Here is a 57601-nt window from a genome sequence, read left to right as displayed (position 1 = left end):
GCAGAGTGGCAGGCAGAGAGAGGGAGAAGCAGGCTCTCCGCCAAGCAGGGAGCCCAACACGGGACTCGATCCCAGGACCCTGGAACCATGACCTGAGCTGAAGGCAGTCGCCCAACCAACTGAGCCACCCAGGCGCCCCTAAAAATGAAAAGTTAATAAAAAATACAGGGGCGCCTGGGTGGCGCAGTCGGTTAAACCTCTGACTTTTGTTTTCGGCTCAGGTCGTGATCTCAGGGTTGTAAGCCCCTTGTCAGGCTCTGCTCTCAGCAAGAGTCTGCTTGGGACTCTCTCTCCCTCTTCCTCTGCCCCCACCCCCCACTCTCTCTCAAATAAATAAATTTGAAAAAAAATAAATAAGAAAAAATGTATAAAGTTGTATTTGAAAAAGAGTCAACAAATGTTGACTTTTGAAAGCAATAAAGGTTATAGATAATGGCCACAGGACATAATAGGAAACTGCTCTCAAGGCCCCAAAATGTGGGCTTATCATTTAGGTCCTTAGATTTAATGTTCTTTTAGTCATAAAGAAAAATCACAAAAGAAGTCTCAACAAATTCAAGAAGACTGAAGTCCATACCATGCATCTTTTTTTTTTAATTTGAGAGAGAGCACAGAGGGAGAGTAACGGGGAGAAGCTGAATTCCCGTTGAGCAGAGAGCCCAACACAGGGCTTGATCCCAGGACCCTGTGGTCATGACCTGAGCTGAAGGCAGATGTTCAACCAACTGAGCCACCAGGGCGCCCCCCTTTTTTTCTTTTTAAAGATTTATTTGAGAGAGAGGGAAAGTACGCACGTGCACATGCAGAGAGGCAGGAGGGGCAGAGGAAGATGGGAGACAGAAACCTAAGCAGACTCCATGCTGAGCACAGACCCGGACATAGGGCTCAATCTCATGACTCCAACACCATGACCTGAGCCTAAACTAAGAGTCGGACGCTTAACTGCGGCCACCGAGGTGTCCCACCATGCATCTTTTGTGACCACAACATTATGAAACTAGAAGCTAACCACAAGAAAAATCTGGAAAGAGCACAAATACGTGGAGGCTATATTTCTTTTCTTTTTCTTAAGATTTTATTTTAGAGTGTGAGTGGGAAGAGGGGCAGACGGAGAGGGAGGAGGGGGAGAGGAAGAGGGAGAATCTCAGACTCCGCACTGAGTGCAGAGCCCCCCATGTGGGACTCAGTCTCATGACCCTGCTTCTCCCTCTCCTCCCTGCTAGTGCTCTCTCCCACTATCTGTCTCTCAAATAAATCAATAAAATCTTTACAAAAAATTAACACTGTATGTTAACTGGAATTAAAATAAAAACTAAAAAATCAGAATAAATTTTAAAAAAAGCTCATGATTGAGAAAAAAAATTCAGAAGTGGCAATCTTTTTTTTTTAATATCTTATTTATTTATTTGAAAGAGAGACAGAACACAACCAGGGGGAGAAGCAGAGGGAGAGGGAGAAGCAGACTCCCCGCTGAGCAGGGAGCCTGACATGGGGCTTGATCCCAGAACCCTGGGATCATGGCCTGAGCCGAAGGCAGACGCTTAACCATCTGAGCCACCCAGGCACCCCCAGAAGTGGCATTCTTAATTTTTTTTTTTTAAGTAAACTCTATACCCTGGGTGGGGCTCAAACTCACAACCCCAACATCAAGACTCACACAGCTCTAATGTCTGAGCCAGCCAGGTGCCCCAGTGATCTTAATTTTACTTTCTTCTGAATGTAACACAAAAACCTAGTTAGTTCATCTACAGGTCATTCACTCATCACTAAACAAACATTAAGGCCCTATTAAACTGCAGGAACCCTGACAGGTAAGAACACACAGGAAGGTCTACAACTGCAGAGTGGAGATACCAGGGGATACAAAAGGAAATTAAAGGCTTTAAAAACCCCTTTAAGAATTCTCTCACTTTATTCTCAGAGCAACCCAGTTTCAGATAAACAAGTTTGAGAGTTTAAGTAATTTGCCTGAGTACTTTATCATATACCCTAAGCGTAACCCCCAACAAGAATCACCTAAGAACTTACTAAAAATGAAGAATCCTGGAGCGCCTGGGTGGCTCAGTCGTTAAGCGTCTGCCTTCGGCTCAGGTCATGATCCCAGGGTCCTGGGATCGAGCACCGCATCTGGCTCCCTGCTCCATGGGAAGCCTGCTTCTCCCTCTCCCACTCCCCCTGCTTGTGTTCCCTCTCTCCTGCCTGTCAAATAAATAAATAAAATTAAAAAAAAAAAAAAAGAATCTTGGGCTCCATCCCAGATCTACTGACTCATCTGCAGTTTATCAGGATTCCCAGGTGATTATTATTCATGTTAAAGGTTTTAGTTACTTGGCCCTAATGCCATTATTCTAAGTAGTACAGCTGGGATAGAGGATGGGCCTGAAACAAGTTTTTTTTTTTTTTTTTAAAGATTTTATTTGTTTGACAGAGAGAGACACAGCGAGAGAGAGAACACAAGCAGGGGGAGTGGGAGAGGGAGAAGCAGGCTTCCCGCAGAGCAGGGAGCCCGATGTGGGGCTCGATCCCATGACCCTGGGATCATGACCTGAGCCGAAGGCAGACCGCTTAACGACTGAGCCACCCAGGCGCCCTTGAAACAAGTTTTAAAAGATGCTCTAGGAGGTACCTGGGTGGCTCAGTTGGTTGGGCGGCTGACTCTTGGTTTCAGCTCAGGTCATCACCTCAGGGTCCAGGGGTCAGGCTCTGCCCTCAGCAGGGAATCTGCTTCAGGATTCTCTCTCCCTCTGTCCCTCCCCCTGCACGCCTGCTCTCTAAAATATGTTTAAAAACCTTAAAAAAGAAAAAAAATTTGGCCTTAGCAAAGCAACAAAGCATTAAAGAGAACTCTTCATAGAGAACTGCAGAGAAGTGATCTGAGCTTGGAGTTCTGGAGGAGTACAGCTCATCCAAGCCCATGCACAATAAGCACTCTGAGGACCCAGAAAGTAGTAGAGATACAGAAATAGTTTATTCTCATTTACTTATTTATGAATTTTTTTTTAAAGATTTTATTTATTTGAGAGAGAATGAGAGAGAGCACGAGAGGGGGGAGGGTCAGAGGGAGAAGCAGACCCCCTGCCGAGCAGGGAGCCCAATGTGGGACTCAATCCAGGGACTCCAGGATCATGACCTGAGCCGAAGGCAGTCGCTTAACCAATTGAGCCACCCAGGCGCCCTATGAATTTGTTTTTTAAAGTAGGTCCGATTCCCCAGTTTGGAGCCCAACACAGAGCTTGAACTCAAGACCCTGAGATCCAGCCCCACAGAGGGCTCGATCCCAGGACACGGAGATCACCTCTTGAGCTGAAGCCAACAGTCCCACACTTAACTGACTGCGCCATCCAGGTGCCCCTAAGAAAATAAATCTTTAAAAAAACAAAAAAAGTCAGACACTTAACTGAGCCACCTAGGTGCCCTGATACAGAAGTTTAAACCAAAAAATATGGGGCGCCTGGGTGGCTCCGTTGTTAAGCGTCTGCCTTTGGCTCAGGTCATGGTTCCAGGGTCCTGGGATCGAGCCTCACATCGGGCTCCCTGCTCAGTGGGAAGCCTGCTTCTCCCTCTCCCACTCCTCCTGCTTGTGTTCCCTCTCTCTGTCAAAAAAAAAAACCCACAAAAACTTAAAAAAACCGAAAAGTATAAATTTACATTTTTGAAGGGATGTAGAATACAGTGGAGAATCATTGCTTTTTCGTTGAGAATCAGGAAGTTTTTAAAAAAATTTTTTAAGTAATCTCTACACCCAATGTGGGGCTTGACCTCACAACCCCTCAAGAGTCCCATGCTCTACCAACTGAGTCAGCCAACCACCCAGATAATCAGTATGTCTTAAACATTTTATGTGGCCCACTCACGGAAATATTTCAAGTTTGCTAATCAAAATGAGCCATATAAAATTCACCTGCACTTCCCATTGCAGACTAAGATCCTAAGGCTCTTCAATAGAACAAGTACTTCATTTTAGCACAAAGAACCAGAACCTACCTTCTGGTTAGTGTTTTAAACAGTTAAGAGTTTAGCACTTAGGAGAACTGATAGCTTGGGGAGGTGGGGTGGGGGGAATGGGGTAACTGGGTGATGGGCATTAAGGACGGGCACTTGAAATAATGAGCACTAGGTGTTGTATGCACTGATGAATTCTACCTCTGAAACTAATAATACAGTATATGTTAATTAAATTGATAGCTCTGTGATTTAACTAGATTTTCCCCAGGCCTGTAGACCATTTAAAATGACTAAAAGTTTATTAATTAGCATTCTCAAAGTCTACCTTGTTTCAGATAGAAAACTTTTGACTATATAGCCCTTGGCAGGTCTATGGGCAACTTTCATCAAAAGCTGTTAAAAATCTGTTATGTCCCAAGTCAAGAAGGTGTCTGAGGTACTAATGATGTAAAATGGTAACATTCTTCTGGGAGCAAAATAACTAGCTTTATTATATAATTGTGTCTAGGGATGGCTACATGTACTTCATTGTAGCATTTACTTCAATTATCTAAATTTGAAATGTACTTACACCTCTGAAAATTTGTATCTTTTTTTCTTTACAAACCACTGTTAGTGGAGAGGTAAAGTTGAGGATCATCTCCAGTTTCCAAGTGAGGAACTGAAGTTAAGAAGGGCTGTGGACTTGCCCAGTTACAAGAAAAGCAGAGGGAACTCAAAGCTATAATCATTTTATTTTTTTAAAGATTTTATTTATTCATTTGAGAGAGCAAGCATGCAGAGTGGGGAGGGGCAGAGGGAGAAGGAGAAGCAGACACCCCTCTAAGCGGGGAGCCGAACACAGGGTTTGATCCCAGGACACCAAGATCATGACCTGAGTTGAAATCAAACGCGCAATTGACTGAGCCACCCAGGTGCCCCAAAGCTATAATCGTTTTAGCTCCTCCACCTGTTGAATGGTTTTATTGAACTGGGCTTTAGCATCATGCCCATGGCATACACAGAGATGCAAGACCGAACAGTCCTATGAAACTTGTGGCTGTCGTGACTATATGGCTGTCAATCAGGCTGTTGTTCACATACTGTAAATAGTGTATTTTAGAAACAAGGATTTCTCTTTGGTGTTCTATGTCCTGGTTTATACCCATGGACATTTTATTTTTGGTCATCTTGTTTTCCTATTATTCCCCCATTCTTTACTATAAAATCATTTTGTTATCCTTTTAAAAATATCACCTTAGAAAAAAATCTGCATCTATGTTAACGTTAATGATTATTTTGTTGCTCCATTCAGAACTAGGAAGTAAAATAAAGTTAAGGATACAATTTTTTTACTTTCTGAAGGGATACAGAAAAGTTTTGCTCACCTAATTTTAAAATTTTGAATACAAAACACAGCTTTATTTAAATAAATACAGACAGTCCAAAAAGGAAAAAGAAACATTAGAGTGAGGCTCTTAAATTGGTCCACCTAATCACAGCCTTGTGAAAGGCTGTTTCAAATTAACAATTCACAACTCTCACTTTTCAGCTATAATTATCAAAGCAATAATCATCAAATGCTAAATAAAATATAGAAAGGATCATAATTGTCTAAAATATAGAGATCACAGAACTACCTTAAAATACAAAGAAAATATTTTTATTTGTATAACAAAGACTCTAAGAAATGATGACATAATCAAGTTAACAGAATTGGTGTCAAGACACATAGGTTTGAAAAGGTACAGATGATTAGTAACATTGTTTCATCCAACCTTCCAGTTAGAGAACATCTCAGATACATTCCTGACTGAATCTTAAGTGTGATGTATCCCAGTGATTCAAAGATGGTTCCCTTCAATTAGTCCTCATTATCTCTCTTTTTTTTCTTTTTCTTCTTTTTCTCTGGACTCTGAAAATAACAAACAAGAATGCTTTTGAAAGAGCTGTAAATGTATGGGTGAGGAATAATAACTTTATCTTATAAGAAGCAAAGTAGATCTATTTCCCTCAAAAACAAACTTAGGTTAAAGATTAAAACCTGAAAATATAAAAATCACCTCTATGAAAATCTGTAGCAAGTTATATTCTCTCTTCCTCAATGTAAACCCATTTTGTAATAAGATTCTAGGTTTGGGAAGTGGCCTTTTTTATAACAGTATCATTTTTATTTTACTGTTCTTTCTATGAAACCATCTTGACTGCCTGCTCATTTCTAATATAGAAGAGTACAATAAAATAGAGACCCGGCCCATGCCAACAAAGTATTAAAAACAAACATACAGGAATTGCTGTGCTGGTGCATGGTTCCTCCTCAGAAAGCGGTTCTTCCTTAATGTGTTTCTTTTTGTCCTTCTTCTTCTTCTTCTTCACAGATGTCTCCTGTTCTTCTACCACTAGTACTCCTTCTTCTTCTTCTTCCTCTGTTGCTACTGGGGCTTCTTCAACTGAATGGGGTTAAGTATAAAGACAAACAATTAACACTATATCAGACCTCACTTCCCCCACCTTTTGAATCTCAGTTTTTTCCCATCATTCTGGTTAACTATCCAATGTTTATTTATTATAAAATTTTGTAACTGGAAAGGTCCTTCAAACACCTACCTAGTCCAAGACCACTAACTTTACAAGATCATGTAGCCATGTATGGAAATTAGGATTGAAACAGATCATCTGATCTCCAAACCCAATGTTTTTTGGAAATTGTCAATTGTATTATAAATGATGAAGAGTGTGCTCTGGAGGGGCGCCTGGGTGGCTCAGTCGGTTAAGCGTCTGCCTTCGGCTCAGGTCATGATCCCAGGGTCCTGGGATCAAGCCCTGCATCGGGCTCCTTGCTCAGCGGCAAGTCTGCTTCTCCCTCTCCCTCTGCCTGCTGCTTCCCCTGCTTGTGCTCTCCTGCTCTGTCAAATAAATAAATAAATAAATAAATAAGGGGCGCCTGGGTGGCTCAGTTGTTAAGCGTCTGCCTTCGGCTCAGGTCATGATCCCAGGGTCCTGTGATCGAGCCCTGCATCGGGCTCCCTGCTCGGCAGGAAGCCTGTTTTTCCCTCTCCCACTCCCCCCTGCTTGTGTTCCCTCTCTCGCTGTGCCTCTGTCAAATAAATAAATAAAATCTTTAAAACAATCAATGAAATCTTAAAAAAAAAAAAAAGAATTTGTGCTCTGGAGTTAAAAGACCTGGGTTTATTCAACCTGCTGTGACCCTGAGAGGAAGTCACTGACTTCTGTAAACCCCATTTACTCATGTACAACTCAGTGATGCCTATTTTACTGGATTTAACGAGATAACGTATCATGCTCGGCACATCAGAATGCAGACTCAGGGGTGCCTGGGTGGCTCGGCCGGTTGAGTGTCTGCCTTCGGCTCAGGTCATGATCTTGGGATCCCGGGATCAAGCCCTGCATCGGGCTCCCCGCTCGGCGGGGAGCCTGCTTCTCCCTCTCCCTCCCTGCAGCTCGTACTCTCTCTCTCAAATAAATGAATGAATGAATGAATGAATGAATAAATAAATAGAATCTTTAAAAAAAAAAGAGAGAGAACTCAATAATAGGTACCTATCATTAGAAACTCATTCACCAAAAATACATTTAGCACTTACTAAATGCCAGGGCATTTCCTAGACAACTGGATTCAGCAGGGCATAAAACAGACAAAAAAATCCCTGTCCTTCTACATCTTTTTTTTTTTAGGAGTGGAGGCAAAAAAATGATATAACCATACAATATTTTACACAGTAATCAGTGCTAAGAATAAAAATAAAGCAGGAAGAAGAACGCTGAGGAAGGCAGTGCATACGGGTACTTCAGACAGGACAGTCAGGCAGGCAATACCTGGAAGAGGCAAAGGAGTGAATGATGCACCTACCTTGAAGAAAAATATTCCGGGTAGAGAGAAGAGCAAATGCTAAAGTTATTTTGGGAGAGGAAAGTTGGTAGAATCAAAGAATAACAAGGAGGCCAGTGTGGCTAATGGAGTAAAACTAAATGAGAGAGTTAATGGGGGGTGCCATTGTGGCTGTTACAATAACAAAAGCAGTGGTGGATAAGTGGTTAGATTATGGATTTTCAAAGTAGAACTGAATTGAGAGGATTTGTTGCCAGAATAGGGGCACCTGGCTAGCTTAGTTGGTGGAGCATGCAACTTTTGATCTCGGGATTTTTAAGTTTGAGCCCCACACTGGGTGTAGAGATTACTTAAAAAGAAAATCTAAAAAAAAAAAAAAAAAAAAAAAAGATTTGTTGCCAGAGTAGACTTGGGTTGTAAGAAAAGAGTGAAGGTTAAAGGCCAAAGCAACTAGAACTGCCATTAATAAGACAGACAAATTTGTGGAGCAACAGATTGAGAGTGACAAGGATATAAGAATGTTAAGTTTGAAAAGCTTATTCAATATATAAGTGAAGATACTGGAGTTTGCTGTTTCAAATGCTATCAATGGGCTTAGGGATCACCTTACTTGTTTTTTTTTTTTTTTTTTAAAGATTTTATTTATTTATTTGAGAGAGAGAGAATGAGAGACAGAGAGCACGAGAGGGAAGAGGGCAGAGGGAGAAGCAGAGCCCCTGCTCAGCAGGGAGCCTGATGCGGGACTCGATCCTGAAACTCCAGGATCATGACCTGAGCAGAAGGCAGTCGCTTAACCAACTGAGCCACCCAGGCGCCCGGGATCACCTTACTTGTTAATAAATAAAGAGAAACATAAAAGTTAAATAACTTTATGTTTTCTTTAGCCAGGGCAGGAATCCACATTTGCTGATAATATACTTTTGACCACTAAGCTATTTAGAATCCAAAACTTAAATCAGTCATTACTTTCATGCCTGATTTTCCTGATAGACTAGCTGGCAGGCATTCAACACAGGTACTTCTCGTAAATGGGGTTACCTGCTTATCAACTTTGCAAGGTAGCCTAGTTCACTGGAGAGTACCTATTAAATATCATTATTATAATGATGGTTACCAACATGTTATTACTCTAGTCCATTCTATATAACAGAAACAATGAAGAAAACCACTGCTGCAAATTCTACCCTTACCTATATAACAAAAACTCAGTGACTAATTTAAAAACCATGAACTTTTTTTCCTTTTTAAGCTGACTCTCAAAATAGTTCACGTGGTAGGAACTGAAGTTTGGTACACTTAGCATAATATGTGATTCCATATATTCAAAGAAATGCTTCTCACATTCCTCTATGAAGTCTGATAAATTTAATACCTTAACTATTCTCAAGGAACACAATGGCTTAAAACACCATTAACTTTCAATATGGGTGGTTTCACAATAAAGTTCAATGGCATGTACTTACTTCCCCAAGACTTACGAAGTCCGTCTTTCTTAAAGAATATGAATATAAGCAACATTTAAAAAATTCAAACTGACCTTTAATTTTAACCTTGGCTTTTTTGGCCTTCTTTTCAACAATTTCATCTTCTTTATCTACCTGTTCTATCTTGCGTTTTTTAGAACAGGTTGGCAGTGTGGAATCACCAGAAGGATCATAAGTCTTCACTTCACTATAAGAGTCAAAGAATTATAGAAAATCTCTACAAATACTTGTAACTGAAATAATTCTAAGGAAGTTTAAAAGAGATGCCATTAGATAATACTTATATAACCATACAAAACTGTTTCATTTTAGTAGCTTTGGGGCAGTTTATGAAAACTAGTAATTTCCAAAAGGTAAAGAGGTATCAATCACTATTTTCCAAGTAGGTCAATCACACTTCAAGAGAAGTGGTGAGTTAAAGTGAATTCTCATTTAGTAATCAATGTAATGACTATGGTATAGAAAAACATTAAATCAGTATGGGGAAAAATGGAGAAAATTTCTTTACAACAAATGATTATTCTAGAAAGTAAAAACTGAAGCAATTCAAGTTTTAGAAATAGGGCAAATTCAATGAAAACAAAACGCAAAACCTAAATCAAGTTAACACAGAAGACTTCATCACAAAACCCCAAAAGGCAGAAGAAAAAGGGGCTACATATGGATGAAGATTCCCTAAAAGCCTACATTTGCTTTTGTTCTAATGTAGCAGAAAGAAAAAACTGAAGTACTAAGTGCCTAAAACAAGAACTAATAAATCTCATAACTGGTGCTTCAAGTGCATGTGTTTAAAGTCAAAAGCATAATGGCATGAGAATATTAAAATATTGTTCAAAACAAGCTAAGGAATGTTTCATTTCTTAAGTTTATTTGTAGAGTCATGGCTGCTTAATTTTTATACATTAAAAACAATTTAAAAAACAAAGATCCACACTTACCAACTAAAGACACCAAATTAGACTTTAAAAATTACAAAATAGGGCCTGGGTGGCTCAGTTGGTTAAGTGACTGCCTTCGGCTCAGGTCATGATCCCCGAGTCCTGGGATCGAGTCCCACATCGGGCTCCCGGCTCAGCAGGGAGCCTGCTTCTCCCTCTGACCCTCACCTCTCATGCTGTTTCTCTCTCTCTCAAATAAATAAAATCTTTAAAAATTACAAAATATATATATGGTCACTGTTGAAAACTTGGAAAATTCATAAAACAAAATATTAATGCCCATAGCTGGAACACTTTTGGTTTCTTTCCAGAATAAAGGAAGCAATTTTTCTAAATACGTACGTTTAAATATATATGAATATTTATAGTAAGATGTTACTCCTTGCCCAGTTTAAAATTTTACTATTAAAATTCTTTTTTTTTTTAAGATTTTGTTTATTTGACAGAGAGAGACACAGCAAGAGAGGGAACACAAGCAGGGCGAGTTGGAGAGGGAGAGAGAGAAGCAGGCTTCCCGTGGAGCAGGGAGCCCGATGCGGGGCTCGATCCCAGGGTCTTGGGATCATGACCTGAGCCGAAGGCAGACGCTTAACGACTGAGCCACCCAGGTGCCCCTATTAAAATTCTTAATTACAGGAGTCCTAAGGGAGAATTTATGGGTTAATGACTAGAAACATTTTAAAGACTCCTGATACATACTGTCAAACCACTTTCCAGAAAAACTGCACCACATTCTACTTCCATCATCACAACCTTACCAGTACTGAACATCACCTCAAATAACCAAAATCCCTCTCCGTACATATATCTTTTGTTCATTTCATGGTGAGGTCTGAATACTATTTACTATCAACATCTGAAAATGAACTAAATATTAAGAGGAAAAAAAAAAAAGCCAAGGGGCACCTGCCTGGCTGCATCGGTTGAAGGAGTATATCACTCTTGATCTCGGGGTTATGAGTTTGAGCCCCATGCTGGGTATAGAGATTACTTAAATAAATAAGACTTTAAAAAAAAGAGAAAAAAGCCAAAATATATACCATGTATGTAATTTATTACAATATGAAAATGTTTGTGATTAAAAATTAGAAATATGGAAAACTATAAAAAAAATCAGAGACACTGAGGTGTTTGTTTTATTATAAACACTGCTGTTGTCAATTAAAATTTAATCAAGCAGATATTGTTCACCCATCCTCCCCCAAATGTACTTACCTTTTATGTTCGTATTTTTCTGTTTTTGCTAATGCTTTTCCTGTTCCACTTATTTTCCTTATCTAAGAAAAGATACCAAATCTTTGTAAATATAAGGGAAACTGTCAATAGCAGGAACAAAAAATGTTATTAAACATACTAAAATTTATCATTTAAATAAAACTACTTAGTAGGTGAAATGAGTAAGTACATAAACTACTTAAAGTTTATTTATTTTTGATAGCTAACACTTCTACAATAGGCAGGATGTGGTCCTTACCCCTCTATCTTCCAAGGTCCTCAACCTGGCCTCTAATTTGGCTCTGTTCTCAACTCCCATCGCAGAACTGGAATCTTCACCAAAAGCATCGTACCGGATAGCCAAAACAGTTTTGGCTGCCAGCATTCGAGAAATCTGATAGAGAACTTAAAGTTAGAGGCATTCAAACTATATTCCAAGTTGAGATGATAAAATCCTCAATAACTTATTCATGAGAAAACTGGAGCAAATCATCAACTCTATCATTCACTCTAGTATTTTTTAAAGTCAGGAATTATGAAGTATTATGAATCATACAACTCAAGCCACCTAGCTTATATCTGAATCTCTCAATGGTTAACTGGTTATATACAACCCCATTCGTTCTGTTGGATGAAATAATATTGCAGTAGTTCATGTCTAAAACAAGCTCAAACTACCCTTCTAATGTCTTCCTTTAATTTCTACTCAGTGACCTTAGTTCTACACCATGAGGTCATCTGGAAAAAGTGTAGCCCCCCTTTTAAGCTAATTAACACTTTATCAACCCTTTCATCAATCTGCTCTGAATTTTATAACATTTCAGTTTTTTTTCTTAACATTCTAGTTTCTGTTAAATTATGTACCCTAACCAAAAAGCGTGAAAGTTCTTAATATGCTGAAGACTCAGCTTTCTCATCTATAAAACTGATACCTTACATCTCACAGGGCTATTAAAAGGATTCACTTAAGTCCCACTAGGTGTTGATCACGGTGCATGGTTATTATTTTTTTTAAAGATTTTACTTATTTATTTGGCAGAGAGAGAGATAGCGAGAGAGGGAACACAAGCAGGGGGAGTAGGAGAGGGAGAAGCAGGCTTCCTGCTGAGCAGGAAGCCCGATGCGGGGCTCGATCCCAGGACCCTGGGATCATGACCTGAGCCGAAGGCAGACGCTTAACGACTGAGCCACCCAGGCGCCCCTTTTTTTAAATTTGTTTTTTAAAGATTTTATTTATTTATTTGACAGAGAGAGAGATAGCGAGAGAGGGAACTGATTATTTTAAAATTCATAAATGATGATGTTAAATTGATTTCTTGCCACACAGAAAACTTTTGATGTGCCATCAACTCCATCCCTCACAAACAGGTGGATTCTAGAAAAATCCTAATATAGCAAAAGAAAACAGCTTTAACAAGATCAGTAACACTTTATCTTTAAAAAATAATAGTAATAATAATTTTTTTTTTTAAGTAAGCTCCCAACATGGGGCTGGGAACTCACGACCCCGTAATGAAGAGCTGCATGTCCCACTGACTGTGTTAGCCAGGTGCCCCCAGCAACACTTCCTTATATTATTTTCTTTCACAAAAGTGTTTTTTAACTCAAGAATTCACCATTCTCTATTTAATGACAAAGAAGCAGTAGAAAAATTTTATTGCATACTATAGAATAGGCAGAAAATGAATTATCGGTGGGCGGGGGAGGGAGAGAAAAAACAACCTGCCTCAGAAGAAATGCAACTCACCTTTCCTTTGTGTTTGGGACTTGTCTGGCCTACGAGTGAAGCATGATAAATGAGACCATACTTTGGGGTATCTCGTCTAGACTTCAGGGCTCTGAAGAGTGCCTTTTCTGCTCCAAGAATCTGAACCGTAGAAGCTGCATGTTTGGCCAAATTCAAAAGAGAACCTTCAAAAAAAAGAAGTAGTTACAAGGAATGCAATTCCAAGTATTTGAAAGTTCCATGTATTAAACATAAGACATATAATCTAAGTATTATAGCCACCAGAGTAAATAAAAATCTGATATAATAGATTCTATAGTCAGAGATTCCCTAAAAAGCCTCAGCATTTGTGATTTATCCATGCAGCACCATAAGCAGAGGCTTACAATGAATGCTTACAACAAACTGAAGGTGCAATTAAACTTATTTGCCGGAGAGATGGTATTAACTATTCTACATTCCATTAGCATACCACAGAGGAGGATTTTAGACATCAAATATTCTGCTTTAGATATGAAAAAAACATACAAATATATGGATACTCAGGACATCTCAACAGAACTATGTGATAACTTTCTCACACTTTATCTCTGTTGTTTAAGATATGGATGAGGAGATATAAGTACACTAATCAGGTATAAAAAGTTACTGCTTTGGAGCGCCTGGGTGGCTAATTGTTAAGCATCTGCCTTCAGCTCGGGTCATGGTCCCAGGGTCCTGGGATCGAGCCCCACATCGGGCTCCCTGCTCCGCGGGAAGCCTGCTTCTCCCTCTCCCACTCCCCCTGCTTGTGTTCCCTCTCTCACTGGGTCTCTCTCTGTCAAATAAGTAAAATCTTTAAAAAAAAAAAAAAGTTACTGCTTTGTTAGATTTATTGCACAGATTTTGTCAGAACAGACCACCAACATTAATGCTCAACCACTAGATACATATTTAAAATTCAACACAAGCTTCTGTTAATCCCTGCATCTCTGACCACAGGAAGTTTAGTTAAGCCTATGAAAATTTGGATGCAGACAACAAACCAGCCAGATGATTCCCAACCTCACAGCTGAGGGTATTTGAATGGGCTGTCTGACTAATGATGCAGTTACAGGGGCTATTCTAGTTTAGACACTTTGATGTAGATGATACATTAAGATCTTCTGTGACGGATTGTAATGATGACTCCTGTAACCGTGATACTTCACTCTATTTGCAAATATTCGATTATACAGTATTATTTTTATAGCATACCTTCTTTGTAGCATCAGCATACACACATATGAAGTCTTTTTTTTTTTTTTTAAAGATTTTATTTATTTATTTGAGAGAGAGAGAGAATGAGAGAGAGCACATGAGACGGGGGAGGGTCAGAGGGAGAAGCAGACTCCCTGCCAAGCAGGGAGCCCGATGCGGGACTCGATCCAGGCACTCCAGGATCATGACCTGAGCCGAAGGCAGTTGCTTAACCAACTGAACCACCCAGGCGCCCCACATATGAAGTCTTACTATAAATTTACTAAAAATATTTTGCATGTCAAATATATTAAAATAGCATATTCAGTAGTGAACCATCTTTAAAAAAAAAGGGTATATATCACCTGTTGTGAGAACTATTCCTATTTAATCTGATGAGTTTTTTTTGTGTTTGTTTGTTTTAGAGATGGGGGGCAGAAAGGGGGAGAGAGAGAATCTTAAGCAGCCTCCATCTCACAACCCTGAGATCATGACTGAGCCGAAATCAAGAGTCAGGCGCTTAACCAACTGAGCCACCCAGGTGCCCCTAATTTGGTAGGAAATATTAACTGATTTCAACCTCCTGCATTCATCTGATTATTCTCATTAATGGTAATAAACATCTGACAACGGACCACAAGTGCCTCAGAAGAGGTAGTGACTGAAGATGCCTTCATTATCCAAAAGGATATCAGGCATACGCATCAGAATCATCATTGAACACTTGGTCCTTAGTCCTCTCCCATATACCATCTACTTATATTTATTACCTAAATTTTTTAATAAATGTAATTTTAGATGAAAAAATAATCCTAGGAGGAAAACAACCTACTCTAAATATCCCTATTTATAAGTTACATTAAAATCATCACCTGCATGAGCAATGAGCCGTGCTCCCACTAATTCCCCAACCATGACTGTAACATTTGGTGCAATGGCCATCATTCGATTTTGCAGATATTCATAGAGCTGGGTTCTATATTCTGAGATTTCAATTACCTAGTATAAGGAACAAAATCAATATACCACAAATGACTTGTGTAAAAATCACATAAAAACCACATGTCTGAAACAACAGAGTCCTAAATTGTCATAGATCAGCCGTGTAATCCTGGGAAAACAAAGCATTCCTTATCTCAGTTTCCCATTTTAAGAGAGATTTTATGAGATAATAAATGCAAACAACCTACTACACTGCCTAAAAATATTAGTCAATATTACTGTTATTTTTAAAAACTCCAAGGGCTAGACATTGTGTCTTTTTTTTTTTGGTGATCTTTTTTTTAAGTGTGTGTGATCTTTTTTTTAAGATTTTGTTAAGTAATCTTTACACCCAACATGGGGCTCGAACTTACAACCCCAAGATCAAGAGTCACATGCTCTACTGTGATCTCCAAATTGGCGGGGTGGGGAGCATGCCAGGATACAAACACAGAGGCTGGAATTAAATAACTCAAGCTGTATTTCTCGGTCTTATTAACGGATTCATAATTCATTATCCAGACAATGCTAGCTAACAATACAAATAAATTAGATAGTATTCTTTCAACTTACTTCAGTATGTATTTCCCCCTCTAATTATACAAATCAAGATGGCATCAGATGAGGTAGTGACTGAACACCCTCATATTTATCAGGTGAATGGTAAGTTTAAAAATCATCACTGCCATCAGAAAATTATTTTACATAGCCGGTCCCACCACAACTAGTTTCTCCATGTGTATAGTTTACCTGAGTGCAAAGATGCAGAATATTGCAAATATCTTCTTCTGAAACCTCTGTTCCCATTGATATCTCCGCAGCTGCTTTCACTTCTGCTTCAACTTCCTCTGGCAGTAATTCAGAAAGTTTGGCTGAGGCATAATTCTTCCTATCGCCTATGGAATGTTTGCAGAGGATGAGGGAGAATCACTCTTCAACAAATTATATAAAATCCAAATAGTCAAAAAAAAAGTAGAGATAAGCCAATGAAAAGGGTGCCTAAACAAAACAAAAAGCGAACAAGTTTGACCTACTAATTTTCCTTATGTAAGGCTTGATTTTGAGATTAAAATCTCTCCCCATCATCTCCCTCCAAAAAGATATAAATTAGAATAAAAACAAAATACCCCATAAAACAGGACTAATAATATTATAACAGACAATTTATAGCTAAGGTTTTATTAAAGTCAGTGCCATGAATTCTTGGGGTGGTAATACGGTAATGCAATATGAGCCTGGTTAAGTCCCATTTGTTAACAATCGTTAGGTTCTTCTACTAATATTATTACTGTACACTGGTATGGAATATAACACTAACAGTAGAGAAAGCAGTACCAGCTTTAGTATTATAACATATTGCAGGATTTCCCACGTCTACAGTTGCTCCTATTAATGGTAAATTCACTGAGATACATTCCACCTTAAGAAGCCAATTTAAGAAAAACCAAATCAGAGAACCACGTTCTCTTGTTGTACTGGCCATTGAAGTCAAAGTTCAAATTACCAGTTTCTGAATCCCAACAGACACTAATTTGGCTACACTCCCAAAATACACATAAATTGTAAGGAACTCTGGGAAGCTTATTAAGAAAAAAAATTACTATAACTCATGTCTTGGGATGCAAATAAATTATTTTCAATGCCTTAAAGGATAAACTTACCGACTTTCTGTAAACACTTGCAGTATGTCAGATTATCTGAAATAATTTTTCCTAATTCAGGGAAATGCCAGCCATACCATTCTCTACACCGCATAATGTAGTTGTTTAGTTCTTTATCTAAGTCATCTAACAAGGCTGCAGTAGATTAAAATGAAAAAGAGGAACATAAAAGGGCTTTAAAAAACTAAAATATACATAAAATTTACCATTTTAACCATTTTTAATTGTAGGTTTCAGTGGCATCAAGCACATTCAAAATATTATTCAATAATCACCCACTATCCATTTCCAGAACTCTTAGATCATCCACAAATGGAAACTCTGCACCCATTAAAAACACCTCATCCCCACCTTCCTCCATCTCCTGGTAATCTCTTCTACTTTCGGTCTTTTACGAATTTGCCTGTTCTAGGTACCTCATAAGTGGTATCACACAACAGTTGTCTTTTCTGTGTGGCTTATTTCGCAGCATGTTTTCAAAATTCATCCATGTTGTAAACCTTTTTAAGGTTTAAAAATAATTATCCATTATGTGTATGTACCCCATTTTGTTTATCCACTCATCTGTTACTGGGTATTTAGGTTGTTCCATTTTTTTGGCTATTGTGAATAATGCTGCTACAAACATAGGTGTGTATGTATCTGTGAGTACCTGCTTTCAATTCTTTGGAGTACATACCCAGAAATGCAATTGCCATTTAAAGGGATTTTTAAAATTGGAAACTTAAGAGTATGATGTTTCCAAAATTCACTTAATGACATGGGAGAATAACCTATTAAAAAGCAAAGTGAAAAAAGCACAATGCACTAGATCCCACTTATTGATCTGCTTCATGGAAAAAGACAAATTTGTTAACATCACTAGTGTTAATTCACCTTATCTCCAACTAGTCAAATTACGGGTGGCTTGCCTTTTCTATTCTGCATTTTCTAGTTTATTTACTTTGCTATTAAAAATCCTAATTAATCTTTTCCTTCTTCAACTGATAAAATTATAAAAGATACAGTTTTAACAGCAGGAAAAAGTTATGAGGATCAGACCTCACATGCACTATACTTACAAATTGCCTGAACAATCATGGTGTCCACTTTATCAGCACTAAATTTCAATCTATATCGAGACAAGCTGAGGATAAGGGGGGGGGAAATAAAAAATTACTGACAGCAGCTACGAAAAGAGTTTAATTAACATCTTAAAAAACTTTATTTTTATTTATTTGTCAGAGAGAGAGAGAGCACGCACACAAGCAGGGGGAATGGCAGGCAGAGGGAGAAAACAGGTTTCCTACAGAGCAGGGAACCCGATGTGGGGCTTGATCCCAGGACTCTGGGATCATGACCTGAGCTGAAGGCAATCGCTTAACTGACTGAGCCACCCAGGCGCCCCTTAAAAAACTCTTTAAAAACGAAAATCCCTCTTAGAGCATTAATTTTCCCAACACAGGAAAACCAGTTGGACAAGAATACAATATGCAAAACTAGGAAATACACATTTAAAAAGAAAATACAGGGGCGCCTGGGTGGCTGGTGGCTGGCTGGGCATCTGCCTTTTGCTCAGGTAATGATCCCAGATCCCTGGGATGGAGTCCCGCATAGGGCTCTCTGCTCGGCGGGGAGTCTGCTTTTCCCTCTCCCCCACACCCCACTCATGCTTGCCCTGTCTCTCTCTCTGAAATAAAGTCTTAAAAAAAGAAAATACATCGGTCCTGCTATAACCTGTATTTCTGAAATATGAATTAATTTGTGAAAGACAAACAGGATAATGCTGTGTAGTACAAATCATATTGGTTCATGTATGATTTTTACAGGGTTTCAAGGCTTTACACCAGGAGGTTAACATGTGAAAACAGAAAGCCCACGGAGGAACATTACTGTACATAAGGTTTTCTTAACCTTGGCACTGTTAACGATATGGGCATGATAATTCTTTGTTGTAGGGGCCTATTCTGTGCACTGTGGACATTTAGCAATATTCCTGTCCTCTACCCATTATGTTAGTAGAGACCTGACCCCATCTATAACAGCCAAAATGTCTCTAGCCATTGCCAAATGTCCTCTAAGGGATATTTAATTGCCCTTGATTGAGAACCACTGCTGTTATACAATGTCAATTAATCACAAGCTTGAATCTTGACGCAGTTTAGCTGCTTGTGCGCTCTTAAAAATGCTTATTACAAAGTTATCCTTAATTTTTATGCATTTTGCTCATCTTTGTAACTCAGCAGCTTTAACCCTTCCGTTGATTTATGCTATTTTTTGTCCAAAGGTACAGACCTGTTTATTATTCCTTTAATATAAATCTAACATGTCTTTTTAACTGTATTAATATATAGGGCTATTTTTGATAGTGCTCTGGTTATAAAGTTGCATAGCTTTTGAGTAATCTACCTTTAATCCTATTTTTTTCACTGAAAAACCCTGTTATTTTAGTGCAATCTCACAGAATGCCAAGCTTTTCAGAACACATATCACAGTACAGCAGAAATGCCTGTTCTAATGGACCTCTGGTTAAACATGATAGGTCAATGTGCTTCTCTTTGGCTTATTATAAAAAGTCAATACAAATCGGAGTAAAACAAACAACAGATACACACAGAAGGAGACCACAGCAGATGAGAAAATTTGGGGAGATGAAAAGATGGAGGGATAGCAAATGATTCAGTAGAGATCAGGGAAAGAAAAAAGGGAAAGCCCAAGAATTGTGGGGCTCAACACTTGAAGAAGGATAAATGCCTATGATGAGGACTGCCTGGGTTATAATCCAGGCCTCATAACTTACCAGGTGAATTGATTTTGGGCATCAGATTCATCTATAAAATAAAGATACTACTACTATCTTCCTCATAAGATTACTATGAGAAATAAATTAGTATTTGTAATATGCTTAAACCAGTGCAACACAATTGCTTATTAAACAGGAATAAGTGGACTTTATTTTCCAGTAAATCTCACCTGTGTGCCAATCCAAGACACATAGCTGCCATTTCACGTGGTTCTACTCCAGGGATTAATCCATCCATCTGGGAACGGATTCCTCTCATAAGTTCATTAACAACAGGACTATGGATACAACTGAGATTCAGCTTTTCCTGTAAGAAGAACATCTGTATCAATGAAATAAGAGTTTTGGGTACCTGGGTGGCTCAGTCAGTTAAGCATCTGCCTTTGGCTCAGGTCATGATCATGGGGTCCTGGGATCAAGCCCTGCGTCGGGCTCCCCGCTCAGTGGGGAGCCTGCTTCTCCCTCTGCCCCTCCCCCCTCACTTGTGTTCTCTCTCTCAAAATAAAGAAAATCTTTTTTTAAAAAAAAGAGAAATAACAGTTTTCAGGGGACCTAGTGGCTCAGCCGGTTAGGCATCTATATGCCTTTGGCTCAGGTCATGATCCCAGAGTCCTGGGATCGAGCCCCACATTGGGCTCCCTGCTCAGTTGAGAGTCTGCTTCTCCCTCTGCCCTGCCCCTTGCCCTGGCACATGCTCGCTCTCACTAGCTCTCTCTCAAATAAATAAAAAATCTTAAAAAAAAAAAAGTTTTCCTAAAACTATTTAAATATTAAAATAGCACAGATTTAAATATTTTTTATTTAAAAAAATTTCTCGTTTCACATTTTTGTAGTGTGTTTGTACAAAGAATAATAAATGCAGATTGTTTGATAAACACAGTACAGTACTGTAAATGTACTTTCTCTTCCTTCTGATCCCCCCCCCTCCACGCTTTTTTAAGTAGGCTCCATGCCCATGTGAAGTCCAACCCGGTGCCTGAACTCAAGAGTCAGATGCTTAACCAACCGAGCCACCCAGGTGTCCCCGATTTTCCTTTTTTCTTTAAAAAGACTTTTTTTTTTTTTTAAAGATTTTATCCATTTACTTAGGGGGAGAGAGAGAGAGCACACGTGAGCGCACGAACAGAGAGAGGGGGCAGAGGTAGAGAGAGAATCCCAAGCAGACTCTGTGCTGAGCACAGAGTTCAGATGTGGGGCTGACTCCATGACCCTGAGATCATGACCTGAACTGAAATCAAGAGTTGGATGCTTAACGGAGTGAATGACCCAGGCGCCACCCCCTTAAAAAAAAAAGAAAAAAAAGGATTTATTTTTAAGTAACCTCTACACCCAATGTGGGGCCTGAACTCATATCCCGAGATCAAGAGTTTTATGCTCCATCTACTGAGCCAGCTAGGCATCCCCGATTTCCTTAATAATATTCTTTTCCAGGGGCGCCTGGGTAGCTCAGTCAGTTAAGCGTCTGCCTTCAGCTCAGGTCATGATCTCATGGTCCTGGGGTTGAGCCCCACATCTTAATTCTGGGCTCTCTGCTCAGCAGGGAGCCTGCTTCTCCCCCTCCCCTCTGCCTACTTGTGATCTCTCTCTGTGTGTCAAATAAATAAGTAAAATCTTTAAAAAAAATAACATTCTTTTCTCTAGCTTTATTTATTTATTTATTTTTAAAAGATTTTATTTATTTGACAGAGAGAGACACAGCAAGAGAGGGAACACAAGCAGGGGGAGTGGGAGAGGGAGAAGCAGACTTCCCGTGGAGCAGGGAGCCCAATGCAGGGCTGGATCCCAGGACCCTGGGATCATGACCTGAGGCAAAGGCAGACACTTAACGACTGAGCCACCCAGGCGCCCCTCTAGCTTACTTTAAGAATATAATACCTAATACGTATACAAAATATGGGTTAATCAGCTATTTATGTTATTGGTAAGATTTCTGGTCAAAAGTAGGCTTTTAGTAGTAAAATTTTGGGGGAGTCAAAAGTTATTCACAGAATTTTTTTTAGAAAGATTTCATTTATTTATTTGAGAGTGTGGAGGGGCGGGGAGCAGAGGGAGAAGGACAAGCAGATTCCGCACTGAGCCCGACATAGGGTTTGATCTCACGACCTGAGCTAAAATCAGGAGTTGGCAGCTTAACTGACAGAATTTTGACTGTGCGTATGTGGGGAAGGGTTGGCACCCCCAACCCCTAAGTTATTCAAGGGTTTACTATACAATTTAACTTTTTACACACCCCACACACACTAATAAATTTTGTTCTGCACACCTTCATTTTTTTTCATTCTGCATTGTATTTGCTAAGTCCTTCATATAAATCTATAGTTCTAGTTCATCAAATGCAAATAATTACATGCATGCAAAATTAGATGTATTACATGATTAAGAAACAAATACTTGGTATGTATGTGCTTAAGAAACAATATTTGGTATGTATGAGTGATCTTCAGTGTAATTTTTTTTTTTAAGTAGGCTCCATGCCCAGCATGAAGCCCATTGTGGAGCTTGAACTTGCAAGCCAGAGATCAAGACCTGAGCTGAGATCAACAGTCAGATGCTTAACTGCCTGGGCCACCCAGGCACCCCTTTAATGTTAAGTTTTTTAAACAGAGAAACTGGGGGTGCCTGGGTGGTTCAGGCAGTTAAGCATCCGACTCGGGTTTTGGCTCAGGTCATGATCTCACGGTCGTGGGACTGGGCCCGAGTCAGGCTCTGCGCTCAGTGCGTAGTCCGCTTCAGATTCTCTCTCCCTCTCCCTCCTGTGCTCGCTCTCTCCCTCTAATAAATAAATAAAATCTTAAAAAAAGAGAAACTGAAAAAAAAAATTAAAGATACCTATAATCCCACCATCTAGCAATTTGTCATTCTGTATTTATTATGCTAAAATTTAATTTTTTTAAAAGATTTTCTTTCTTTATTTGTAACAGAGAGAGCACAAGCAGGGGGAGTGTCAGGCAGAGGGAGAGGGAGAAGCAGGCTCCCCACTGAGCAAGGAGGCAGATGTGGGACTTGATCCCAGGACCCTGGGATCATCACTTGAGCTGAAGGCAGACACTTAACTGACTAAGCCACCCAGATGTCCTTAAAATTTAATGTTTTTTAACAGAAAATTACAAACTAACACTTGTGGGCACTTCATGGAATGAATATAGAGACTGACATCATCACAGAAAACTTCATTACTTACCAGACAGTATTAGAAATAATTTATTTAATTGAACTTCTTAAATTCACAATCCTGACCTAAAAAAAGCCCCTCAAAGCTCCTTAGCATTTTCCTACCTAAGAAGACCTACAACATAATATAAACCTTACTTTAAAAAGCAGAGGTATGCTCACAAACACAGTAATTAACCTGTCACTATAATATCTACTATAATCACTGAAGATCAAAATAATCACGACCAGCTCTCAAACTGTTCTGCTTTTCATGCTTGGGAGTCCACTTTTCCAGTCTTTCCACTTTCATCTCCAGAGACTCTACCCCCTGCTAAAGTTTTCTAATAAAACACATACACTAAAAAGAAATGTCATATCCTCATTTCTGTTGAAAGAAAAAGAAATGTGACTAAACAAAAACATGGCAGGATATACATAGTGTTAACAGATCTCTGGGTGGCAAGGTTAAAGCTAATTTTTATTACTTTTTGGGGTTAATATTTTCTACAACAAACAGGCATTACTTGTATGTACTTGGGTCCTGATAATCGTATTGGAAATCAATTATTCTGTAGCCTAGGAAAAAAGATCATGTAATAACAAACAACTCAATACAAAGGCTAGGCTTTGTAGCTACTATGCTGTATGGTGAGTTCTGATTAGCAGGCATGAAAAACATATTTACCTTTATGACCCCTCCTAGTTTAGCATCAGCTACAGCCAGGGGTTCATGGGCTTCTTTTACTATTTTCTTCAGAACTTTCTTCAGCTGCTTATTGATTTTGCCCTCCATTAGAGCTGTGAATGCTTTTAAGGAAAAAGAAAAAAGAGTTAACTCTCAAGTTTTTTAAATTTTAAGAACCTCAAGATCTCGTTTAAACTTAAAGAATAAAGCAAAATAAACACCTCCTTTCAAAAAGTTCAATTTAACATTACTTCTAAAATGAAATGATAAATGTAGAAAACACTGAAGGAGTACACATTTCAGTCTCATCTGACCTTCCCACCCTCATTTCAGTTCTAGAACCAGAAGTTAAAAGCAGATACAGCATTCCTTTCCTTATGTCGTATGAAATCTACTCTTGAACCCAGACAGAGCTTGAATCAAAATGTTAGAGGGGCGCCTGGGTGGCTCAGTTGGTTAAGCGACTGCCTTCGGCTCAGGTCATGATCCTGGAGTCCCTGGATCGAGTCCCGCATCGGGCTCCCTGCTCGGCGGGGAGTCTGCTTCTCCCTCTGACCCTCCCCCTCTCATGTGCTTGCTCTCTCTCATTCTCTCTCTCTCAAATAAATAAATAAAAAATCTTTAAAAAAAAAAAAAAAAAAAGACAAAATGTTAGAAACAATCTATTTTGGAATGACAAATAGATTTACTCTCCAATGTTACTGTAGGCAGACTGGCCTGATGCTCTGTGAGATACCCTAAAATCCTGTCAAGACTGTAGTAAAAAGGAGTGTATCCATTTGGAAGGTCCTGCTGCAGTAAGCATGCCTGAATGAAGGCTTTGCTAATTCCAGATCCAGATGTCATCAGGCCTCTACCTGTAAACCTCCAGTGACAGAGAACTCACTACCCAAAGGGAGACTATTCTATTTGGGACTGCTTTCATTTTTGGCAGCTTCTAAATCCGCTACTTTGTAACTCTCACCCTTTCTTAGGCCTACACTTAGGATCTTCTGGACCCACATGGACTAACATCTCTTCTGCTATCTGTCAGGGTTTTGGCTGAATTTAAAGTATGCCTGCCAGGAAGGAAGTCGGCCACAATTTCTAAGCAGACAGTTTATGCTTAATTAGCCAGGTACCTTCTCTTTCCTCCTGACCACATCTCCATCCATTTGAGTTACAAGTCCATTTCATCTGTTATCTGGGAAGATGAAAGATGAGGACAAAAATCATCTAGCTACCACACAGCTCTTACAGAGCTCTTACGTTCTGAGAAGCTGAGTCTCAAGCTACTTTTTTTAGGTTATAACCTTTTACATACCATATTGTACAACACTGACTCCTTATAACCTACCTTTCTAGTAAGAGTTATATTCTTTCAAGTTTTTAATCTTCTATAATTAAAAAATTTTATTCAACTTCTAGCTTATAGTTATCAATCTTCCATATCTTTTATACTTCAGTGTTTTCCTTTTTTAAAAATTTCTTAAGCAAAAATTTCTACTCTAGAGCTAACATTTACATTTATCTTCCCTTTATTATTAAAAATCATGTTAATTACTCTTCATAATATATATTTTTAAAAGATGGCAGAAATGGTGACAGGTAAAGGGGAAACTGAGTCTTCTCTTACTTCACTAGCCACTTTTCAGCGTCCCCTAGTAATCTTCCCACTTCATCCAAAAGTAGGCTTGTACCAAATTCTTTTTTTTTTTTTAAAGATTTTATTATTTGTCAGAGAGAAAGAGCGAGAGAGTACCAAATTTTGCGGTACTATTTGGAAGACTTGCAACTTGAAAATCAGACCATAAAAATAAAGCTCTCCATACAAACGGTATAATCTGAACTTCTAGGACCAATATAAATTTCTTTTTTTTAAAGATTTATTTATTTTAGAGAGTGAGCAAAAAAGCAAGTGCATGCTCAGGGGGGAGGGGCAGAGGGAGGAAGAGAGAGTCTTCAGCAGACTCTGCACTGACGCCAGCTCCATCTCATAATCTGAGCCGAAACCAAGAGTTGGGTACTTAACCAACTGCACCACCCAGGTGCCTTTAAATTCTTAAAAAAATAAAAAATAAAAAAAATTCAACCTTTTATTTTCATCTTTTAAGTTTATTTATTTAAGTAATCTCTACACCGAACTGGGGCTCAAACTCATGACCCTGAGATCAAGAGTCACATGCTCTTCCAACTGAGCCAGCCAGGCACCCCAAAGACTTTTTTTTTTTTCAAGTAGGCTCCACATCCAACATGAGGCTTGAACTCACGACTCTGAAATCAAGAGTCTCATGCTCTACGGACTGACCCAGCCAGGTGCCCCTCAATATAAATTCTTGATATCACAACCCATCAGACTGTTTCTTAGGCTACGGGGTTTTTAAATGCATACTATGATATCTATAACCGCTCAGTTTGGGTTCTGTCACATCAAAATTTCCTTATAACAGGGAATGGAAGTTAATTCCCAGGAAAGACTGCTCTCTTAATAAGGTGATATTTGAGTTTCTAGTAAAAATAGATGGGAAAAGATTCTTGACAGAGCTCACTATTTTCATTCCTTTACCCAAAATATTTATGTGCTAGAATCCAGGAATTTGATGGTGAAGAACAATGTAGACTCTGCCTTCATGGAAAGTAGATGCGGGGGTGGGCTGGAGTTGACTTTAAATTCTCAGCTAGCATGGCATCTGGCCATTTATCTTTACATTATTTTAAGGAATACCAAGAACTCAGGAGGAAAAGGAGATATCCCTCAAGCCTCAGTTTTCCTATAAATAGTGATTAACATCTAACCCACAGGACTGCATCAAGGATTTAACAACAATTTTGAAAGGAGGAGTACAAAACCGGACAATCACTACATGATAAATATATTACCTATTAATAGTAAAAACCTGCTTCATGTTTGGGTAGAAGCTGGATCTATCCGTTTAATAAGGACTGGTCAGAAATATCTCAAAAAAGATTAAAGAGGTAATATGCAAAAAGGAATTCAAAAGAAGCCACTTGGGATCAGGGCCACTCACTTTACAATTCCAGCGAAGTTCAAATCACTGTCTATGTGAATAATGTCCCCCAGAGTTGGAGAACAGCCAACACAATCTCACTTGGAGTCTTAACAAAATCCTACCCATATAATTTTAAAGCTGTGATGAACAGATCTTTTAAAAAATTCTCCAGGCAGGGGTGCTGGCTGGCTCAGTTGGAAGAGCATGCAACTTGATCTTGGGGCCATGAGTTCAAGCCCCATGTTGGATGTAGACATTACTAAAAACAAAAAAACAAAACAAAACAAAACCTTCAGGCAAAAATTATCATAGTTGTGCTTTAATGGCTCTATGAGGCTTTAATTATTGACTTACTGATGAAGCAGTCCTAGAACTATTTTTAAAAATTAAAAAATTGGATCCATTTGTGGGTCTTCCTTCAGCTACCCTTCTGCCAATGTTGGGGCAGCCCATTAATATTCCAGCATGTTTAGTTACGTTCCTAATTTTTATAAGAGAATTATACCTTTCTCTTGGGGCTGATAACAAAATTATTTGGGTTTGTGAAATTCTTGCCTAATTATATGCCATATCCTTCCTTATGGTCCTACATTTTCAAATTATACCGCCAAGCGGTTGGCTGATTTGATATACGGAACTTAAGCAATTGAAAAATCCACAAGTAGGATGGGTTAGCCTGGTGATGGGTATTGGGGAGGGCACGTTCTGCATGGAGCACAGGGTGTTATGCACAAACAATGAATCATGGAACACTATATCTAAAACTAATGATGTAATGTATGGGGATTAACATAACAATAAAAAATCAAAAAAAAAAAAAAAAAAAAAAGGAAAGAAAAATCCACAAGCAGAATTTTATATCCAGGCTTCTTGTTTTCCCTAACATTAAAAAAAAAAAAAACAAAAAACCTTGAGACCAACTGCCAACTAAAGCCAAGCCTAGTTAATAACACCTATTGTCTGTTCTCCCATCATGAGGACCAGTTGAAGGACAGGAGTCATCCATTCTTCATGCCCCCTTCAGATTAACTCTTAAGCCTAGGTGTAGTTTTTGCATTAAAAACCAAACCAAACCAAACCAAACCATACACACAAAAGCCTATTAGTTTTCCTAAAACTTTTAATAATATTGTACTCTTCTGAACTAAAAATGTGTACTTCTGGAGAGCTGCTGTATTATTATTTCAACTGTGAATCCTGGCTATTCTCAACTTTACCCCTGGATTAGTATTATCAGACAGCTGTGTACTTGACTACATTACCTTGGTCCCTTGTAGAACAGCTTTTACTGAATTGTGCTTCAGCATTATGCTGTTGGTTTCCACAGGGAGATCAATTTAACCACTTCTCACCTCTCATCACATGGGGGGGAAACAAACCCTATGGTGAAAAAAGCTAACTCAATGTTGTCTCAGTGGTAGTGACGAATTTGAGTTAGATCACTTAAATTCAATTCCAAAAAGAATGCATCATTGACAACATTGAATAAGGTTAACTCAGGCAACTGAAGCAAATAATCTTTTGATAAGGATAATCAACTAACAAGATTAAAAAAAAAACAAAAAAGCTAGTCTTTCACTTTACCTGCTAATGCTTCTGCTGTATCCTGAAATTTCTCAAAATGTTTTAGCTTTACTCTAGAAGGAAGAAAAGAAAAGTTATGAGGGCATACTGGTTGTGCAAAAACCATGTATTTAGGAAAAAGGTTTTGGACTGTTTTGTTTACCAACAAAATACACTTTCCCGTCACTGGGTATCAGGGTGCAAAGTCAGATAAATTCTTCTTTAAACAACCAGTTTCTCTAAATGTTAGGTTAGTAATGTCTGGACTACTGCAGAGGTTGTAGGCTTTGAAGGAAAATAAACATCAGCAAAGAGGTTTGATACCACATCTCAACCACAGGAAAGATGCTGAAGCTTCAACATAACCTCTGCTGCTTAAAGCTGGACACAGATCCTTAGAAGGACAGAGAAGACCTTAGAAAAGGTATTAAGAGTCCCTCTTAAGGCAGGAATCTCACAACAATGATTTGTCCATCTCATACAAAGGCCATTAAGAAATAGTTTATCATCAAATCTGATAGCTGTTACCCTTATTTTACCCCCTTCCCCCCCATACAGGGTATATGCAAGGTAACATCATTTTATATTGAAACAAAAATATATGATGAATAATTCATTGTTGTCTCAGTGGTAGTGACGAATATTTGAGTTAGATCATTTATATTCAGTTCCAACAAGAATACATCATTGACAACAATGAATCAGGTTAACTCAGCCAAATGAAGTATACAGCCCTTGAAAAAAAAAACTAGTCTTCTATTATATCTAAGATAGTGTTGTTTTAAGGAAGATTTTCTTACCTGCCAGGGAACAAAAACCCTGGTGGGTCCCTTAAATACACACTTAACAACACAAAAAGATTTTAGGAAAAGTAGTAATTTCATCTTATTCTGCCTCTCCCCACCCCCATTTCCACCTTTCTGAAGTGGCATTTGTTCATCTCTATGCTTGCATAAATGCATATAGAGATATACAAGAACCCTGCAAAAATGGGATCACATTATACATATCATTCTGAAGCATGGTTTCCTTGGTATACCACTGACCTCTCTCCAAGTTAGTAAGAGATCTATAGATATACTATAATTTATTCAGTAATTCCACTACTTAGGGCCCCTGGCTGGCTCAGTCAAAGTAGAGCATGTGACTCATGGAATCTCAGGGTCATGAGTTCAAGCCCCACACTGGGTATAGAGATTAAAACAGTAACAACAGGGGCACCTAGGTGGCTCAGTTGGTTCAGTGTCTGACTCTTGATTTCGGCTCAAGTCATGGTCTCAGGGTTGTGGGATCGGGTCCCACAGGCTCTATGCTCACCACGGAGTCTGCTTGTCCTTCTCCCTCTGCTCCCCACCCCCACTCACAGGCTCTCTCTCTCTCTCTAAAACAAATAAACAAAATCTTAAAAACACCACCACTACCAGAGACTATGGACTCTGAAAAACAAACTGAGGGGTAGGAGGATGGGTTAGCCTGGTGATGGGTATTAAAGAGAGCACGTTCTGCATGGAGCACTGGGTGTTATATGCAAACAATGAATCATGGAACACTACATCAAAAACTAATGATGTAACGTATGGGGATTAACATAATAAAAAAAATAAAATAAAAATAAAAACTCCACCACTACCAACAACAAACACCAACTAAATGTTAACTGCTAAATTCTTGGTTTCAAGATGGCTTACATTTTATTTGCTTTCTCTGGAGTTTCAAATTCTTTCCACAAACTATCAACCTCTTGAAGTTTCTTCTCATTCAAAACCTGTAACAAACATTTAAATAATTTTAATGGCATAGCTTAGGCATACATAATTACACACTTCAAGTACAACTGCATATGTAAAATAAGAGTGTAGAAGCGATTTTTCCTCACTGAAGTAACAAACCAGTTTTCTTACCCACCATAAATTTTTGGTCAAATTAATAGCTCAAGTAGCCCATTTAATAACTGGATGGAATTCAGTTGAAGTCTTTGATGAAAACTTCCTATTTGAAGGAGCCACTAACCCACTAACCCCTTCACAAAGCATATCATATTCATAGAACATCAAAAGACTTTATTTGCCTACTTTCTAGAATAAAAAGTAAGTTTTATTTACTGCTACGATCATCCTAACAAAGTATTATGGATGGATTTCTCTAAAACTAAGATAGCATCAATTTTAGGATACCTCCTGTTATAAGAAAACTTAAAATGCAAAGAAAAAAAAGGGGCACTTTAAATCTATGAAAAAGTCATTAACATTTAGGTATATATATATTCTTTTTGACTGTCTTAACATTTTATTTATACATACCTTTAGGAATCATACTATACCACTTAGCATAACATGGACACAATCCTAGGTTTTAACAACCATTGTATGAAAATACCACCATTTTATGCCCTTACAGATGTTTAGGGTTTTTCTAAATTTTCCTTTTCTCCTTCCGAAAACAGTTTTGTGTGTATACGTGTTGTATTTCTATAGCACATATTCTACTGGAAGTGGAGTTAATTGATCACATAGGAAATGTATTACTTCACATTTGACAGATGCTACCAAATTGCTTTTAAGAGAGTCTATTAGTTTCACTTAAATCAAGAGTGAATAAAACTTATTTCCCGGGCTCCTGGGTGGCTCAGTTGGTTAAGCATCTGCCTTTGGCTCAGGTCATGATCCCAGGGTCCTGGGATCGAATCCCACATCGGGCTCCCTGCTCACCAGGGGGCCTGCTTCTCCCTCTCCCTCTGCCTGCCACTCTGCCTACTTGTTCTATCTCTCTGTCAAATAAATAAATAATCTTTAAAAAAATTATTTCCCTATACTCTCATCAAAATCCAATGTAGTAAGTCAACTGCCCAAGTATAACATAGGGTAGAATCAATGCTAAAATGCATTTCCCCCATATTTAACATTCTTGAAATTGGGATGCCTTACAACTGATGGGAGATTCAAGTTTAAAGTACAAATAGATATCATGCATGTCTTCTTATGGGGGGAAAAAAACCCAGCCAATAAATTAAAAACTATACTGATAAACATTTCATCAAATCTGTATTATCACAGAATATTTACACAGTAAGTTTTATTGTCCAGTTATAGCCTAGTATATATTTTTGTGATACAGCGTGAATACGACACTGCAAGTTGCACTTAATTTCTGTCAGACGAGCGTGGCAGGATGATTTTAAAGATTTGTTGTGTTGTTTAAATTCAATCACACATAGCTAAATTGATATATTTACAGAATTCGAGAAGTTGGTCAAAATAAATCGAAGTGAAAAAACTTAGAAACCAGAGTAAGAGCAGTAAATGATCCAAAAGCATAGTGTTCATATTTAAAAATTACAAGCTGGGGTGCCTGGCTGGCTTAGCCAGCAGAGTATGGGACTCTTGAACTCAGGGCTGTAAATTCAAGCCCCACGTTGGGCACAGAGTTTGCTTAATAAATATCTTCACACACATACAAAAAATTACAAGCCACTAACAATTCTATTTTGCCTATCATGAGAACTTTAGAATCCAAAGACATTCCAGCAAATCTCATGAATGCACTGAAACACTGATTCAGTTATTTTCTGATAAAGGAAGTTCACAGAACAGTCCTGACTTTTGGAAAAATAGTTTATTCAGAGAATGCCACACTAACCATATCCAAAGTTCAGGAATTATTGAGGATATGTACCAAACAGGGGATATGACTCATGAGTAAAATTTACATTTTTTGTAGTTGAAAAGCAAGTATATTTGGAGATAACAGTTGGGTAACAATCGGCATATTCAAGAGATATTATCAGCATTCTTAAAGTAAGAAAGGAAATGTAATGGAAACATTCAAGACTACTCAAAGGTCTCCAAAGACTCTGTTATGGCAAATAAAACCTTGCCATTCTGTTCCCAATTGTGCTACAACATATTTAAGAGAAAATTACTAATAAAGACAGCCTGAACAAAACAAAATTAGAAATAACTGCTATATTTCCTGAAAAATATGCCTCAAATTTTAGTCATTCATTTTCACACAAAGAAATCTGAAAACATTTGTATACAAAGTCCATTTTAAGTCTATTTTGGATTAAGATGGAATTATTTCCACTTCCAAGTAGAAATGGTGTATAGTTATTGCCATTAAAATCTTTAGCATAGTCTTTATCTTGCCCATACTATAGAGAGCAAGATGCAGTCATTCCTGCCAAGCAGTAACTTATATCAAGCAGTGGCGCAAGCAACCAAGGCATTTCGGCTTAGACCAAATATTGCCGAACCAGCACTGGCTGAGACCCACTCAGAAACGATAACCAGGAGAAACAGAGGTTTGCCAATCAAGACTGAATAAATCCCTTTTGAAATGATTTGCAGCAAACAGTCAAGACCTTATTAATGCTGACTCTTTCACATCTGCCCACATCAGAAAGGTAGCTGCCACCGAAGGCCCTGCCCAACTGACCTCTGAACAAAATACAGATTGTCTGGGGTGCCTGGGTCGCTCAGTCGGTGGCTGCCCTTGGCTCATGATCCTGGAGTCCTGGGCTTCCGGCTCTCTGCTCAGCGGAGAGTCCGCTTCTCTGCCCCTCCCCTGGCTCATGTGCGTGCGTGCGCGCGCTCTCTCTCTCCTTGCATGCTCACTCTTTTTTCTCTCTCTCAAATAAATAAATAAAAATCTTAAAAAGAAAAGAGATCCTCCACTGCATGAACATAATAAGCAACTAGTGCTGTGAGCTGACCGGCACCAGACCCAGGCCTTATTTCAATTGTGCAATGGAAGACTGCATTAACTTCCTACCTCCAACTTCCCCTTGTTCTGTCTTGTTTGTTGTGTAACTTGTGCTTTGCTCTCTATGATGTGTAAGAAGCCAAGTTAAACAGGTAGTGAAATGTCATCAAGTTTGGAGTCCTGTGGTATAATTATATTAACTTTGCTTTGAAACTGAATAAAGCTAACATTGCAGGGGGGGATGACACAACTTGTGCGTGCGCCTTCATAGTATACGCACGACACATACTTATATTTACAGATAAAACTAAATATGCAGGATTTGCTTCAAAACAATGTGGGGAGAATGGGAGAGAGATGGCCCACAAAACGGGTCTGTTGAAACTGAGTGATGGTGTACATGGAGGTTCTTTATAATCTACTACTTGTCTCCTTGAAATTTTTCACAATAAAGAGTAAAACACAAACATAAATGCATCCCATAGCATGCCAGATATTCCTAGAGTATCCTCCTCTATTCCAGACAGGCAATAAATTTATAAAGAGGAAAGAGCACACTATATCAAAAGCGTCCCTAATTTTCACTTAATTGATTACTTTGAGATTTCCTGTTTTATTTAAACATTTAATGCTAACTTTTTTTAGTTTTACTTTACAAACAAAATGGGTAAGTACTATTTTATGAAACTTGTGTGAGTTGCTGTACAGGATAACTTGGAATAGTTTCAAATGTGGATTATTCAAAAAGGAACAAATTGATACATGCAACATGGATTAGCTTCAAATGCATGCTAAGTGAAAAAAGCCAGACACAAAAAACTATTACTCCATTTACATGAAATTTCTAGAAATGACAAAATTATACAGACAGTGGCTGCCTAGAGCTGGGTCCGACTGACTTGCAAATGGGCAGGAGGTAACTTTTTAAGAGGAAGTATTCTTTATTTTTTTTTTTTAAGATTTTATTTATTTATCTGACAGAGAGAGACAAGCGAGAGAGGGAACACAAGCAGGGGGAGTGGGAGAGGAGAAGCAGGCTTCCCGCTGAGCCAGGAGCCCAATGTGGGGCTCGATCCCAGGACCCTGAGATCATGACCCAAGCCGAAGGCAGACGCTTAATGACTGAGCCACCCAGGCGCCCCAAGAGGAAGTATTTTAAAACTGGACTGCAACTTGCACAGCTGTATACATTTTACTAAAATGGATCAAACTGCACTTTTACAGTAGATGGGTTATACCCAATAAATGAAGCTAGAAAACCATATTGCTCAGTAATCATATTATACATGAACTCTGGTATACACATAAAATCTCTCCCTCCAGGCTTGAGGAAATGAAGAACACACAACACTATACCACAAAGCTGCACTACACAATGTGACTATTAAAATTTAAGTGAATTTGGGGCGCCTGGGTGGCTCAGTCGTTGGGTGTCTGCTTTCGGCTCAGGTCATGATCTCAGGGTGCTGGGATCGAGCCCCACATCGGGCTCCCTGCTCGGCGGGGAGCCTGCGTCTCCCTCTCCCACTCCCCCTGCTTGTGTTCCCTCTCTCTCCGTATCTCTCTCTGTCAAATAAATAAGTAAAATCTTTAAAAAAATTTTTTTAAGTGAATTAAACTAAAAATTCATTTCCACAGCTTTACTAGCCAAATTTCAAGTGCTAAATAGCTATGTAGATAAAGTGCTAAACAGCTAAATAGATTGCTAGTGGCAATCGTACTGGGCAGCATAGCTACAAAAGGTCTGGGATGAGTAAAACTAAAAGATGCCTCATGATACAAGGGACCAAGTTAAGTTTTTACAATATTCTAAAAATGGTAATAGTTCGTTTATTTGCCTTCATATATAACCTTGTTAACACCCAGTAATTTTTTTTTACAAAGTATTTAATTCTTTGCGAATCACTGTATATGTGCATATATGTACACTAGATCATGATATTAAAATGTATTCCTATGACCTGATAAAAGTTTTAAAAATTTCTTAAAGCATCCCCACTAAAGTATGAATTTTATGCAACCAATGTAATTTTATACCCCAGCATTCTGATTATGGTAAAGGGAGCTAATAACTTTGTACTATAGATCTATTTTTTAATACATAATTTACACACCATAATATTCACCCTTCTAAAGTGTACAACTTACTTCTCAGTATATTTTCACAAAACTGTGCAACCACCAATTCCAGAACATTTTCTATGTCTACTTTATTAACAATTAATAACTGCTATTAATTGAAATATTTGGAACTGAATCATTTTATCAATGTATTCAAGGCTTTAGTTACTTCTCTATTACATTACTTAAACCATAAACCACAATTTATTAAATTTGAACAGTAATTTGCAAGGGGGTACCATTAAAAACTGCTACAGAATAGTCAAGACATTTTTATGGAGAATACTCTTCATTAAAAGAAATCAGTAATTCACCGAGACATAATTGAGTATTTTATGACCCAGGTCTAGAAACCAGAGAATTGCTAAGCCAATTCCTTCCTACCATCAGCAGCAACCAATGACTGTGCAGTTGCGCCTCCCTCTCTCAGTTCAGGACAGTATACCTAAATCTACTTAGATGAGAAATTCATCCATACACACTAATTCAAAGTATGATAGACCATGTTCAAAGTATGATAGACCATGCTAAGAAAATTTGAGGGCATGTGCAGAATTCTACTTAAGAATTTAGAGAAGACTACAAAAAGCTGGGAAAAAGAGACACACTCCCAGGCTCTAAAGCCATTACAGACAACCCCAATGAGAAAAAATAAGCAAAGCTAGCTTTTGGCTTTTATTATTTTATCTCTTAAAAATAATAAGTAATGTAACAAGTGCAAATGGAACTATATTCTCAAATGTCTGAAAAAACAATAAAGTTAAAAGCTCCTCTAAATCAACATTTTGGAATGCCGATTCCAGATTTTCTGCACTCATACCACATACACAGTTTTTTTTATTCACAGAGCAATACTATACACATTTTATCCAGCATTTTTACCTTATCAGCATATATGTGAAAATTGTTTTTCGTTATACATTTGTAGAGCTCAGAGGAGTGCCTGGCACATGGATAGCACTCAGTTTACCTCATTCTTTGGAACATCTCAATAGCATCCTACTACACGAATGTAGGCTCCGTGCTGATAATCTTTAAATTTCAAACTTTCCCTATTAAGACAACCAAATCTCCAATTGATTACCATCGGCCCAGATTTCTCCCTTAGGTCTGAAACTTAAAATGACGATTGCATTTCCACGTCTAACAACCCAAGTTTCACAGCCCAAACTGGATCTTTTTAGTATCTTCCCCCCGAAAAGCCCCGAAACTCGTTTTTTCCCCCACCATCACGTATCAACTTATTCAACCTAAAACCCACATTCTCCATTCATCAGCCAATCCCACCAGTTCTACCTTCAAAATTTCTCCCGGTATTTGTTTCCCTCCATACCAATCTTAATCCAAGCAATTTCATCTTGTCTCGATTAATGCAAAAATATTCTTGGTTCCTTTCTTGCCTGCTGTAATCTATTCTCCACACAGGAAAGCAACTTCATGAAGACAACTTTAGGTCATTCCTCTGCTTAAAACCTACCCATCATTCCTCAAAAACACTCAGAACAAACCCCAAACTCCGTACCTTTACCTGTGAAATTCTAATAAGGCTCCTGCCCACCTCTCTCACGGGGCCAAATCCTCTAACACAGAACCAGGCGCCCCAAACGGCGCGGCCACGTGTTCACCGACACATGCGCCTCCCAGGCCCAAAGCCTTCCGCTAACTTTCAGAGCAGGACACAAACGGCTCCCACGCGATCCTGAGCGGTGTATTCCTCCCCTTCGTCCTCCCTGTCCTCTCCTGCACAACACCAGCCTTGCCTCTCCAGCGGTTCAACCTGCAACTTACCTTAAAGATGGCGTAGCCGACAGACGTTTCAAATAGCACCAACATGGTGAGGCCCGGTCAGGGCGCTGCGCGGCCCGCCGCGAGCTCGTATACCAGTGAAAAGAGACCAAACTTTCGGCCCCCAAAGGCCTGCGAGGCCGCAGCAAGCCGAGCACAAACGCGAACGCCTTCTCGCAAAGAATCACACCACGTTGCCTAAACGTTCCAAACTGGACTATGGGCACAACGCCGGAACCCGCTTCTCCTTCTCCAAGGCTTCTGGGATATGACATCACTTCCGACAGATAGAGTACCGTCGCTTCCGGTATGTTCCCGCCAACGGGGTGGGAGGGGGGAAGAGGGAAAAAAAAAAGAGAGAAAGAAAGAAAATGTCGCGAGATTTCTTAGGGACTAAAGCGAGCTTTTAAGCGGTACGGAAACCTAAAAGGGAAGAACTTTGCTTTTTATTATTTTTAAAATTACTATATGTGATATATTTTACCTTGAGAGAAATGCGGAGCTGTTTCGTCCGTTTGCCCCAAGCATCTGGAATTTGGGAAATGCTAGCCGCTTAATTTTACTCCCTGGATAGCGCTGGCTTGAAGTCAAGTTCTCGGGATGACACCATGACTGTGCCTGTGTATGCGAGCACTCCTGGCCGTTCTCTTCTCTCTGGCCAAACTGATTATTAGCACAGATGTCTTTCATGTATATGTAGGCCTCTCCCATTTTTGCTGCAATGATTGTAGGGTAGGCATTTGGACTTTACGTCCTTGTCTTAGCGGAATTTGCTTTTCTGGTACCTTTCAGTTTGAATGACTGATTTAAATACCTCAATTATTCCACAAGTCTGGCTTTCAATAGGAGTGAAGTTTCCTTCCTCACTTTCCAGGCCTTATATGCGGATCGCTTGTAAACATTAAGTTGCAACCTGCTGAAAGTTTTGAAACACTAAGTAACTTGATTTTTTTTTTTTCAAGCAGCTCTGCAACCTAGCATCAAGAGGAATGCAAATCCTGGACTGAATAACAGAAAAGATGAAAGTGGGGAAAAATCAAGGGATGGGGGAATCTAGGTTACAGACAAGAGTATGGTCGATTATACCCATAGGATTCAGTGTGGTCAGGGAGGCAAGAGAAACCAAAATGGCTTGATTGGGAAAGGAAGGGTAGGTAGATGAAATGCAAGCACAGCGTCTGTTTGTGGTATTATATCATTTCACAATATATATCATTTTCTGTCTAGTTTTCTTTCTTTTTTTAAAGATTTTATTTTTTTAAGTAATCTCTACACCCAACATGGGGCTCAAACTTACAACCCCAGAATCAAAAGACACATGCTCAACCAACTGAGCCACCCAGGTACCCCTCTTTAAAAAAAAATTCTTAACCATTTAATGAATGAATGTTTGCAGGAAGTAAAATTCTTTTTCTTGCATCTAAAGCTTGCATCCTTTACTCAAAGAGAAACAAAACCACTTATTCAATGAGAACCCTCTTTACTGTGGCTTATCGGAGAAGAAGAAGAAATTGCACATTGCCATGTATGTAATCAGCTCAGTGATGCATTCGTCCGGGGTTCAGAGCTGACTCTGGATTTGGATTTGGATCTTGGCCAAATACAGTAATCGTCTGAAAATTCCCTGTTGCAAGAGAAAAATAAGAGATTCAATACTTGATTAAACAAAGTACTAGGACAAGGGGAGATATCACAAAGAAGTATGAGGAGGAGAATATGGGAGAGTATAGATAACCCAGAAGAAGGACTTATAACTTTAGTATGGCTTAACATGGTGAAAGGACAAAGATAAGAAACATGGTTCTTTTGTTCTCTCCTCACCCTCCAGCCGCATCCCTGACCTAGCTAGAATATAAGCTCCATGAAAGTTCATTGCTGGATGCCCAGTACTAAGCTAGTATCTGGCACATGGTAAGGACTCCATAAATACAAGTAGTGATGAGTAAATGAAAGACTGGAATGAATAATAGGATTAAATTTCAAGGTGCTAATACAGGCTCCGTGTACTTTTTGGGACCAACTGATATTGGCAAAAGATATCCTTTTGTTCAGAGACCTCTCATGTGCCTTGTAATAAATACAAGGAGATGTTTGGATCTTTCATGTCATTCAAGTAGTAAACATCTTTTATGTAGTTAACAAATGTGAGTGTTTACTCTCTGTCAGACATTCTTACAGGCACTAAGGACATACCAGTGAACAAAACATGGAAAACCTTCCATACTTCATGGAACTTCTAGTAAGGGGAAACAAAATAGATAAATATCTGGTATATTAGAGAGTACTAGATGCTACAGAGAAAAAGAAAGCAGGATAGGGGAATAAGATATTCCTGGATGGCCAGGAAAGGCCTCATTGAGGTGACATTTGAATAAATGACTTTAGGGAGCCAGTTCTCATGATATCTGGAGGAAAAGTATTTCAGGCAAAGAGAACAGTTTATTCAAAGATACCAAAGCCGGAGTGTGCCTGGTATGTTCTCAGAACAGTATGACCAATATGACCAGTATGGCAGTATTGGAGTGACTAATAAATGACCCCATTTAAAATCAATGAATTAACATTTTCACCGACATAACAGTATTTGTCTGTTTTCAGTGCTCGTCGTACGATGTAATTCTCACAACAAACTTAGGCAATAGGTACTCTACTCTTATTATTACCCTCATTTGCCTTTTCAAAGAAGTTAAGAACCCAAGATCAAACAACCTCCTTCACGGTTTCCTTTAAGAATCTGCAGAGGTTGGGCCATAGAGATTGTTTCTGTCACAGAATTGTTGAGCTGCTGCCTGTCGCTCTGTGTTCCCTTGCCCTGGTGTCTGCTAGTACCGCTGTCTTTCTGTTGTTGATGGCTGCCACATCACTGAACACAGGTGCTGCCCACACCATGGCGCATTTTCTGTACGCCGCCACCTTCAAGGGTTCTTGTTCCTCTCCAGGAAACAGGGAAGCAGCTTTTGTGCTTCTTAACCTGTTCTTTTGTGAGACATATTTTTCTTTGTGCCAAAGTCCTCTCCTTCCAGAGACCATGGGTACTTGGAGGAAGGAGAGGCAGTTAGGACATGGGTTGGAAACAGGCTCAAATCTCAGACCATCTGTTCTAACAGCCACGCTTTCCTGCTCAGTCTGGCTCATGCAACTAGATGCAGGATGACTTCCTTTCACGATCCTATTGTGGCTCTCTCCAGTCTGGCATTTTCTGAGGACTTCCTGCCATCAGATCAGCACCTCAGAAGGAAAATCTTTTCTGTTTTTAAAAAGAATTTATTTTTAAGTAATCTCTGCACTGAAAGTGGGGCTCAAACTCACAACCCTGAGATCAGGAGTCACATGCTCTACGTACTGAGCCAGTCAGGTGCCCCCTGAATGAAAATCTTAATGTCTTTCCCTTATTTGCCCTATGTACTGCAGATCCTATGTAAGAGCATATGTTTCAATTGAATTCCTGACTATTTTACTTAAAGAGTTTCCTGAACATCAAAAAAAAAAAAAAAAAAAAGAAAGAAAGAAAGAAAGAAAGAAAAAAGTTTCCTGAACATTGAGACATTAACAGTTTGGATAACCTCCAGGGAGGGTAGCCTACCTAGAGAACACAAAGGTGATCTGTGTTCTGGGAAGCTGTGTCACTTAACTCTGTGAACAACCCCAAAAAGTTTCATCTCTGACCAGTTAATTACAGTTACGCTCTTTCATCATTTTCTTGTGAGCTTGGGCAAAATGAGCAATTCCCTCTAAACTAATCAACTCTGGATTCATGATCAAAATTGAGTTCCTTACTTGTAAAGCTAAAGTCCAGACCCTGAACGACATCAAGGTATGGGCCTGAACAGACTATTAGCTGGCCTTTATCTTTGACATTTAGCACCTCAGCTCTAACATCAACATTCCTTGCCTGCAATGAGCTTAATGTAGCTTTTTCAAATATAAGACCTTTGCATGTTTAAAAATTATAAAATATTGGGGCGCCTGGGTGGCTCAGTCGTTAAGTGTCTGCCTTCGGCTCAGGTCATGATCCCAGGTCCTGGGATCGAGCCCCGCATCGGGCTCCCTGCTCGGCAGGAAGCCTGCTTCTCCCTCTCCCACTCTCCCCTGCTTGTGTTCCCTCTCTCGCTGTGTCTCTCTCTGTCAAATAAATAAATAAAATCTTTTTTTTTTTAAGATTTTATTTATTTATTTAATTGACAGAGAGAGAGAGAGAGAGAGACAGCGTGAGGGGGAACACAAGTACGGGGAGTCGGAGAGGGAGAAGCAGGCTTCCAGCTGAGCAGGGAGCCCGATGCGGGGCTCGATCCCAGGACCCCAGGATCATGACCTGAGCCGAAGGCAGTCGCTTAACCAACTGAGCCACCCAGGCGCCCCAATAAATAAAATCTTTAAAAAAATTATAAAATATTAAAAGATAGCTCATTCATGGGGTGCCTGGCTGGCTCAGTTGGTTAAGCATCTGCCTTCAAGCCCCGAGTTGGGCTCCCTGCTCAGGGGCAGAGTCTGCTTCTCCCTCTCCCTCTCCCTCTGCCCCTCCCCCTGCTCATGCTCTGTCTCTCTCTCTCAAATAAATAAAATTTTTTTAAAAAGATAGCTCATTCATTTATATGCCTACTACATACTAGACCCTATACTTTGTTCTGGTCAAAGACATGCAATACATAATCCCTGCCCTCAAGCTGCTACTGATTTTTGGGGAAAGCAGACTAGTACACACAATTGCAATACAGCAAAAGTAAGCCGGAGTCCAAATCTCAGCTTCACCTGTTACTACTTAATAGATCTTTAGGTCCCTTGGTGAATGATTTAACTTATTGGCACTTTCCTTGTGTGTAAAACAGGAGTAACATCTACCTCACAGAGTTATTGTGACTATTAAGCAAGATACTATCTTTGTTGACATTACTTAAGTACTTAGTAAATGGAAACAATTACCATGTAATTAAATTAAATTAAGACTGTAATTCAAATAGACCAGAGGAGGGAGATATCAAGAAGGAAACTAAAGAAATGTGGAATAAAATTGATACGGCTTGTTTCCATTAAGGGTAGACATGCATATCCCATCCTGCAGATAGGAAACGAATATACATACATGCCACTTTGCCCTCCAAGGAAACAAAAACAAAACACAACAAAACCAGGTTTTAGTTCTAGATCCCTGAACTAAATGAAATCTTGCAATTTCATGTAAATTACGCTCTCAAACAAAAACAACTCTATCCCTGCCTTTTTGCTATGCTAATACCTGCAGACAGGGGAAAATCTTGAAAGATATTCATGTGAGAAAACTGCTGTTTTTCCTTTATTAAAAAACCCTGGTAACCAAATTAAATGAGCATTTTCCTTTTAATACATGTTTTGTTCATTTGTTCCGGTTTGTGATGAGCAAGTGTTTTAAATACTGCCCCCTTTAATAACTTTCTTGGCAAGTAAATTTTTTAAAAATTTTATTTATTTATTTGTCAGACAGAGAGAGAGAGCAAGCAAGCACAAGCAGAGGTAGCAGCAGGCAGAGGGAGAAGCAGGCTTCCCGCTGAGCAAGGATCCCAATGTGGGGCTCGATCCCAGGACCCTGGGATCATGACCTGAGCCAAAGGCAGACGCTTAACCGACTGAGCCACCCAGGCGTCCCTAAGTAAATTTTTTTCTAAATGACTTTCTCTTTTAGACTTCCTCTGGCCGTTCTAGTAGCAATTCCACTGAGAAGTCGAAGTAGATTTTACCTATTAGATCTCAGTTGACTGCTTTGCCAGAGAAGGGTACCATATGGGCTATTTTTACCTTGATGTAATCTTCTCAGCTCCTGAGTTTATTTCCTGTGGCAATAGCACATTAGTCCGTCTTTTTCTGTTTCTGATTCTGTTTCTAGTTAATGACCAGGTCTGGATGTAGTTCTCGTTTTGATTTGTGTACAATTGCTGGTGGCAGAAACATGGAATCTGGCACTTATTTATTTGTTTGTTTGTTTGTTTATGATATAACCATTTGTTCTAGGCCAGATGGCAGACAGACACAGGGAGTCTGGTCATGGTTGGATAGCAGAAGTCAGAGTGTCTGTCTTTTTTTTTTTTTTTTTAATTTTTATTATTGAAGTATAGTTAACATTCATGAGTAGCTGTCTTTTTATGTATGTTTTTTTTGGTTATTTGTTGGTTTGTCTTTCTGTTTGTCTGTTATGTCTGTGAGTCATTATGAGCTTAAAAATATTTTGTGTCTGTGAATAGAAAACAACTCTTTGAGATCTGGAACAGCCATAATCAGCTGGTGAGTTTTATGCTCTGTGTTTCCTTTCAGCCCTTGAATTGGAAAACTGTGGCTACTAGTTTTGTTTGTGTATAAATGAATAAAACCTTTTCCTTCACTGCAAGAGAAAGGTAGGGAGCCTTTGTAATGGTTCATTTATATTTCTGTATCTGTGACTACCCACCTCTCTCTGAAAACTATTGAAGATTAACTGATCATAAAAATCTGTCATTTGTATGCAATCAGAAGGATTACCATCAAAGGGAAGAAAATGAATACAGTGAAAGAAAAAACTGAAATTCTTTTCAAAGATCTATGGGAAGTAATTTGACTTTGCTCAAAGAGAGGTCTGGCCTTTGCTCTTGGCTTCTGGGAGATAATATCTGTCATACCTCATAGGAGTGTCTTTGTTTAGGGTGGGGGTTGGCCATGTGACCAACCATGTGACTAACCTGGAGACTAAGTTCAACCCAATGAGCAATCAATCAATCGATCATGCCTATGTAATGAAGCCTTAATAAAAACTCTGGACCTGGAGGCTCAAGTGAGCTTCTCTAGTTGGTGGTACTCCATGAACATTGTCAAACATAAATGCTGGGACAGTAACAACATCTTAACTCCATGGGAGAGGACGTTGGAAATTTTGTGTTTAGAGCTCTCCTAGATTTTGCCTTATGTGCTTCTTTCATTGGCTGATTTTGATATTTATCATTTCCTCGTAATAAATAGTAAACATGAGGAGCCCCTGGCTCACTCAGTCAGTGGAATGTGCAACTCTTGATCTCAGGGTTGTGAATTTGGGTGACTTTGGGTGTGGAGATTAATTAAAAGTAAAAAACTCTTAAAAATTGTAACCATGAGGCGCCTGGGTGGCTCAGTCGTTTAAGCGTCTGCCTTCAGCTCAGGTCATGATCCCGGGGTTCTGGAATCAAGCTCCACGTCAGGCTCCTGGCTCGGCGGGGAGTCTGCTTCTCCCTCTGCCCTTCCCCCCTGCTCATGATCTCTCTCACTCTCTCTCTCTCACTCACTCAAATAAATATGCAAAGTCCCTTTTGCCATGTATGGTAACATATTCACAGGTTCTAGAGACTAGAAATTGACATTTTTTGGGGGGGTTATTCTGCCTACCACAGAGAAGCACCATAACTCTCAAAAAATTAATTATTCTTTTAAAAGAGAAGAGTGATTTTATTTCTAGGTACATGGAAATAATATGGTAATTTAAGAAAACATCCATTTTTAAGGAATGCATTCTGAACTATGTATGGATGAAATGACATGTCTGGGGTTTGCCCTAAGAGAATTCCGGAGAGAGAGAGAAGATGAGAGAGAGAGGAAGGAAGTGTGCAAAATCTTGATGCTTTTTGAATATGGATGATGTATAATTGGGGATGAGAAAAGGTGGCTGAAGGAGATATCATTTGAGTCCTGCTAAATAGATGGGAGTGATCCAAGTAAACGGAACTAGGTAGGGGATAGGATTATCTTCTAGTTAGAGACATCAGTATTCCTCACATTTAAATTTTTTTAAAAGATTTTATTTGGGGCGCCTGGGTGGCTCAGTCGTTGAGCGTCTGCCTTCAGCTCAGGTCATGATCCCAGGGTCCTGGGATGGAACCCCGCATCGGGCTCCCTGCTCTGCAGGAAGCCCGCTTCTCCCTCTCCTGCTCCCCCTGCTTGTGTTCCTTCTCGCTGTGTCTCTGTCAAATAAATAAATAAAATAAAATCTTTAAAAAAAATTTTTTTTAAAGTAATCTCTACACCCAATGTGGAGCTCAAGCTCACGGCCCCAAGATCATGGGTTGTATGCTCTACCAACTGAGCCAGCTGGGCGCTCCAGTATTCCTCACCTTTTAAAATGTTTTATATTTTATGATGCTTTGACATCTTGGGATCTTAAGGACCCAGCAAGGAACTGCCCGTTCCAGAGTTAGCAAATTCCTAGAGATCAGAAAGGACTTACCTGGGAACAGGCCTTTGATATGCAAACCAACGAATCCTGAGTCCACACCTCCTTTTGTCGGGTTCCTGCAGTTGAGGACACTAACCTTCTGCCCTAAATCACTACAGGGCCAGGTACTGGGCACCTGGGGACCACACCTATTGCCAAGAGCCCACAGAAATCAAACTATCCAATCCTAAACCTGCTCAGCTTGCTTACCCTGCCTTACCCATTCCTTCCTGAGAAAACCAAAATGAAAGCTTTGCCTACCCTCCTCCCAAGCCCCTCCTTCGGCCTCATGGTGGTTGCCCTGTGGTCTTATGTGATGTGCTGTGCCTCCTGCTTCTAGGGATCCATGAGTATAAAAACTTCTTCCTTTATGACAGTTTCTGTGTCTCCATGTCTTACTGTGCCTGATGAAAACAAATCCCAAGTACAATTTAAAACAGTCATGCCCTTCCTAAAATAAAACCATATGATGAGTTAGAAGAATACTACAGAATGTAAGCTCAGTAAGAGTAGAGGCTTTATGTGTTTTGTTCATTGCTTAAAGTGGGATGCAACTGTAAAAACAAACAAACCAACAAACCTACATGGCATTTACATAGCAAGTGGGTGGTGGGCTGCAATGAATCTAAAATCTGTCCATGGAAAGAAGGTTAGTCATGAGATACAGTGGCAAAACATTTGGCAAAATTGTTGCCTGAGATTACTTGAGCAGCAGACTGTGTGTCTACTGAGTCCTGGGAGAATAGAAAATAGAAACTTAATAGAGGTTATTTTTAACAGTGTGTGCAAGATATTAAAAGAAAGAGATGAGATCAGGAAAGAATTCCCTCACGGGTTTGTAAAAAGAAATAGAAGGGAATAGCATTTAAAACTTGGAACCTTGCAGGTAAAAATTCTGACTGCTTCTACACCTCAATAATAAGAAATCAGTTAAGAAAGGCTTTGAGCTGGGGCATCTGGGTGGCTCAGTCAGTTAAGCGTTTGACTCTTGATTTCAGCTCAGGTCATAATCTCAGGGTCATGAGATTGAGCCCTATGTCCGGCTCTATGCTGGGCGTGGGCATGGGGCCTGCTTAAGATTCTCTCCCTCTCCCTCTGCCCTCCCCTCCATGAATGCTCTCCCTCTTAAAAATAAAAAATCTATATTAAAAAAAAAAGAAAGGCTTTGAGCCGTTCCTCTTCCTCTTTCCCTTTTATTTTCTCTTCTTTTTCTCCCTTTCCCTTCCAAAACCATTCCATCCAAAGTCATTAGATGAAGCTGAGAAGTAAGTGTCAATACGGTATCACCTGGACAGAGGGTCAGAGTCGGCCTGGGGTAAGAAGGGTGTCCTGTGGAGGGGAGGCCTAGCAACGGGTATTAGAACTTGGGGAGGGGAAGGAAGACACTCATGCCGATGGTTGCCCAGTGCAGGATATTGGCGTTTGAGTGGAGTGAGGGCATCCCTGTGGGGTAGCAGGCTGTTGTGACGTATCAGAGCCTTCAGAGGTGTTGACCCACCCCCAGAGAAAGAGACCTTTACCATATTTACCCAATGGGATTGCAGAATTGCTGTGACCTAGTGAGTACTGTGTGTTCAATTCTTCCTTCTTCTGAATGAGAATGTTTTTCAGTTTTCCTGTCTTTATTGCATTACCAATGAGTATGGGTGTGTCTGGGCAGATTATTTGTCTTTTTAGTTCATAGGTCACCAGACTATAAAGAGCCATATCCGAGCCTGTTGGAGAAAACTGGACATTACCTGGAGAGCTTGGACTTTGAGCTGAATGTATTTACTGGGTGGAACTTTGGGCTGTCCTCTTTGCGGATGGGGAGAGTATTATCTATACAAAGGAAAAATAGTAAGCAGGATATTTGGTGACAAAAAGAGCTGACTCTGCCACAGGTTCGCTAAATGGTCACCAATCTCTTTTCCTTTCATTGAGTCACAAGAAAATGACATATCCCAGGCTTATTTGCTTGGGGCTATGTGTCTGGATTCTTGCCAATGGGATATGGGTGAAGTCAAGTTCCACTTCTAGCCTGCCTTATTATATCCCTTGACCTCTTGAATGCAGAGAGGATCCAATCCAGAACTCTAAGAAGACCCTGGAACAAGGACTGGTAAACTATCATCCATGGGTGAAATCCAGGCCACCACATTTTTTTGTAAATAAAGGTTTGTTGGAACATAGCCATGCCCATTTATTTGTTTATTATCTATGGCTGCTTTCATGCCACAATGACAGAATGGTGACAGTTTGTCCCACAAAACCCAAAATATTTACTACTTATCTTTTTATAGAAAATGTTTGCATATACCTGCCTGAGAAGATGGTGCCATCATAAGTTGATAGGAGACAGAATCCTTGAATCAAAATATGAAAGGCTGCCTGCTAAACACCCAATTTGGGCTGTGATGTGAATTAAAAATAAAGCCTAATTTTGTTAAGACATTGAAATCTTTGAGTTATTTGTTAGTAGCTAGTTACCTTATTACTAAAATACATTTTTCCCCGTACCTAGATCAGTGTCTGGCTCATGGCAGGAACCAAATAATTATTTGTCTACAAAAGTAGTATATTCATGGTATAACAAACAATCTAAATGTTAGCCCCCCCCCTCAATAACTTAGAATTTGGAAGTCCCTGTAATCCCTTCTCAAGAAATAACCATTGTTGAGGCACCTGGGTGGCTCAGTCAGTTGGTTAAGTGTCCAACTCTTGATTTCAGCTCAGGTCATGATTTCAGGGTTTTGAGATCGAGACCCATGTCGGACTCTGCTTAAGAGCATGGAGACTGCTTAAGATTCTCTCCCTCTGTTCCTCTCCACCTTCCTCTCTCCCTCTCCCCTCTCCTTCTCTCTAAAAAAAAAAGAAAGAATCATTGTTAAGAGTTTGATGTATAAGATTGTAAACTCTGTGTGTGTGTGTATATATATATATATATAGAGAGAGAGAGAGAGAGAGAGCATATATGGGGCACCTGGGTGGCTCAATCGGTTGAGTGCCTGCGTTTGGCTCAGGTCATGATCTCAGGGTCCTGGGATCGAGCCCCACACCGGGCTCCTTGCTCAGCGGGAAGTCTGCTTCTCCCTCTCCCACCACTTGTGCTCTCTCTCTCTAATAAATAAATAAATAAAATCTTTTTAAAAAAACAAAAAACAAAAAACCCCATATATTTATATATTACATTTATATTTATGTATTTATATTATATTATGTATTATATAAACATAAATTATATGTTTATGGGGAGGTGATGGGAGGGTTGGGGTAATTGGGGAGGGTATGTGTTGTAATGAGCACTGGGTGTTATATAAGACTGATGAATCACAGACCTGTGCCCCTGAAACAAGTAATGCATTATATGTTAATTAATTGAATTTAAATTAAAAAAATTTTTTATAAAGAAAGGAGCAGGAACTGGGGACTTTCCATGAAACCATCAGATAAAAGTGGTCACATAGCTTATAATTCCATTCATATAACATTCTTGAAATGACAAAAATATAGGGATGGAAAACAAATTAGTGGTTCTCAGGGGTTAGAGATGGGGTGGGGGGATGACAACTACTATAAAGAAATAGCATAAAGGAGATCTTTGTGGTGATGGAATAGTCTGTGTCTTCATCAGGATGGTTTTTACATGAATTTATATATGTGATAAAATGGCATTGCACCATTTACATGTACTGTAACAACGTTAAACTCCTGATTTGATATTTTACTGTAGTTACATAAGATGCAGCCATTGGGGAAAGGGGATAAAGAGTACATGGAACCTCTCTATACTATCTTTCCAACTTCCTGTGAATTTATAATTATTTCAAATTAAAAGCTAAAAAAAACAAAACAAAAAAATGAGTTTGATGTATAAGATTGTAAACTCTGTATGTATATGCTTTTATATATATAAAATAAACATTTATATATTATATTTATAGATTTATATTATATATGATATAAGCATAAATTATATTATAATATAAATATAATTTATATGAATATATGTATATTATATAAATATAATTATTTATATTATATATCAGATGACTTGGCATAGTGGGTTAAGATAATGGGCTCTAGAGCCAAACTGCCTGGGTTCAGATTCCAGCTTTTTGTCTATGAGATCTTAGATAAGTTACTTAAACCATACCCCATTTTGCTTATCTGCAAACAGTGTTATTATAGACTTATTTCATAGGGTCATTGTGAATATTAAATAATTTATGTATTCTACTTAAGGAAGTGTCTTACAAATGGTGTTTGCTGTTATTAGTAATAGTAATAGTACTACTTTAGTAGCAGTTTTCTTCTCCCACAGAAATATAAATCATATAATTCCTCCTGCCCCCACTAAATATAGCTCATTTTTAATTGGATTATTAAGAAATGGGCAGATTTATCTGATATCGGATATGTCATTTGCAAATAACTTCTCCCATTCAGTAGGTTGCCTTTTAGTTTTGTTGATTGTTTCCTTTGCTGTGCAGAAAAATTTTTTTTTTTTAATTTCTACACCCAATGTGGGGCTCAAATTTACAACCCCAAGATTAAGACTCACATATTCTACTGATTGAGCCAGCCAGGTGCCCCAAGAAGCTTTTAAAAAAGATTTATTTATTTATTTTAGAGGGGGGTGCAGAGGGAGAGGAAGAGAGAGAATCTCAAGCAGACTCCCTGCTGAGCGCAGAGCCTGACATGGGGCTTGATCTCATGACCCTGAGATCATGATCCTGAGCCGCAATCAAGAGTCAGATGCTTAACTGACTGAGCCACCCAGGTGGCCCCCCAAGAAGCTTTTTATTTTGATGTAGTCCCAAGTTTCTTTTTGCTTTTATTTCCCTTGCCTCGGGAGACATATCTAGAAAAATGTTGCTATGGCCAATGCCAGAGAAATTACTGCCTGTGTTGTCTTCCAGGTTTTTTTTTTTTTTTAAGATTTATTTATTTATTTGAGAAAGAGAGAGAGTCGGGGGGGAGGGGCAGAGGGAGAGGGAGAGAATCTCAAGCTGACTCCTTGCTAAACGCAGAGCCTGACATGTGGCTCAATCTCAAGACCCTGAGGTCATGACCTGAACCGAAATCAAGAGTTGGACACTTAAGTGACTGAGCTACCCAGATGCCCCTCTCTTCTAGGATTTTTATGGTTTCAGGTCACCATTTAGGTCTTTAATCCATTTTGAATTTATTTTTGTGTTACAGTGTAAGAAAGTGGTCCAGTTTCATTCTTTTGCATGTAGCTGTCTAATTTTCCCAACACCATTTCTTGAAGAGACTGTTTTTTTCCCATTGTATATTCTTTCTCCTCCTTTGTCAAAGATCAATAGACCATATAATTGTGGGTTTATTTACAGGTTTTCTGTTCTTTTCCATTGATTTATGTATCTATTTTTGCACAGTACCATACTGTTTTGATTACTACAGTTTTGTAATATAACTTGAAGTATGGAACTGGGATACCTCCAGTTTTGTTTTTCAAGATTGCTTTGGCTATTCAGGGTCCTTTGTCCATACAAATTTTAGGATTGTTTGCTCTATTTCTGTGAAAAACGCTGTTGGTAGATTCATCTCATTTTAAAAATTGAAGGCATAGGATTCTATTCTAGGTATATAGCATAATTTATGTAACTGATTCCCTACTGATAGACATAGAATTATATACAATTTTTCAGCTAGTATTACAATGCTGTAGAGAACATCCTTGAATTGTTACTCTGTAAACAGTTGTGTCAGTATTACTCAAGGGTAAATTCCTAGAATAGGAATGTCATGTTAAGCGGCACCTGGATGGCTCAGTCGGCTAAGGTTAAGTGTCTGCCTTTGGCTCAGGTCATGATCCCAGGGTCCTGGGATTGAGTCCTGCATCGGGCTCCTTGCTCAGGGGGAGGCCTGCTTCTCCGTCTCCCTCTGCCTGACATTCCCCCTGCTTGTGCTCTATCTCTGACAAATAAATAAATAAAAGCTTAAAAAAAAGGAATATCATGTCAAATTTATGTATGTATAAAATTTTGATATTTTCAATTTGTCCTCCGATAAAACTGTATCATTTACACTCTCTCCATCCATGAATGAGAGTATTCATCTTCCAACCCATGACAATAGTAAGCATTATCTATCTTTTACTCTTTGCAAAACAGGTAGGTAAAAGATTGTATCTCATTTTTTTTAAGATTTTTATTTTTAAGTAATCTCCACCTAACATGGGACTTGAACTCACAACCCCAAGATCAAGAGTCGCATGCTCCACTGACTGAACCATCCAGGTGCCCCGTATCTCATTTTAATGTGCATTTCTTTTATTATGGGAGATGCTGTCCTTCTTTTCACAGGGATGGGATTAGGATAAAAAGAATAAGCTATCTTTTCATCATACTTGGTTAGACTTACTGAGAACAAAGAAAGCCCAACAACTTCTTCATTTTTTTGAGCAAGTGAACCAATAAAGACACAACTGTTACTTAGGAAACCCTGTATCATAGCAAAAGCTAACATTCATTTTACTACTGTGTTTTTTAAATGATAGTTTTGCTTTATCCCAAGATGTCTCCTTTTTGAATTAAATAATAATGAAAATATTAATACAATATGTCAAATTTTGTGGGATAAGGCTGAAGCTGTGTTTAAGAGTGAAATATTTACCTTTATTTTTTTGCTCCTCCCCAAAATATTTACTTCTAAAAATATATATATTTAGGGGTGCCTGGGTGACTCAGTCGGTTAAGCATCTGATTCTTGATTTCAGGGTCATGAGTTGGGCCCCGTGTTGGGCTCTGGGTGTGGAGCCTACTTAAAAAAAAATACAAAATAAAAATACATATATTTATTAAAAAAGAAAAAAGGTTAAAAATCAGTGATCTCAGTATTAACCTCAAAAAGCTAAAAAAAAACAAAAACAAATTAAAAGCAAAAAAGCAGAAGAAGGGGTGCCTGGGTGGCTCAGTCGTTGAGCATCTGCTTTCAGCTCAGGTCATAATCCCAGGTTCCTGGGATCGGCCCGCATCGGGCTCCCTGCTCAGCGGGAAGCCTGCTTCTCCCTCTCCCACTCCGCCTGCTTGTGTTCCCTCTTTCACTGTGTCCCTCTTTGTCAAATAAATAATATCTTTAAAAAAAAAAAGCAGAAGAAAACGGCATAAAAGCAGAAAAAATAGCAGTAAACCTACAATATAGAGAATTAAGAAAGTAAAAGTGGTTTTTTTTAAACGACTAGTAAAATTAATACACATCTGATAAGACTGTTCAAGAAAAAATAGAGAAGGTACAAACAAGCTGTATCAAAAATAAAAAGGGAGCATCTTATTGATTCTACAGATTTAAAATATTTATATGCTTTGTTCTATACTTGATATATAATAGCTTCATAATAACAATACTAATATTATTATTAATATTAAACTCATTTAAAATTTACACTTTTTGTCCCTAGATTATATCCTGTTAAAGATGTATAATCAGGTTACTGTCTTTGAAATAATTCACTAGGACACCTGGGTGGCTCAGTCAGTTAAGTGACTGCCTTCAGCTCAGGTCATGATCTCACTCAGGGTCCTGGGATCGAGCCCCCATCGGCAGGGAGTCTGCCTCTCCCTCTGTCCATCCCCCCCAATTCGTGCTCTCTCTCTCTCTCAAATAAATAAATAAAATCTTTAAAAGAAATGAAATAATTCACTAATGGCTAGACCATTGATTTCATATACAATTTGGGATGAGCTGGGTTTTTTTTGAAGAGGGAATAATAAGATATGTTACTTTTTTAATTAAAAACATTTTTTAAAGATTTTATTTATTTATTTGAGAGAGAGAGAGAGAGAGAGCGCACAAGCAGAGGGAGTGGCAGGCAGAGGGAGAAGCAGGCTCCCCACTGAGCAAGGAGCCTGATGTGGGACCCGATCCCAGGAGTCTGGGATCATGACCTGAGCTGAAGGCAGATGCTTAACTGACTCAGCCACCCAGTCGTCCCTTTTAACATTTTTTTTTTTTAGATTTTATTTATTTATTTGACAGAGAGAGAGACAGCAAGAGAGGGAACACAAGCTGAGGGAGAAGCAGGCTTCCTGCAGAGCAGGGAGCACGATGCGGGGCTCGATCCCAGGACTCTGGGATCATGACCTGAGCCGAAGGCAGACACTTAACGACTGAGCCACTCAGGAGCCCCTAAAAATTAAAAAAAAAAAAGACTTTATTTAATTATTTGAGAGAGCGAGCGAGAGAGAGTGAGCACGACTGGGGGGAGGGATAGAAGGAGAATCAATTGATATGTTCATCTATTCTTTTCATCTGAATGGTCTATTTTCCTTTTGATTTCCAGAAAAATTTACTCTGACTTTAGTCAATATTTTAACAAAGTATTTTTACATATTTGCTGAACTATATACAATATACATTTGAAATCGGAATAGAAAATAGGTCAGGTCCAAAAACTACCATTCCAAAGAGCATGTAAGTTACATTTGACTCTCAAAATCAAGTGGAAAAGTATCACAGTAAGAAGTTAGCGTTTTCATTCTATATATTCCCCTTTGACCCAATTTTTCTTTAACTTTTTTCTTTCCTCCTCCTCCTCCTCCTCCTCCGACTTCTTTTCCCAACGAGAAAATATGAGTGTGGGGTTGCAGGCTGCACTAGTTTCTAATTATATGTACAGTTCTATTAATAGAAGACCATATGTTAATTGCACATATAGTTTAATTGAAAGGGCCTCTTCTTGAGAGCTACTGATATTCTAATAGGGGAATTATTTTAAAAATCAGGATAGTTGAAGTTCTTCTAAGCCTGTTGGAGGATCTGCCAAGAGATGGAAAATGTTTCCACTTTTTGTTACTTTGCTTTTGAATGGCACCTGAAGCAAAAGTTGGTGGTACCACCTCTTTTGAACAAAAACAACTCTCTTTGCTATTTTCTACCCTTCCTTACTTTTACTTTTTCTGCTTTCTCCAGCTCTTAAAAATGTTCTACTAATGGCTCCTACAGACAGGGCTTAAATCGTTCAGACAGCAAAGAAGTTGTTTATCCCTGAACTCAGGAGTTTGTTCTTGGCTAGTTTGTCCATTAATTAACACAACTGAGGAATTCTACTTCACCCATACTGCCATGTTAATGCAGGAAAAACCTGTTGTGATTCTTTATGGGGGAAGAGAATGAGAGGAGAGATAAAGAGCCAGTGATACGAAGGCGTAGCTGCATAACAGATGTGCAGGTCATGTTTAATTTTAATTTTTCCAAGAATCTTGTTTGAGAAATGGTAGAAAATTGGTCCAAGTTCTTTGTGTTCCTCAGTCTTTCCAATATGACTGTGAGAACACCATTCCTCCATTGAGTTTATTTATTTATTTATTTTTTTAAAGATTTTATTTATTTGACAGAGAGAGACACAGCGAGAGAGGGAACACAAGCAGGGGGAGTGGGAGAGGGAGAAGCAGACTCCCCGCCGAGCAGGGAGCCCGATGCGGGACTCGATCCCAGGACCCCATGATCACGACCTGAGCCGAAGGCAGACGCTTAACGACTGAGCCACCCAGGTGCCCCTCCTCCATTGAGTTTAAAAACTTGTTCTTCCTCTTTACTGCCATCTGCCAAACTCATTCACTGGTTCAGTTGGCTTCCCTACACTCCAGGCCCTGCAGTCATCTTGAGTGAAGTCAGTTTCTTTCTTCCTTTCTTCCTTTCGATTTTATTAATTTATTTGAGAGAGAGAGAGAGTGAGTGAGAGAGCACAAGCAGTGGGGAGAGGCAGAGGGAGAGGGAGAAGCAGACTCCCCACTGAGCAGGGAGTCCGATGTGGGGCTCAACCCCAGGACCCTGGAATCATGACCTGAGCCAAAGGCAGATGCTTAACTGACTGAGCCACCCAGGCACCCCGTGAAATCAGTTTCTATGTGATAGAAACTATTATTCTATATTTATATAGAATAATATAGGTATATTCTATATCTAATATTCTATTCCTTTATCTGCTCATTTCTGAGACTTCAACCTCACACTTCCATGGCCATACCCTAGTCCATGTTATCACCAAGAATTTCTCCACCTCTGAGATCTTAAATCCAAGCCACTCTCTTATTGCCATACCACACCTGAGAAACGTAAGACACTTCTGGCAATAATTGTGGTTTACTCTGGCTGTGATTCTAGAGGTTAGGAGTGAGGAAAAAAACAAGAGGAATAAACTCCCAAGGGCATTCATCTAACTCTCAGAGGTTCAGTTGATTTTGATGGGTATCCTACAGGGAGCATTTCTTCTGTCCTTTCTACCTGTTGTAAATCACTGAAGGAACTGGAGTTCAAATACTGACTCCATCACTTGGGGGAATTCAATCTCTCTTGTCTCTGTATTTTCATCTATGAGATGAGGATAGTTTTATTACTTTATAAGACTAAGTGAAATAATAAATGTATAGTACTTGGAAGAGCATCTGCCGCTCAATAAGTGTTAACAATTATCATCAACATTTATTATACATATATATACACACATATATATACATACATATATATATATATACTTTTAGAGAGAGAGTGTGTGCACACGAGAAGGGGGAGGGGCAGAGAGAGAGGGAGAGAGAGAACCCTATGTAGACTCCCTGCTGAGCATGGAGCCCGATGTGGGGCTTGATCCCATGACCTCTAGATGATGACCTGAGCCAAAACCAAGAGTTGGGCACCCAACTGACTGAGCCACCAGGTGCCCCAACAACATTTATATGTCAGTGATTCCAAATCTCTTAACTTCAGCCCAGAATTCTCTCAGTGCTCCAAATCATATCAACTGCTTCCTGGACATCTTTCCTTGGGTGATGCTGGGCACTGCACACTTACATTTAAAACTTACCATTTTTGGGGCACCTGGGTGGCTCAGTTGGTTAAGTGTCTGCCTTCGGTTCAGGTCATGATCCCAGGTCCTGGGATCGAGCCCTGCGTGGGGCTCCCTGCTCAGCAGAGAACCTGCTTCTCCCTCTCCCTCTGCCTGCCGCTTTGCCTACTTGTGCTCTCTATCTCTCTGTCAAATAAATAAATAAAATCTTAAAAACAAACAAACAAAAACTTACCAATTTTTTCTTTGCAAATCTGCTCCTCTTCTCCAAGGTTTTCTTTTCTTTTCTGTGTTTTATTTTTTTTTAAGATTTATTTATCTGAAAGAGAGAGAGAGAGAATCTCAAGCAGACTCCACGCTGAGTGCAGAGCCTCACGCAGGGTTTGATCTCATGATCCTGAGACCACAACCCTAAGATCATGACCTGAGCCAAAACCAAGAGTTGTCACTTAGCCAACTGAGCCACCCAGGCGCCCCAGGAGTTGCAATTTTATTTATTTATTTATTTATTTAAAGATTTTATTTATTTGACAGAGAGAGACACAGCGAGAAAGGGAACACAAGCGGGGGAGTGGGAGAGGGAGAAGCAGGCTTCCCGCTGAGCAGGGAGCCCGATGCGGGGCTCGATCCCAGGATCCCGGGATCACGACCTGAGCCGAAGGCAGACGCTTAACGACTGAGCCATCCAGGCGCCCCGTATCAAATCTTAAAATGATATCACCATGTCAGGTTACTCAAGTCAGAATCCAATCAATTACCCAAACTTGCTGATTGTATCATCTTCATTTCCAGCCCTACTACCATCAGTCTAATTCCCTGTCATTCTCTTTTTTTCTTTTGGATTACTGCTGCAGCTTCCTAACTTACTTCCCTCTCATTCTCTTCTTTCCCTCCCTCTTATTGTCTTGCTTTTCCACACTGCAATCTTGTATTCTCACTTTCCCTGATTAAAAACACTTTATGTCCCCCTTGCCCCTCCACGTCCAACCCTATGCATATCAGGATTAAGTCCAAATTTCCTAATATAGTTTACTAGATTTTCTGTGAATGGTCCCTTACTTTCCTTTCTGGTGTTTACTTTCTAGCTCCTCCCTCCCAAACCATGGTTCTACCATACAGAATTTGTCATGCTTGCCTCTTTTCCTCTTCTCACTCATCTAGGCCAGGAAAAGCTCTTACTTCCCTCCCTCTAGCTCAAAATATGGTCCGTGGGATACAGAGGACCTGAGGCCTTTCCAGGAGGCCTGCAAGGTCAAAATTATTTTCATAATAATATTTAGATATTATTTGCTTTATTCACTGTGTGAACATTAGCACTGATAATGCAAAGCCATAGTTTATAAAACTGCTGGCATTTTAGCATGAATCAAGACAGTGATGCCAACTCTGCTAGCATTCATCGTACTCCTCACTGTGACGCGCTTAAAAAAAAAAAAAACTAGCTTCACCTAAGAATGTCCTTGATGAAACAGTAAAAAATTAATTGTGGTAGGCTGGACAATGGTCCCCTAAAGATGTCCACTTCTTCTTTTTTTTTTTTTAAGATTTTATTTATTTATTTGACAGAGAGAGACAGCGAGAGAGGGAACACAAGCAGGGGGAGTGGGAGAGGGAGAAGCAGGCTTCCTGCCGAGCAGGGAGCCCGATGGGGGGCTCGATCCCAGGACCCTGGAATCATGACCTGAGCCGAAGGCAGAAGTTTAACTGACTGAACCACCCAGACGCCCCAAGATGTCCACTTCTTACTCCCGGAAATCTGAATATGTTACCTTCCATGGCAAATAGGATTGTGCAGGTGTGAATAAGGATCTTGAGATGAGGTGGTTATCCTGGATTACTTAGATAGTTCAATG

At 39.3% G+C, this 57601-nt stretch overlaps 1 protein-coding gene and 4 non-coding genes across 8 annotated transcripts; all 5 read right to left on the bottom strand.

Annotated features, from left to right (window-relative positions):
- Window positions 1–5565: 5565 nt before the first annotated feature.
- Window positions 5566–37049, bottom strand: NOP58 (NOP58 ribonucleoprotein). 4 transcript variants are annotated; one of them, XM_078071200.1, is made up of 15 exons: window positions 36781–37049; window positions 29859–29935; window positions 28192–28244; window positions 23618–23739; window positions 19950–20086; window positions 18059–18123; window positions 16998–17132; window positions 16087–16232; window positions 15228–15354; window positions 13159–13322; window positions 11671–11805; window positions 11412–11473; window positions 9312–9445; window positions 6211–6374; window positions 5566–5839 (listed from the first exon to the last, which is right to left on the bottom strand). In XM_078071200.1, exons 1-15 carry the CDS (start codon window positions 36823–36825, stop codon window positions 5789–5791), a joined length of 1617 nt encoding a protein of 538 aa, XP_077927326.1. In that variant the 5' UTR covers window positions 36826–37049; the 3' UTR covers window positions 5566–5788. The 4 variants fall into 4 exon arrangements, with proteins under 4 accessions (XP_077927326.1, XP_077927328.1, XP_077927327.1 ...); XM_078071202.1 differs by lacking the exon at window positions 36781–37049 and adding an exon at window positions 27870–27987 and having other exon boundaries at window positions 29859–29939; XM_078071201.1 differs by lacking the exon at window positions 28192–28244.
- On the bottom strand, window positions 14996–15079 carry LOC118539778 (small nucleolar RNA SNORD11). The gene has a single exon (XR_004919329.1). It is a non-coding gene; the product is annotated as a small nucleolar RNA SNORD11 (small nucleolar RNA).
- Window positions 15946–16027, bottom strand: LOC118539779 (small nucleolar RNA SNORD11B). The gene has a single exon (XR_004919330.1). It is a non-coding gene; the product is annotated as a small nucleolar RNA SNORD11B (small nucleolar RNA).
- On the bottom strand, window positions 28007–28093 carry LOC118539777 (small nucleolar RNA SNORD70). The gene has a single exon (XR_004919328.1). It is a non-coding gene; the product is annotated as a small nucleolar RNA SNORD70 (small nucleolar RNA).
- On the bottom strand, window positions 28783–28871 carry LOC118539776 (small nucleolar RNA SNORD70). The gene has a single exon (XR_004919327.1). It is a non-coding gene; the product is annotated as a small nucleolar RNA SNORD70 (small nucleolar RNA).
- Window positions 37050–57601: the final 20552 nt, after the last annotated feature.

Source organism: Halichoerus grypus, chromosome 4 (assembly GCF_964656455.1).
Source record: "Halichoerus grypus chromosome 4, mHalGry1.hap1.1, whole genome shotgun sequence".
In the NCBI taxonomy this organism is placed as follows: domain Eukaryota; kingdom Metazoa; phylum Chordata; class Mammalia; order Carnivora; family Phocidae; genus Halichoerus; species Halichoerus grypus.
This window is presented reverse-complemented; position numbering and strand designations above follow the sequence as displayed.

What these genes read in the sequence shown, in the direction of transcription:
- NOP58 (XM_078071200.1), bottom strand. Translation starts at nt 36,825, where the DNA reads ATGTTGGTGCTATTTGAAACGTCTGTCGGCTACGCCATCTTTAAG. An exon ending in TGTCTTGGATTGGCACACAG is followed by an intron (nt 18,124 to 19,949) that starts GTGAGATTTACT and finishes CCTTATCCTCAG; the next exon opens with CTTGTCTCGATATAGATTGA. An exon ending in AGCCAAGGTTAAAATTAAAG is followed by an intron (nt 6,375 to 9,311) that starts GTCAGTTTGAAT and finishes AACCCCATTCAG; the next exon opens with TTGAAGAAGCCCCAGTAGCA.